Here is a 72,089-nt window from a genome sequence, read left to right as displayed (position 1 = left end):
CCTTGGACTGGTTTTACAGGCAGGGGAAGAGAGCTTTTCCCCCCTCCTTTGCAGTGTACTTCAACTCCCTCCCTCTCTCCTCCGCATCCCCACACCATGACATAACTCACGTCCCTCTCATGGCTTGCCATTGTGCCCAAAATAAGCAAAGAAAACAGGTCTTTGGGCGGCTACAAAGTGGCCGCCTAGCCACCTTACCTTTCAGTATGCTTTGGACAACAATAAGATGGTCCAAACTCCTTTTTGTCCCTATAAATACCCCTTTTACCAGGAAGATAGGGGGGAGGAAGAAACAAAAAAGAAAAGAATGAAGAGAGCAGAGCAAAAAAAAAAAAAAAGAGAGAGAGCAAAAAGAAAAGAAAAGGGCGAAGAGAACCCTTTGGTTCTGCCAAGACAAAAAGAGAAACTTCCCGGCAGCTCGACAATCTTTCTCTCTCCCTCAGCCAATTAATATTGGGACTGGACCTTTAGCTTAGGCCCCTACGAAAAAAGGTTTTGTTAGGCCTTTGGTAGGTCAAACCAGTTGGGCCAGGTTTGGGCCTCAAGTCCAACCAAGGATGTGTTTGGCAGACACACCCTCATGTCTTTCATTTAGTTTTAAACTTGCTTTATCTTAGGATCCGAACAAACAGACCTTTAAAAAATCTCAAAAATTTTCAAAAAAATTCATGGATCATTTCTAATTTGTTTGTGGGCCCTTTGCATGTTTTCCTTAATTTTATATTTTATATCAAGGTCATGAACTTATATTGTAAGATACTGACCCGATATCAAAGTACCTACTTTTCACTGAAATTTCAAGAAATTCCAAAAAATTATCTAGAAATTTTCTCACTTAAAAAAAAATACAAAAATATGTTTTATGGGTGTGCATGCAGCCAAATCTCTCAAAAGTATAAAAAGTCATATCATATTTCCATACGAAAAAAAAAGAAGGTATTTCCATGCCCTTTTGAATTTAATAACCAATTTATAAAAGCCATGAGAACTAAGCTTATATTTAAAAAAAAAATACTAAAAAAAAATTATTTTGTTTTCGGTTAGTATCCGAGATTATGAACTTATACGTAAGATATATTTTTGAAATTATATAAAAAGTTATTTTTTTTAATATTGGCATTAGAACGGTTAGGTTTTTAACATGATAAAATAAAAATCTCCTTACTGAGGAGAACTTTTCTTAAATACTAGAATGACCAACGATTAGAAAAAAACAACAATATCTTATTTTATATTAGATAAATAAACAATGCATCTTACCTCAAGTAAGGCGTATTAGGAGTACAAATACTTTTTCTTTACGCAATCAGTCCCTTTACTCAAATTTTGAGACCAGTTAAGGTTTCTAATGATTAAAATACTAGGCGACAACTTTCATTTTCTTCTTTTTTACTGATAAAGAACAAGAATTCATTGTTTTTCCTCCCACATCATTTTCCCATTTCGTTTTACCCTTACTAGAAATCTGAAACTAGTTAGGATTTCTAATTATCAAAATATTAGGTGACATCTTTTATTTTATTTTATTTTTTTTACCGATAAAAAGTAAAGAATAAGAATTTCTTGTTTTTTTTTAAGAATAAGAATTTCTTGTTTTTTTCCCATATTATTTTCCCATTTCATTCTCGATTTAAGAGGATGATTGTTGTAATTTTTATTGATGTCGACCATAATTTTGGTTGATACGAGATGGTAATTCAATAGTACCAACAAATTACTAAATGGCAACAGAAGATTTATAATCCGCGTGCTCCGTACTATCTTTTCACTTTATCTTCTCCACTAGCAAATCGAACACCCATTACACCGCGAGCAGCTCCCTCCTGCCACTATGCCCTGCCAATTCTTGCCCACCAACCACCCCAAATCGGTGGCAAGTGAGCTTGAAAAACTTCCCTAAGTTCGGAACGCTCCTGTGTTTTTTTTTTTTTTTTATCTTTTCAAAATCAAGGTTTATTTGGTGTATTTCATGTGTTTTTTCATTGTTGTTGTTATGGATTTTAATATTTGTTTGGCCGATTTAAGGTACTTTTCGGCAACGAAATTCGGTTGAGACCAAGAGGGACTAAGAATTGAAATTACTGTATTATTTACTCTTCGTATGGATACAATTGATTAATTGACTTGGACATGCCAAAGTAAAAGAAAGATTTAATATAAAAAATTTGGAACCACCTAAAATTGAACTAAAAACTTGGCAACAAAATAAAAAATAAAAGAGAAAAGATTGCGATTGATCTGCTACCGAAATATCGCTTGGTAGTGCACCTGCATGTGCGCATGCGGCTGGAATTATTACTAATTGTGCGTGGTGCGATTGGTAATATTATCAACCGTTGGTAACTCAGGAAGTTTTCTAAACCCACTTGCCGCCAATCTGGGTGGCCGGTAGGCAAGAAATGGCAGGCGCGACGTCGGTAAGAGGGAGCTGCTCTTGGTGTAGTGCGTGTTAATTTGATTTGTTAGTGGAAAGATGGAAAGAGAGGGGAGAGCACGCGGGTCATTAATTTTTGTTATCAACCGCCTTCATCTCCTTAGTAATTTGTTTTGATAAAAATTTGCAAGGATCAAATTCCAACTAGTTTATTTTGTTTGGGATTTGTTGAATTTTCTCTTCACCAATTGTTTATTCTTGTGTTACGAACCGACCCTACTGATGTTTACTGAGAGATTTTTTTTATAATGAGAGAAGAAAAATAGTGTGTTGTCACCGAATCCTTCCAAAATTTTGAAATAAAGGAGGGGGGGGGGGTAATTAGCAGATGGTGTGTTGAACATGCATGAAGGCATTTTGTTCTCTCTTCACCTGCCAGGCGCTGCAATGGTGGGAGTGGAATTGTTCTTAGAGAAAAGAAAAAGGAAGATGTTACATGTTGACAAGATAGTATCAGCACTAGCAAAGTGAATTTTCAAGAATTTGGGACGAAAATAGTATATTTAAAATAATTACATCTAGAATGAATTTAGTCTCAATATTTGAGAATTCCTATGGGGCATCGACAGCAAAAGAGAGAGAGAGTTGATTTATGTGATTTACTTGCTAAATTGCAGTGCCTATATTTATTTATTTATTGATTTATTGTGAACTTGACCTGCAGAAGATTATATAACACTGGGAGCATGGGAATTCATGAACAGCATATCTATTCTTAGGCCAGAGTATGGGGATTTGTAATAACATGAAGAGATAATGTTTGGAAATTTGAATACAAGACATGGACATGAACATGGAAACTCGAAGTCATGTTTGTTACATTTTACAATGCAAACACACTCGTGTTACCTTGGAATTATAGCCAAATAAAAGAGCATGGGATCTCTAGTCAAGACAAAGTCTTTTTTTTCTAAATGTATTATTTAATCCTTTTTCTAGTTTTTCTACATCATTCATTATTCTAGCTAGTAGTGTGTGTGTGTGTGTGTGTGTGTATATATTCCCTCCACATTGTTGTGGGATGCAAAATCTCCTGGAATATATAACAAAATGTTTGAAATGTTGCATGCCCAGATGCTTGTTGTGCTTGCCCCACTTTAACTTCCCTTTGTACTGAATTTGTGCTCCCGTGTTGGATTTCCTTAGAGATTTGTGACTCTTTTCTTATCCCCATATAATTTTTTATGCTAGAAAACTTAAGAACTAAGACCTAAGACCTAAGACCTAAGACCCAAGAGGCTTTGAGCCTGGCGAATCCTCTTCTAGTTAATTAATTTAAGTTGGTAGTAAATCGAAGACAAATTTTATTAATTGATACATCTGCTGGTTATCATATGGAGCCATAACTTCGAGGATCGAAGACTGTGAGCAAGAAAATTTTAGCCAATGTGCTCCCTAAGTAAGATAGGAGAGTTCAGTATTTGAAACTTGACGATTTAAACCTAGCTATCTACACAGCTAATATAAACAACACCACGTTTTGAGGAGAAATGTCTGCCAGTTTCACACAGCTACTCATAAGTAATTTCACCAAGCAATTAATACCTGGATGATTAACACAAAATCACCATCAAAGTATACTGCTTGTTATCAAATTAGATTAGACCGATGATCTAATCTGTCAATCCCCTTTCAATTTACAAAGTCAACGGATTTTCAAATTATAACCCAGAAGGGTTGAATCTGAAGTCAGATATCGAATCAATGGATTCTTCATAGGCCATTAACTACCGGCCGAACTTGGAGTTGCTAGGGCGAATGATGTGTGGGGACATATTTTGGGGTTTGCTCCTATTAAATTCTTCGTTAGCTAGACAATGCACATGCACACATTACATAGGGCCATTGCCACCCTTTCCTTGGCTTAAAGGAAAAGGAGAAAGTGGAGATTGTTTTCTTAGCTTTAAATGTCAACATCTATGGCAACAAGTGAAGGAGATGCATAGGTAAAGCCTAAATTTAAGGTGCAACCATTTCTTTCTTATGGCCACAAATTGCAGAGAGAACACCAGATCTGCATCGTAACCTACGTCCCCTTCATGTACATGCCCTTTCCCCACACCATCTCATACACCAAAAATCAGGTGACAAAAAACCAAGAATGGATAAAATAAGGAAATTGTGAAGGGATTTCGTCTCACATGGAATTATAAAATTATACGTTGTTTGAGATTTCCCACAAACAAGCGTGTGTGTGTTTATACATATATATAGACACACAAACACACACACCTCGTATAATTTTATAATTTCATGGCCATATATACACGTCCATGTAAAAAACAACAAGAAATCTGTAGCTAGGTATGTTCATCTTAGTGTTGTGATTTGGAGTGTCTACTTAACTATTTCAAAATGTGTTCTATACGCGGGGGTGGGGCTACTAGGTACTATTTAAAAGAACTTTTATGAGTCTTAGTGCTAGAGTTAAAAGGGCTTAGGATAAAAACACATAATTCTTTTTACATGGTCTCCAATAATAATATATAAACTAGTCTTAATTTGTTTGCATTGCAATTGATCATTGCGCAGCTACTGCCAAACCATTTCTTTTTATAATATGCAATACAATATATTTTGTTTTATCACAAGCATTTTGTTAAGGCTAAAAATAATGCCATGTCCCTCTACTTTTGTGAATTCTGTCAAATCAAACTCTCCGCTTGAAATTAATTACTTCCAATCAAATTAAATCCCTGTTTATCTTTGAGTTTTAAAAATAATTTTTTAAAAAATTAAAATTTTTATTTATTTTTTTAGTATTTTAGATTATTTTCATGCGTTGATTTCAAATTAAAAATAATTTTTAAAAAATAAAAAAAATATATATTATTTTAATATATTTTTAAGTGAAAATCACTTTAAAAAGCAACCGTAACCGGAACCATGCTTCCAAATAGTCAAGTCACTCAAGATATTAATACAATTTTTTTTTTTATATATATACATACCTAAGAAATAGGTCCATTATTATATATTATTTATTATAAATTTATTTAAAAACTATTGATGAGTCCTATCATTATAAATAATTTTTAAACACCTACCAAACACCCTTAACCCTTCATGCATCCTTTAATCATTTTCTTACACTCTCAATACTTTATCCCTTGACACGTTATTATCTTTTAACATTTATTTTTCAATTTTAACTCCAAAATGAAACCATATAGTTAAGAGTAGAGGGGTTTGATTTGACTAATGGTGCTAAGTAGAGGAACCATACTGTATATTTAGCTAGAATGGACGAGACTTTAAGAGATAAATTTAGGAGGAGCTTAATCGAAAATCTAAAATATCCATTTCATAATTAACCTTTTTTGTTATGCTTGGAGGCACCACTAGCAAGAGAATTCATTTATAAGATTTAAATTGTTGGGAAATCAATCATATCAACTTTTATGCATTAATTAGAATATTCCATCAAAACTTTCTAGTAAACCTGTGTTTGGATAAGTGTACCATTAGGATTAGAACTTCCTGGTTAGTCTTTTTTATTTTTTTTTCTTTTTGAAAAAAATAAATCATATATTCAACATTGAGAGAGAGAGAGAGAGAGAGAGAGTGGGGGGGGGGGACCCTTCTATTTCACAATGCTTAAGAGTACATATTAGCACGTCTGTATCTAAGTGTCTCATCAAGACTTCCAAATGTCGATATATATATATATATATATATATAGGCTACCCTATCTGCTAGACAGTCTAGACCTATGAAAAGCTTATTACACCTGGGTTATAGTCATAAAATACATGTACGAGTACTGGAAGTAATTGTATATAAATATGTTATTTTGTAAAAAAGAAAAATCAATAACAAGACTGAAATTAGGATTTCAGGATACACGGTTGTTACTTCTATTAATTAGTCAACTTAACCAGTTCGTAACAGACGCGCATATTAAATTTTAGACTTTATTTTTTAAAATAGTTAAATTTTATTGTGGATTAACTCTATTAAATATACGAAGTTCTAAATGAAAATGATAAAAAGAGACATGCAAAAAAGTAATATATATATATATATAACACTATTTTTAACGGTTTATAGTTTATTAAAGAGTAATATAAATCACATATTTAAACATTACATAACAGCTTAAATTATTGAGTTGAGATAATTTTTTGACATGGTATCATGAATTTGATGACCAAACAATTACAAGATTTAATCTCAGTATCCTTATTTATCTTATAAAAATTAAGTATAAAGTAGTTTGAGTATATGCAAATTTCAAGTCTAAAGAGATTTCATTTGAGAAAGTGTAATATAAAATAATACAAATTATATTTTAAAATTTTATTTAATAGTTTAAGTTATTAAATTGAAATGATTTTTTTAACACGATGAAGCCCACAAGATACCATATGCTAGCAAAGTTAGTGTTTTACTGAAATTTACCTGTAGTTATTGCAAGCAACTATTTTAGCTTTTTTTTTTTCATCAAATGAGGTATGCACCAAGCGAATCTAAGCCAGGCGAGGAAACGATTCCAAAACTTAGATGAAACATGTCAATGTAGGAATAAATGATGCACTTGATGTATCATATATATATATTGATTGGGATAATTGCCTGGAAGGGCGGGGTTCCATAGATGATGTTATCTTACAAGTAAAAGTTCTACAGCAAAGGCCACGTCGATGAGGTCAGAAAATGCCAAGGATCCTTGCCGAGACATCTTTCATGATCATAAAATTTGGTTCTTGAGATCCATCTTCGTTTTTATTACAAGCACATTAATTCACACGCATTGATCCATGTATTAAAGCTGTCAATTAAGACGACAAAAAAGCATTCTGACATGGACTTGGGTTTGCATGCCACTAACTTCACCTTAACCTTCACACCTAAAATTCTGAGGTTGATAGCTGGACTGCATTCGTCTGCGTTCTCTCTTTTTGTTAAAGCCTTAAAGGCGTGTATAATCTTTACGAGACGAGAAACAAAAACAAAACAACACCCTTTTTCTTTAAACCACAAAACAAAATAATACAAGCTAGCTAGCTGCTGGCTGGTGGTCATTACAAATCAAATGCATCCCATCAATCATCATAGCGCTAGCTAGCTAGGACACACACAGCCATATTGTGCACAATCAAATTTTTAATCTCATGATACCCCCACCCCCACACACAAACACACACAAAAAAAAAAAACTATGCTACCACTACGAATTACTAGAAATAAGTAAGTGGTTTTTCTTTCTATAAAGAGAATGGAGAGACCTGGATAAGGAAAGTTACAAGGGGATTGGAGAAGTGACAAAGAACAGTGGTGGGGATTGAGACAATCTCTTGGGCTCTCGCACTAGGGCTAAACCGACCAGTGTACGCACACCAATGGAAATGTTGGGCTACATTGAAACTACTTGCTTCTTGCTTCTTGCCTCTTGTCCCTGAGCAGATATGTTTCCATTGATAGGCTTTGAATGTTATAATAAAACACATTATTATTTGTCAGGTACCCTTGGTTGGGACTTGGGATGGGAGCCAATCTCCAATCGAACGATCTCACCTTATATTAAACTATTTTTCTTGAATTCTTCTATGGTTTTTTTTTTTTTTTTTTGTCAAATAATACATGGAGCTTGTGGTTGGATGTTATTGACAAATTTATTGTTTTTTTCCCCTTGCGCAAACATTTATATTTGGCATCTTATTTAGTTCCCCCAATGCTTCAAATACATACATACAAACAAACATATAGTGTTTACATATTATCAAAAAAATATAGTGTTTACAGTTTTAACTCCTCTGATCGAATTAATGTAGGTAGGAAAGAGCACCATTAAATTAAGTAATATTTACAAACATATTTTGTCAGGAAATTACCAGGTGCATGGGATGTGATAAAGATCGATCGTGTGTTTTTTGTTTTTCTCAAGATGGAGTTGACCATTACCAACAAATCCCCTTTTGGATTATTTACGCCATTACTTACCGACACACTTAATAATATCGAGAGAAAAAAACTTAAGAACCTCCTGTCTTTTAGTTGATTTTTTTCAATTTCTCTATGCATAAGACTATTCCATAGTAGTAAAAAGAATTTTCTTATCAACAACATTAAATATTTTTTTCTTTCTTGAGAGAAGTTATAGATGCATATTTTGTTAATTAGAAGTATTATATTCTCATATGATCATAGACATGCATATATACACGAGGTGAATTTTATTTCCATTTAATTCCTTAATTTCTGTCGATCATGGAGCTGAGGCCGATGGAAATGGTATATGCAATGCACATGTCGAATACAGTGGTAATGGTAATGTTTTTGCCAATTTGAGCTTTGATTCAATGGCAGCAGTCATTGTAGGTTGGTAGTTGCCCAAGAGATGCAGTGTAGATTAATCAACCTTCTTTTGCTTTGCTTAAATTAGCTATAGAGTGTGAAAGTATTTAATTATTGGTAAAACAAATTGGAGTTTTTTATTATTATTATAGTTTAATTAATTTGCTTGTGAACAAATCAACAAAGAAATTATCATATTTTCGTTTACATTAACTATCATAAATTGTTTTCAGTAAAGCAGGTCCAAGGTCTAACTGTGTTATAAATTCTATCATCTGATTTTGATTCGAGAAGATACTCCTTTTCCACTGTTTAAACTTCTTTACTGATCTCAAGAAAGAAAGGGTGAGAAAGATCATCATTTATTAGACTAAATCAAATACTGTAAAAATTGATTAAAGATGGAAGACGTACACCTCCATATAATATACCATTTTATATTATTTTTTAATATATTATTTAAACTTTAAATTTACACAAGTTAATATTACATTATATATAATTTATATCAAATAAATAGAAAATGATAAAATTCAAATTCGTGACTGCTTAATTATTAAGACTTTTATATTATATTAAAAAATCAATTCAATAAAAAAAATTAAAATTTTAGATTAGATGCTAGATAAATTTACAAGTTACCAATATTAATGGTTAATAAAATTAATGGTTAATAAAATTAATGGTTAATAAAATTTATTTAAAGTAATATTAGTTATTTATAGTCTTAAAGGTATGAGAAGATTGGTTGATCCAATTACAAAGGCCATGAATGGTTAACGTCATTATCTTACTTTTTTTTTAATCATATGGTAAAACATGATAAAAACAAAATTACACCTAACTTTTTAAGAATAAAAACTCCACCAAATTAGTTGTTCAATTGGCAGGGCAAATTAGTAACAGTAAACTATGGGCAAAGTCAACGAGACTGTCCTTATTAATAGCAAAAATAGATTAATATACAGGTCTAAATATGTTTGATATTGATATGGGAGTAGAAAAAATTATTTCGTACATTGGAAATTGCTCTTCTCTCTTTCGTATAAATACAAGGCGTATCATAAAAGTTGTTTATACGTCTCAATTTTATACAAAATAAGACATTAGAGCTTTAAATACACTGAATAATTTATTTAAAAACAAAAAACTAAATAATGGTGTAAAAATTTGTTCACTGCAGCTGCTGTAGCTGTGACGGCTAAAGTACCTCCACAGTAATTAACGGCTTTAAGTGTAGATTAACTAGGGACCTAAAATAAACTGATCCATAAAACGGCTAATAACGGTATATCTTCTAGATTCTATTCATATTTTGCTCATGGTTTTTTTTTTTTTTTTTTTTAAAAAAAGAAATGGATTCTTCCCTCGAATTAATAATAAAAAGAAGCAACTATACACTATTCTTTTATACCATCCCCTAAAGTGATACTATTATTGCCTTTATTCAATACATATAATCTCTCGCCACTCTCCACCATATAGTCTCTCTTCAGTCATCTTGTACTCTCTCTCCCTCTCTCTCCCTCTCTCGTCTATATATAAAAGCAAACCCACCAAGCTAAACTATTCTCCTCACCATTTTCCACCCATGGCCGACCCTTACTCAAATTTCTTCGCAGGTTGGGTCAAGTTCAACAACAACCCTCTCCAACATTACCCATCTCCTCCACAGCAACTCCCTTATACTCACAACTTTTACACAAGTACTGCCTCGCCTGCCAACCATAACCAACCTTACTTTCACTATTATCACAACCCACCTCGCTCTCCTCCTCTTAAAGAAGCCCTACCCCTTTTAAGGCTAAGTCCAACGAGGCAGGGAAAAGAGCAGGACCAACAACGACAGGATGATGAAGAAGAAGAAGAAGAAGAAGAAATTCAAGAACTAAGTTGCAGAGCTATGGATGTGGACAAGATCAAGTACAGAGCCAAAGATCAAGAAAGCTTCTTTTCTAGTTGTAGTGCTAATAATAAAGAAGATGAGGAGTCTGTTTCTGTTGCACTACATATAGGGCTGCCAAGCCCTAGTGCTGCAGAGATGGCAACTGTGCTATCTTCTTCTTCGGAGATCACTGACAAAGATGGAGATGGTGATGATTCTGTGTACCCCATTAGCAGGCTTAATAAGGGTCAGTATTGGATCCCTACTCCTTCCCAGATTTTGATTGGCCCAACTCAGTTCTCATGTCCTGTTTGCTGCAAAACCTTCAACAGATATAACAACATGCAGGTAATTTCATGGAACCTATATACTGTGGCCCTCCCAAAAGATTCCTCTCCTAATTCATCTCTCCTTCTTGGCTTTTTTATTTTTTTAACTTAAAAGGAAAAACTAGAAAAATTATTTATTTTCTTTGCTCATGAATTTGTTCCAAGATTTGGATTTCTCACTAGGTTTTTTTTTTACTTGGATTTTAACAGGAGAAATGAACTCTAATTTTTGTTTTTCTTTGCATGGTCTATGGGTTTTGGATTCCCAAAAAAATCTTTCTGATTAGTGAGACTGAGATCAGTACTTTCCTTTATGTGATTGAACAACTTAGGCAATGTTCCTTATGCCCTTCAGGCTTTGAAGTTTGTGCTCTCAACATTGGCTGATGTGCAGAACTGAAAATCTTGCAGTTTTGTTCGACGATCTTAATCACACAACAAATTTCTATTTCCACACCTTCAATTCGACACAAACAGTTTTTTTCATGACCTAGCTACCAAAAGTTTCACAGGCACTCATAAAGACCATCTATGTCCTAATCTAAGAAATGTAGAAGACCCCCCCCCCTTTTTTTAAATAAAAGAAATAAAAGAAGACAAAGAAAAGAAAAGAAAAGAAAAGAACTATAGTAGCCAGTAATACCCTTCAATATTCTGAGTGAGAACAAAGAGATCGAAACCCTTCTGCCTCTTTAATGAACAATCACAATCATTAGAACTGTTGTTTAGTAAAGAAAGTAATGCTATATATTTATATGCTTTGCAAATACCTATTTCATCAAGAATTTGAATCCGGCGATAAACAGAAATTCTTCAGACTCCAGTATATATCTCACCTTTAATTCTTAACTTTATCAATAGAACACGCAATGCTTTCTTTAGACGCGGTTTTGCAGATGATTAAGATTTTGTGCTGGTACTAAATCCTGCTTTTTATGTATGAGGTTCAAGTGGTTCCAAATTTTCTTTGGTTCTAGTGTGATTAGATGGCACTTTTAGCTGTTTTTGTTTTTGTAGTGTTTCCTTTTCACTGATATTATTTGGTGCGACTGAAATTCTTTAGATGCATATGTGGGGGCATGGATCTCAGTACAGAAAAGGGCCTGAATCTCTAAGAGGAACTCAGCCAACAGGAATGCTAAGGCTTCCTTGCTATTGTTGTGCTCCAGGGTGCAAAAACAACATTGATCATCCAAGAGCGAAGCCTCTAAAAGATTTTAGAACCCTTCAAACGCATTACAAGAGGAAGCATGGAATTAAGCCTTTTATGTGTAGGAAATGTGGGAAGGCTTTTGCTGTGAGGGGAGATTGGAGAACTCATGAGAAGAACTGTGGTAAGCTTTGGTACTGCGTTTGTGGGTCTGATTTTAAGCACAAGAGATCACTTAAGGATCACATCAAGGCTTTTGGGAGTGGCCATGCAGCCTATGGCAATGATGGATTCGAGGAAGAAGATGAACCTTCATCTGAGGTAGAGCAAGATAACGAGTCCATGCAATGAAATAAAACATGTGGTTGCTAATTAATAAGATTAGTGAATTAATTATCTTAATTTATGAACTTAATTATATATAGCTAGAGGCTTTTGAAGTGAGAACAAGTAGGCATCATCAATATTTACTTGGAAAGCCACCTTTGTTTCCTAATGTGTTACCCATGTATGCCCCCATATTTAGGATCCTTAAAACACATCATGTTAGGAAGTTAGGGTAAGTTCCTGTAAATCCATTTCTTTTCAACTCATGTTGATGCCTCTTTTTTTTATTATTTAATAATGTCCTCTTATTGGCGAGCTTCTCATGAATAGAAGTTGATCAAACATATATTGGCCAAGAAGCTCATGCATCATGAGAAGCTTTCATTATTATTCTGCAAGTATATATAAACCTAGCTAGCTACTGTATGTTCTGAGGATGAGGAGTCTCCGAAAAATCAATCGCCTCAGTCTTTCTTGAGGATTCGCATTTAAGTTTTCAGAGAAACCTATCCAGGACAATTAGTTTATGGTCTTCTGGGAATTAGCACAGGTAATCTAGAATAATATTTGTCAATGCAATCATCCTGGGCTGGTGTTGAATGCATGCAAGGCCCGATACAAACGATGGATAATATATTTATGTAATGAATTTGGAATATATATGATATCCATTTTCAATACATGGGGATTCATTTTGTATGGATAAATGAGGAATTCGGCTAAGATATATCTTGGGATTGAATTTTGATTTTTTTTTTTTTTAGAAAATAGATCAAGAATATAAATTTTAATGTTATGAGTTAATTAAAGTTCAGAAATCTAGTTACAAATAATTTGCTTCATAAATTTTATATTCATTATTTATGATATTCTTTTTATTTAAATGATATATTTGGTAAGCAATGGTTATAATATGACCACGTTATTTTTAAAAAAATATTATCAATGATTATTTAAAAGCTACCTATTTTTATTATAAATTGTGAAGTTAAAACGGATATGAGTGCTATTTTAACTTGAAAGAGAAATTAAAATCATCCTCCACATACCGTTTAATTAATAACTATCTTCATAAATCTATCTCAAAGTTAAATTAATCTATCTCAAAATTAATTTAAATTTGAAATAGATATATAAAATTATTATTATTATTATTATTACATAATTTAATGATCTTATAGCTATTACTTTGCATGACATAGTATTCCTTTTTATTACGGATATATGGTTCCTCTTATTCTAGTTATCTTTGGACTCTATTTTTTCCTGCTACATCAAAAGTAATATAATAAAAAAGTTTTGGGCGTTGCCCTTACGGTTTGAACCGGAAAGTTAAAAGAAAGAAAACATATCACTTTAACTACCAGACTAGCCCCTTATTTTTTTAAAAAAAATACCAATATAAAATATATTTTAGTGATTTCTTATTTAATGTTACATTACATTAAAATTTAACCAAAAAAATTATTAGAATATTACATAAAACATTAAAAAAAAACTAATTCTTTCTCAACAAATACTATTATAAATTTTCTTAGAAACTTCTATATTTCAATTTGTGTTATATATATATGATAAGGAATTATTGAACACATCCAAATTCAGTATTGTACCCGGTTATCTCACACAAATATGAGACTTATCATAAGAATAATATTATCCATGAAATAATCCTAAGGTTATGTGAGAGAGAAATGTACAACTCCTAATTGTACTTAATAATTGTCATCAATGTATCGGTGTCTTTGCTTGATAGATTCTCTCTAATTTCCTTGTGAATTATTAAAATAATTAACTACTAAGATTGAAGAATTGCTTTTGAACATCACCCCTAGCTAGATTCTTGAATGATGCCTAGTGGATGCACGAGATCAAGTGATCATGGATGCCTTCATCCTGTCTCTTGCCCCATGACGGAACCTTCCCAATCCCATGGATATAGCTATGTACTTAGTTGACACGGAGACAGAAGCTTCCATGGACCATGAAGTAATTGATAACAAATCACCTCTTCTTCTTCCCTGAACTGACAATATCAATTGATGACCAGCTCTTCATACTTTTAGCCATGATGATGCATGGATCATGATATCTTTGTGGTTTTTGGGTATTTATTATCTTTAATAATTCATTCTGTAAAGATACTCGTGGCCTATACACATACCTCATAAAGGGTAGCAGAGAATGTGGATATATAGATAATAAAGCAAAGCTAAATGGATAAGAAGAAAGGTTGAGTGTATATATAATTTGATACATATATATATATATATATATATATGTTTAAAAAAACGCAGCTGAGATATGCTTTTTTGTTCATACTGCAAAAATAAACATCAGCTTTTTTTTATTGGAGTGCATATGATGCCCTTTTTCGTGGTTAGTGGATGGATGTGTGCTTATTGATGGATGGAGCATATACCATTTGAGGTGTTACTATTGCTGAAAAATTCAAAGCAAATGATTAGCTTTTTGAGGGATTGAAGAGTGAATGTTGTAAATATAGGGAGATTGAAAGATGGTGAAATTATCCGAGCATGATATATGTTGCTAAACATTTTCTTTTCTCATTTTGATAAGCAAGTGAATTTTCCAAAAAAAATAAAATAATCTTTTTTTTCGTGGCTAGGATTTAATTTGCACGACAATCTTTCTTTTTTTTTTCTTCAAATAAGGTAGAAAGTAATTAAATTTTCATTGTTTGACCATATGGATGGGAAAAAAAGAAAAGAAAATAAATAATATGAAATCTTTTTACTATATCATACTTACACAAGAAGAATATTTGAAGATATTTTAATATTCGTGAAAATGTTTTACGAATCAAAAAAGATATTTTAATATTTAATTTTCCCTTTTCCTTTTTTTTTTCTATTTCTATTTTAAGAATCAAAATTAAACAAACAAAATTGACTGAATTTCATTTTCATTTCCTTACCTTAAAACATATACACTACAGAAGTAAAAATATTTCATTGAATGGATTAGAAAGATTTACTTTCAAAATATATAAATTGATCTAAAAATACTAAATTATAGAAGAAATTCATATTTCTTCGTTATAAAAGAACAAATTTCTTTTCGCTTCTAAAGAAAACATTATATCATGGAAGAGGGTATCATAGTACGAGTTTTGATTTGCTTACAAGATCATGATCCATCATATTTTTGTCCTCTTGTATGGAGAAAAAAAAGACGGATTGGCTGATCTTGTTGGCAGCTTTTATCTCTTGTGGATGCGTGTGTATTTGTGTGTGTGTGTGAGAGAGAGAGGGCGGGAGGGAGGGAGGGAGGGAGAGGGAGGGAGAGCATGGGCAAAGGTAAGGCTAAAAAACGCAACAAGGAGGAGCCAGAGATCTGCTGGTTGGGCAAATTGGCAACATCTACTGGTGCCCTACAGTGCATATGCACCTCTTCTGATGGATAAACTGTAGACTGAAACGACTTATCAATGACTCTTTGACCACCTCTCTTTTCTCTCTCTGCAATAGCTTTGAAATTGCGAAATTCACCCTGCAATTCCCTGTTTAATGAATACTTGTACACCGCGGTACAGTATTAGAGTTGATGAAGAACACGCAATAATAATTGTAATCGAGAAAACTATCAGGAAAAAAAAAAAAAAAAAACGTCAATTCTTTTTTTTTTTTCCTTTCCCTTTCGTTCAAGATATCAATATGTGTTGAAAACTATGATCTTTGATTGTACATGCATAATGCTAACTCCCTGAAACAATGACAAAGTTAAAACTGAGCTGTGAGTATTCAGTTGATGGCCATGTGGGGTTTGCGAATTTTCATTTCTACACTGTTGTGGGGGTACTATCCATGGATCTACAGCTAATTAAGTGTGTGTGTCTTAGATGGTTCGCGGTTACAGTTAAAAATAAATATACTAAAAAAAACTATAAATCATAACTTTTATTATAATTTAAGAATAAAAACAGGTTTAACCGATAAAAATATTTTTTTCGAAAGACAATATCAGAAATAATCTAAGAAACAAGAGCTGCAACATTTATTTACAATTAATATAAAACTATAAACTAGATTTTCGAATTATTTAAAGTTTTGGTTTAAGTATGATATAATATCTGATTGCCTTTGGTTTGAGTGGTTATTTATAACGTAGTATTATAGTTTTCTTTTTTATTAAGAACTTAATTATGAGTTAGAATTCTATGATCAGTTCTATTCTTTATAATTAAAATAAGTGTCAACATATAAGTTAATCTTTACATATGTATTAAAAAAATATGATGCAAATTATTCATAATTAAGATCTCATCTAATATTTGGAAATTTTGAATTAGTTAATTTTCAATTCAAATAATTTATTTTGTCTAATTTTAAATTTGATGCTTGACTCGTTATAAATTTTAAGTCTAAATATTCTTTTTTACAATAGAAGTTCTAATTAATGGGATCTGAACTTTACGGTTAGGGTATCTTATTCGATCGAGTAGAATTATTTAATAGCATGAAACGTTCAAGTGTGTTTAATACATCTTCCTTAAAATGAGACTACATGTTACATGGGTCCAAAGGATCATTCTACAAAATGTTTGGCATCATTTTTTTAAAAAAAGAAAACGGCAAAGTTTTGGCATGGTATATATTAATATTAGCATAACTCAATTGTTTTCTTTTTACCTGCCCAAAGCAGTCAGTCGATCGAACACGGCCTTTCTTTGCTTAAAATCCCAAGGCCCCTTTCTTTCTTTTTAATTTCTTATCCAATTTTATACTGCATTGATTCTAGATTAGTGCCCATAATTCCATTACATTGTTGCCTTGACCTTGTCAAGGAGACCAAGCATCCTACGTATGAGAGAATATGTAAATGTTTTTTTATTCTGTCTTTTGTATTCATATTCCTGTACAAAGGGGACAGCTATGTCTCCCTTGGCTCGAATCACTAGCTCTTTTATATGTTTGTTTTTTAAATCAGCGATCGCCCTCTGTGTTTCTCTTTGTTTTTTGAAGTATACTGTCTTTACGTTAGAAGAATTTTGAGTTCTCAAAGTATGAGGTAGAGATAGTTGTTTAGTTATTAGCAATTTCCTCATCGTTTATATTTACTTTTCAGATTATTTTTAATATTAAATAATAAAACTTAAAAAAAATATTTGAATCAATCTGCCTAACTAGCGACCTGAATTATAAAATTATGATAGCCACATAGAAAGCAAATAAAAAAATATATAAAATTTAATTTTTAATCAATTCAATATTGAAGGATTAAATTGAAAAAAATAAAAATAAAAAATAACAAAAAATAACTTGAGTTAACATGTGTTAACATGTCAAACCCAGGCTGAAAGACTGAAATAACTTCATAAAAAACGATTAAAAAACAATTATAGATCATGATTCCTAATCAACTCAATGTTGAAGGATGAAATTATAAATAATTAATGAAAAATAAACAAAAAATAACTCGAGTCAACATAGCTAACCTGCAAAACTCGCAACTCGAGTTATGAAATCAGGATAACTCCATAGAAAGCAAATAAAATAAAAAAACCATAAATCTTTATACTTAGTAAACTCAAAATTGAAGGATGGAGTTGTAAAGAAAATAAGTTTTTTAAAAAAAGACCTACAAAATTTAAGGATCAAAGTGAGAGAAAGCTTGGTTTTCACAGTTTATTGCTTCAATAGTCCCTTTAAAAATGAAATTATATTCCTTTAATTGTTAGTATTTTAAAAAGAATTATAGCAAATGTCATTGCTATTGTTAATATACCAACAAAATAAGTTTGTTAATATATTCCAAAGGGATGAAAAAAAATTATTTCAAATTTCACTGCTATTGTTAACTCACCGACCGAATTATCGATGATATTCTGTCGATGATATGTAATTTTACTGTGAAAATTATTGATGGAATAAAGTAGGTAATTTTTTTGTGAGCATTTTCAATCTGTAAAGCCATCGGTAAATTTATTAACAACGGATTCACAGACAAACCAAAAATTACTAATGAGTATTTTTCCGACAAACAATTCCGTTCGTAATTCTATCAGTAAAATAATCACAGACAGACTGTTAGTGTAAATACTAATAGAAATTTTTGTCAATAAAATTGTTAAATCTGGTAGTGGGTGAAGAAAAAAAATTACTTGGAAATATAAAATATAACGTTAATTACTTTATATTTTTTTTTTATAAAAACAGTGGAGGAAATAATTTATACAAATTAGTGTATATGCCATGCATCTTTAATTATTATTTTTAAATTTATTCAAATAAATAATAAAAAATCTGAGATGCTTAACTGATCTTAATTATAAGAAGGAAAAATATTTATTAGATTCATTGATTAATGAAGAAATTAGTTACCGAAAATAAAACCTTAAAAAATAATTTTAATAGTAATTTGTATGGTTGATAGTGTGCATGTGTATGTGATAAAAGAGTTGTGTGATGTTTAATTTAATTTCAAAGTGCTTATTTTATATATGACAAACAATGAAGCAATTACAAAAACAAAAATCTGAAGAATATCTGAAATTTATTATTTTTCACATTCAGTTTACATTTAAATAGTAGATATATTAAATCGATTTAATTAAGTAGGTAATTTTTTTTGGATATCTTGAAGACATATTTTTCAGGAAAAAATCCATTAATTTAAATATTCCTCAATGAAAAAAAGGATTAAAAACAAAGTGAGTGTTAGCTATGTACTTCTAGTTTTATTCCTTGGCTTTTCAATAATTTAGTAGGAATTTCTCCCCCTTCCACTATCTGTTTGAGCTATCAAAAAGAAAAAGAAAAGTGAAAAGGTTATGAAGCATGGACGAGGACACGAGACACCGATACTACGCCATATCAACATTACGATGCATCAATTCCAAAAAAGATTAGGCTACAATTTGTGAGGGATACATTATTTATATATATATTATAAGAAAGTATATTGAAAGTAAATAAAAATTATGAAAGTATAAAATAAAAAATAGAGATCTTGCTCTTAATATTTTTTTTTATACTTATAATAAACTTGGATGTCTTTTAGTTAAATTATCTTGAAAATGATTATAATGGTTTTGAAAAGATAAATCACAATTTCGTATTTTTAAATTTTTTTGGTGCAGTCATCTTTGTTTTATTTGTTATTTATAAAAAAATATTTCTTAATCTATAAATAATCAAATCATTTCTTGTTATAAAACTTACATTGAAAAAATTGAATATTAACAACAAAAAAAATAATAAGAGAAATCCATTGTTACCCTCTTTACAAAGTGTTTTTCATGAGAACACAAAAAAACTCAAACCCAAAACGGTGTCGTAATGTATTTGGGGCTGATGGGCATTAATTTTTTGCCCAAATTAAATTTGTTTAACACGCACGGAAAAACTCTTTTTTACCGTGTTGTCAAGCGTTTTCACCCAATCTTAATAGAGAATGATTTTATTAGTGTGCCGAAAGGTTTGGACTAATAATTCCAAATTGTGATTTTTATAACATTGCATAAAGCTTATATTTGAGTCGATTTCTTTCCAAAAAAAATATTACAAAACTAACTCTAAATCGTACTCTAACCATATTATTTATATATATCCCCACCTATTCTTGCCGTATCTGAAATTAAGTTTAATATTTTCTATTATATATATATATATATATATATATATATATATATATATATATATATTTGCTTGAGATGAGTACAAAGGTATTGATGAAGTATCCGTGTTTTCTGGTTAAAGAAGTGGGACGCATTAATATTCCATATTAGTTTTGCCATAATTGCCTTAGCATACTCTAGTGAATAATTAATGTTCTTAATTTGGCTTGCGAGGGAAACTTTCATTGGGAATGATGGAGGGGTTCAGTTTTTATCAAGGGTATAGCGTATTCAGCACAAGTTAACTCTTGTTTGCACATTTTTTTTTTAAGCAATAATAGTTTTTAATTTCTTTTTATTTGATAAGGAGATATTTTTACTTTTTGATAAACCTCAAATAAAAATGTGAAAACAAAGTGCATTCTCAGCAATATAATTCATCGTACAACCACATTGGATACCAGTAAAGCTTCGGACGCCCAAATTTAATAAAAAAATCACTTTAATTTCACTGAAATTAAGGCATAGTTTACCATGTCCAATGAGAAGGAAAAGAAAAGAAAAGAAAAGAAAAGTGGGCATTAGCATGTCGTAATTAAAGCACAAAAACACACTCGGAGTTGTGTTTTTCTTACTTAAGAATAATATTTTTGCAGTGGATTAATTCCCTTTTTACTGCGGGAGAGAGAACAAACACAATTCGGAGTTTGGCTTACAATTTCTACCTTACAAAGTCTACCATCTTCAAAATCATACGTACCAAAGTGAAAGAAGGAACATATGAGGGTGGCCTGATCCTCAAAGTAGACGAGACAACTTTGTTTGAGAGGCCCCAAGGAACAAAAGAAAAAGGAAAAAAAGGCAATAATAATCTTGATCCATGATCACGTACCTTTGAAAGGGAATTAAAATAATATGTATATATATATATATATAGGAATTAAATAAGAGCACAAAAATCCTTCTTTTGGACTATACCTAGAGATCTCTTTTCCCATGATCATTATCCATGACATATGCCCGCTTTGATATCCATTTTCTTCTGCTAAAGCTACCCTGCTTTGGTGCATGGAGATTCTCCAAGTTGTAGTATTGGGGTATCATTATTTGGGGAATATATAGAGAAAAAACTTCATAGAGAAGAAAGAGAGAGCACTCTCACAGACAATTCAGAAAGAGAGGGCATATCTAGGCTTTTTCCTCTGCTCAAGGTCAGTAAAAAGTCGTGTTTGACGTTCATGGCTATCAAATCAAATAGGAATAAAAACCACTTATTTTCTTTTAAAAAAGCACTCCTAATATTTGAGACATGTAATCAATCAAAGGTCTCCTTGCAGGAGATCTTAGCAAAGATAAAATAAATATAAAGCTAAAGAAGCCCACGTTAAAGTGCACTCGTTACCCACACGGACACAATTATAAAAGTACATTCATGGAAGCAAGGAGATTCCATGCTCTTTCAACTTGGCAGCAGAACATATCAATAATTCCCTCCCCACCCACACTTCTCCCTCACTGCTTCTTGCCCTGAGAATTTGCTGTTGATTCTGCGTCGACGGTGCTAAAGACGAAATCTTTTCTCAACAACAAATTATGATTCATATATCTTCCAGGCCAAAGAGAGACGATTTTGATACTAAAATCACAAAAAAAACAGCAAAAATAAATATTAAAATTAAAAATTCAAGTCATTAGACCCTAAAATATATGAAATAATAATCTTAACTTTAGAGCACTGTAATGATATAATTGTGTTAGTTCTTCCCCTTTTTTTGTTTGATTGACAGCGCCTTGTCTCGGTGCTGCTGCCAGTTAATTCTCAACGTTGATGCAACATTTTGTCTGATCACGATCACATGGTTTGGATCGATTCTGAATTTGACGGACCATGTCTAAAATGGGTTGTTGTAGGACCCATTGATAGATCATGATAATTTTTACTTTTTAAGATCATTATATAGCTTTCTCAAAAACAAACCACAAAAAATTACAAGGCCAGCTTTATCTTTCGAAAAAGAGAACTTTCACCAGCTTCCTAGAAGGATCATATCCCTTGGAAAAATAAATACGTATAATAAAAGTTGAAAAGAAAAAGTTAGAGAAAAATAAGAATTATTTTTATTTCCTGTTGTATTTTGAAAACGCGTTGAGATATTAAATAAGAAAATAACAAAATTAATAAGGACGTACGTAGAATCTAAATGCCGAGAAGACATCATTGAAATACATAGTGAGCCTTTTCTTCTTACCGAGAAAATCATATCATGGACCATGCATGCTAGTTTTAGCCAAGTTGCACAAAGGTAAAGATGACTGCTGTGTTTGTTTACATGATTTAACTGTGTTTTTCTTATTTTAAATTATTTTTTAAATATTTTAATATATTGATATAAAAAATAAATTTAAATACACTATAAAACCATACCTATAAGAAAATAGGGGGGGGGGGTATTTCTCTGCGATGGCAGCTCGATCACTTGAAATTTAATTTCTAGTTATTCAAGTTTTACAATTTAAAATGATTTGCAACTTTTGTGTTAAATTAATAGTTAAAAAAATTCTTTACATTCCAACAAAGCAATTTTTACAAAATACAAAAGAAAATTAAGAAAAAGGAAAGTTTGTAGGTTAAAATCACAAGAGGATAAAGTTCAAGTGAAGTAGAAAGTACCCTCGTCAATTTCGTTCATTGTATTTTTCATAATTGTTTTTTTTTTTAAAAAAAAAAAAAACAAGCAATATCCTTCTCCAAAAGAAAAAAGAAAATATCATCAAACCTCTCGATCTTTTCTCTTGAACTCAATAAGTAGTCAATGTTTCTCATTATTGAGATGGAGAGGGAGAGGGAAAGCCCTTTCTTCATCCCTTGAATTAGGGGATAAGGGCACTAATAAGGTTATTCGACAGACAGATAGAATAAAGGCCATAGGCCCTAATTGTCACAGAGAGACCCTACAGCTGCTTATGTTGTCTGTATGAACATATTCAGAAAGGGCATATACACATGCCTATAGACTCTAAGCCCTATAATATCCATAGGATCATGGATTACTCCAGGCAAAGATCCAACATGTAAGGGCATTGATCAAATACTTAAAACTACTTTATTAAGTCAATGATATTCAACCTTTTTTTTTTAGTTTTTTATACATAACCATCAGAACTCCTTACATTTTCCCTAGTGAACACTGCTGAAGTGCAGCTACGTTGAAGAAGAAGATAAAAAAAACCAGCCCCGTCAGTGATCTCAGCCATGAACTGGTATTGATGATCTCCATTATTTGGTTTCTTTTCTTTTTAATTCAATAATTTGGACGACTCAAAAGCTATGAGACCTCACAGTACAAGTGATAATGGCCTAATGGTACAAAATTCTCCCATCCAATTAGTATCGATCATTATCATAGTTACCCACTTCCCCTGCTGGAAACTATATCTGCACAGAAAAATGGCATGTTCACGAGACTTTTTTCTTCTTGATTTCAAGTTTCAACTGCTGCTTCACACGCACTTGAACAGGGAGACGGAGAAAGACTTTCCATGGGCTCCCACAAACACCAATCCAGGCCCAAACTTAGTCCTTGTTTAACGAAATTAATTAATTGTTTAATTAGTTACTTGTTCTTTCAAGACGTTGTTTTTAATTTATTTTTTTATCTTTTTATTCTTTTAGAATAGAGAGAGAATGAAATGGTAGGTGTTATGAGAAAATGTAATTTGAAAAGAAGGTATTCTTGCTAAAAACAAATACTTAAATTAAGCATAATCAACATGGAATATCAAAGCATTATTTAATTATTTTTATATTATAGAAATTTAATTAATTTGGTATACTCTGGTTACTAAATTATAAGTAACTCATCTATACTGTATGTGACAATTAATTTATATCCGAAGGAAATGATTAGTACAGCCAAATGGTGGGACTGCAACTTAATTAGTACCTAGAAACATATATAAGGTATTAATTAGTACCTATATATATATATATATATATATATATATATTACTGTTTGCATGTCAATTGAAATTAATTTTGTATATATAAATTCAGAAAAATATAATAAATTCTCTTCAAAATCAAACTGAAGCCTTTGAGATTAAGGTTTCACGTGATTAAAATGATAAGAATGAAAAATCAATAAGCTTACTCAATACACACTTTTGCATGAGTGGATATTTTAATTTTAATTTTTTTGGAGAATAATGGGCTGAATTGGTAAAGGTAGTTTAGTAGCGTCATCACCAGGATTAGGCATATTGATTTTCTTTTCTGAAGGCACTAATTTTTGTCACCTTGCATTAAAAACATGTAATCAGCTGTCATTATTCCCATCAAGATTTATGAGCGCACAGCCCATGAACAATTTCGGAGATAAAGGAAAATAACAGGTCAATACAGTATACACACCATCGACATGCATCGCTATCTCATGAGCATTTGCCTTCTTTTCTCTTTCTTTTTACCTCTTTTAAAGTAAGTGAGAAGCCAGTCTCTCCATCATCTTTCTTAAAGTTACAAAAATCTTCACCACTTTTGCCCATGCTCCACCCATCAAAGGATCCTTCTCTATCAATCTATCGTTGCTATGCTGGAGTATATATATACGTACGTTCAGGAATGAATTTATTTATTTATTTATTTATTCCCCCCACCCCCACCCTCCCCTGAACTGTGAGCATTCAACTCATCTCCTCGTAAATAAATAAGAAAAAAACCTCGCATCGCATGTACATGGGATTTGGTTTCTTTGAGGTGGGTAAGTATTCATGGCGATTGATGTTTTATGAGCTTTGATCACTCTGCAACTAAATAATAAGAAGGTCGCCATGCGCTGTCTTTCACAGCCAGCTGCCAAAACCAAAGGGCATCCACTTGAACTCTCTTTTACTTTTAAGTAAATGTGTCCTTTTCTCTCTCTCTCTCTCATCTAACTTTGGCAAATCCAATCAAAATCCCAACTTTATGTGAGTGTAAGAAACATGCCCTGAAACAGACAGTTTTAGTCCCAACGTCTCATAAATGGATGCTCCGCTAGCTCCTTACATGCTGTGTATGGAGTTGTGTACAATAATGCAAGGCCATCAGAATGACATTCTCCATGGCAACCATGTGGTAGTAATGGCGTAGAAGGCGACCTCTCTCTCAATCGCAATCAAACATCACTGGACTCTTGAGTGTTGTCTTTAAAACTCATAAATGCCAGGTACTGGAATTTGAGTCTCTCTTGCCTTATTCCGGGAGTCAGCTCGACAAATGGGGGTGTACGTGTTTTACTTGCTCTCTGGGGATCAAAATCATTGATTCCTAGAGCAAGATCTTGACATCCAAGCATATGAAATGTGGGATGGTATAGCATTATTGGACATGTACACACATGCTTCCATGAGTGGAGAAAGGCAAGGACGGGCTTTGAATGAATTTAATTTATTTCGGATAACTAATTAAGGTGTAGTTTGATACCATTGCAGTTTTCTACTTTTTATTAAAAAAAAATACAAAAATACATTTGATTGAGCTATTGCATTTTTTTTTAAAAAAATATAATTAAACAGTTTAAAAAATAAAAATATTTTTAAAACAACATTAAAAAATTATTTTTTTATATTTTACACTCAAAATGTTATATTACCATTATCATCGTCACAATAATCACCACCTAATAATTAATATCATTCTAATATCATAATCATATCCACTATTATTATTATTATTATTATTATTATATTATCATCACTATATAATTATCACAAAAATTATTTTTATCATTATTTTTTAACCGGTATCTTTATTTTAATATCACCATAATTCTCGTTAACTCCTCTATCACCAACATTTTTTGTGGTTGCTTCTATTGTATTAACTTCACTTGCTATAATTTTAGCTAGTTACTAATAAAATAATAATCATTGTTAATTTTATATTAATATAACAATTATCATTATTATTATTATTATCATATCACCACAATTATCAATAATCCCACCATCTCACTAACTTAATTAAATATATAGTGTTTTAAGTTTTATATTTTAACTAATAAGTGTGTTTAAAATCTTAAATCAAATAAAATATGCATAAAATCTTTTCCTTCAAATATATTTATTAAAAAAACTATAAACAATAATTAATAACAAAAAACAGGAAATATATATATGGTGAGCACAAACGTTTCACTTACTTTTTTTTGTAGCAAAGAAAAGTAAAGCAAGCAATAACTTGAAGTTAACAGATATATTATGACTCAAAATTAAAACTTTAAATCATCCTCAATCCTCAATATATATATATATGGAGTGGAAACTGAGATGAATTTGGGAAGGAGTAAATGGTGAGAGGCTGCAACGACAAGTGAGAGGATATTTGGATTGATGCCCTGATTAAAATTATAGTACGAGGTTCGAAATTCCCACCCCCAAATAGTAAAAAAAAAAAAACCCATTTTCTCCATGGCATTGCTGGTTGCTGAACTACACCTGGGAAAGAAAACCTATGATCAGGAAATTGATTGAAGAAAGAAGCAAGCCCAAAGAAGCGGGCCTTAGGTTCGGGCCATGGACTTTGTATGGCCCCGTTTTTAATGCATTTGAACAGCCCATTTGTAGGCCTCGAAGCAATTCGAACCTTACTAACGTGGGCGCTTTACGCAGCATTCTGGTTTCTCAGTAGTCGCTGCCAAGGGCCAGGACCTTTTCTTGCATGATATTGGGCCTACATCAAGGCCTGGGCGAAAAGGATTAGGTACTTTCTGCAAGGATCCGACACATCCAAATGTTTCATATGATGAGTCAAGATTCACGAATTTGTGGCCCAAAACAAAACATCTTCCATGTGTGGAGAAAGGGAGGCCCATTGATTAAATTTATTTTTTATAATTAAGGTCTCATTTGATATCATTGCAGTATTCTGCTTTCCATTAAAACAAAAAAGGAAACATATTTGATTGAACTCCTGCACTTTTTTTAAAAAAAAATCTCAGTAGTTTATAAAATTATAGCATTTAAAATTTTATTTTCCTATTTTCTATTTTTTTATACACAAGATATTATATTATCAGAGTTCATAGTATTTTCATTCTTAATATTTTTTTAGTATATATATTTTCAAATTTTATATCTTTAAAATATTATTGTATTTTTTTTTATAAAAATATTTATTTAAGTCTAAAAAAAATAAAACTATTTTACATCATGATAAAATAGCCAACTAGATGTAGATGTATGGCGTCGAAGTATATTAAAACTGGTGAAGAGACTTGTTTTTAACGATACATAAACTCATTGAGATTTTTCAAGGAAAAAGAAAATATTATTTGATCAAAAGAAAACAAGGAATTTTATGAGAGATTTATTCATGCGAAGGAAAGGAACATGTCTTTCCATAGATTTGGGTCTCGCTGGATGGTGTAGACATTAACTAGCATCCTGGTATTAGCTTTTACATCAAAGCCATTGATCTCGCAATCTTCGATGCTTGCTCTAAGAACTACAGGTGATGGAGGGTGTAGTCTTAGAGTTTCTTCCACAGCTGTATGCAAGTATGGCAGATTAGGAATGTCTGATTCTCTGACTAGCCTGTTTGGCCCCACAACTGAATTAATTTCATCCCTCAGTTTTTTGAAAACTTTTGGATGGTTGATGAGCTCTGCAATGACCCATGCACAGGCCCTTGTGGTTCATGTTCACCGTCGACATCATCAAATCAATAGCTCATCGGTATAAACAAGATCACTTGTGGCTTTTGATGCCAAACTAACTAAAAGGAATGACAAATGTGATCTGGGATTTGGTTAGCAAGAACATTATTCTAGTTTTAGTTCTTTCTGAGAGATTTTGTTTGAGCAAAAAGAAGTAAGAACTTCACGAGTACGAAATCATAATAGAAGTTGAAAGTAACTTACTAGGAAGAAAGCCTTTATTTCCTTTTTAGTTAACTTCATTTCTGCATTTGGATCTCTAGAAATTTCTAACAGAATATCCATTCCTTCTGATCTTACAGTGCCTTTCATCTCCTTCTCTTCATGCTCCTTGATGATCCTTTCTACCAACCGATCAAACTTATCGAGTGCAATTCGTAGCTTCCTTCCATGTCCAAATAAGTCAAGTTTTGCCAACGGACCCAAGACATTACCTGCACTTAACTTGCCTCCGAGCAATGAAACTTGAAGAACCAAATCCTTAATCTCCCTGGCTTCATTATTAGCACCGTCACCCAAGCGTCTTGTGCTCATAGACATTCTGCAAATCACATTATTTGTCATGGTCATTATTGCTTGCCTTAAATCACAAGACTCTCCTTGTTTCGAAATACTAATCATAGACTCGACAAGTTTCTTCATCTCATCCTCCCTGAGATGCACAAGCTGATTAATCTGAGAAGTCTGGTCATGCACAACTTCTTCATGAGCCGCCAATATGCGTTGTAGGGTGCAGTGATAAAACCAGATCCCTCATATATGTTGCAATCTGTGGTGTCGAATTGCAGGCGGGAAACAAAATTCATCTCATTAGTTTTCAAGACCTCTCTGGCAATTTCAGCATCAGAAACAACATAGCATGTTGATACACCCATACGAAGCTGAACAAATGGACCATAGCGTTGAGCTAGACTATGCAAGGAAGTCCCCAAAACTGAGCCTAGTAAATGGAGGTGGCCGATGATAGGTAAAGCTGGAGGACTTGGTGGGTGTCGAATTTTGGTTCCAGAACTCGTGTGATTCTTCAGGGATTTGAGAATGAAAGTGCAAAAGAACCAAATGGAAACCATGAAGGAACAAGACAGAAAACCATCAATAATGGCCACGTTTTGGCTTTCTTTCGCAAGCAGAATGGTAGATAAGTTGCTAGGTAGACAAGTTCTAGTTCTGTTTGCTCTTGTTCTGTTCAAGGCTTTGGTGATGAGATCTGGCAGGAACTTCTGAGTATTTAAATTTGTAGCTTATGCAAATGGTGCCATCCATAGGTATATAATCGATCCTTAGTTTGACGCAACTGACATGTGGACAAGAAATGGAAGTTTGAAGCAATAGAAAGTCATTGCCTCGTTTGGACAGGATCATTTACCAGTTTTTTGGCAGCTGGGAAAATGCCGTATTATTTTTCTCATCATGATCAAACAAAAGCTCAAATCCATCCATATTCAAACTTCTGACCCAAATGACCCCTTAAGCACCATTTTTAGACAGGATCATTTGCTCAGCTTTCGGCTGGTAGCATAATATCTGTGCTGTTGGAAGGTTAATCTGCTGCAATATGTTTAACAGTTATTGTTCATGTATTTATTTCCTTTTATGATTCATTAAATGTAAATCAAATCTCTTAGAATTCTGCATTATTGTAGCATTGAATAGCTTTATTATTTTTAACAGTTACTCATGTAATCATCTGTATATATTTCTCTCCAAAGGTTCAATAAAATATAACTTTGCAGATTCAATCTCTTCTTATTCGATTTACATGGTATCAGAGCCCACGTAAATTGAAATTCTAAAATCAAAATTCTGCATTCAAAATCCTTCATAAACATTCTCACGAAATTTTGCCTTCACTGTCATGGCCAATCAAGAAATCAATCTATCAAGTCCCAGCACCATCGCTGCTCCATCTGATTCGTCCAAATCAGACCTTGCATCAAACTTCTGCAAATCTGACATCTCAAACCCATATTTCACCCATCACTCGGATCATCCAGGCCTCATCCTTGTCTCCAAATCACTGAATGGAGATAATTATTCTGGGTGGAAAAGGGCTATGACTCTCGCCCTAAACTCCAAGAACAAACTCGGTTTTATCAATCGCTCAATTGAAATTCCTTCAGAACAGACTGATCCTGAAGGCTATGCTACCTGGTCACGATGTAATGATATGGTCCATTCCTGGATCATCAATACATTGAACCCGGAAATTGCAGATAGTGTAATCTATTATCCCACCGCACATGAAGTCTGGGAAGATTTACAGGAACGTTTTTCACAGAGCAATGCGCCTCGCATATTTGAAATTCAGAGGGACATTGCATATCTTCGACAGGAGCAGCTCTCCATCTCCTCATATTACACGAAATTAAAAGGTTTGTGGGATGAATTGGCTTCATACACAGACACAACACATGGAACGCAGGCAGACCAACAAAGATTAATGCAGTTCTTAATGGGTTTAAATGACACTTACTCTGCAATTCGAGGCCAAATCTTGCTGATGAATCCTCTGCCATCCATTCGCCAAGCTTATTCTTCGGTATGTCAAGAAGAAAAGCAACGATTTCTCAGCGTTGCACAAACGGAGATGGGTGGGAGTACTGCCATGGCAGTACGTTATAATAATCAAGGAAAAAGAAATTTTATCTCAGAAACAGATCGCCCACAACACTCCGTGAATCGCCTCTCTCAGCCTCGTGATACTCGACCACAAGGAGAACGCCGTTTTGACCAGGATCGGCGCCGTTTTGGGTCAGGAAGGGGACGACCCCAGTGCACCCATTGTGGAGAAATGGGGCATTGGGTGCAAAAGTGTTTCCAGTTAAATGGGTATCCACCGAGACACCCTAAAGCGAGGATGAATGGGTACCCGATTGGAAATCAAAGCACGATTGGAAATCAGCACTCAATTGGAAATCAACACAATGGTTTTCCCTTAGCTAACCAGGTATCTGAAATGTCCCACAAAGATGAGGTAAGGCCCACGGTTTCGTTGTCAGAAACTCAACTCAAGCAACTTTTGTCACTCCTAAATAATCATGAGGACAGTTCTAGCTCAAAAGCCAATGCAGTAACAAAGCCAGGTTTGTCTGAACTTGATAACCATAACTGGATTATTGATAGTGGGGCTACCGACCATATCACATCTTCATCTGAATTATTGAATGAAAATAAGGACTGCTCACTACCACCTGTACTGTTACCTAGTGGAGACAAAGCAGATATTATTGCAAAAGGGTCTTTACCCTTAAATTCAGTCTATTATCTGCATGATGTTTTATCTGTGCCTACATTCAAAGTCGACTTGATGTCAGTAAGTCGTTTGACAAGGAGTTTGAACTGTTCAGTGACTTTTCTCCCTTATTGGTGTATTTTGCAGGATCTGGCTACGAGGAGGACGATTGGTTTGGGTAAACAGCGAAACGGCCTATACTATTTGGTGGCACTAGCGACAAAAAAGAACCTTACCAAACCTTCCTCAACCACAAATCATCCTGCATGCTACCTTACCCTCTCCTCTACCGACCTGTGGCATAATCGTCTAGGACATGTCTCACCTTCCCGTTTAAGTTTTCTCGCTAAATTTTTTTTTGAATTTTTCCGTTGAGTCAAAAAATGCTTGCCACATATGTCCTTTGGCTAAGCAAAGTCGTCTATCTTTTGGTACTAGTACTATTTCATCTACCAAGCCTTTTGATATTATACATTGTGACATTTGGGGTCGTTATCGACATTCATCTATTTCTGGCGCTAATTATTTTCTCACCATTGTTGATGATTATACACGTTTTACGTGGATATTTTTAATGCGTCACAAAACTGAAGCACAATCAATTTTACAACATTTCTTCAGTTATATTTTCACTCAATTTGAATCTCGCATTAAAATTTTTCGAAGTGACAATGGTGGAGAATTTATCTCACTTCGATCTTTTTTTCAAGATAAAGGTGTCATTTTTTCAAACTTCTTGTGTTTACACTCCTCAACAAAATGGGGTAGTGGAACGCAAACACCGACACATCTTACAAGTTGCCCGTGCTTTAAAATTCCATGCTCAACTCCCTTCACAATTTTGGGGAGAATGTGCCCTCACGGCTGTCCATATAATTAATCGGCTACCTTCACCGGTTATCTCTTTCAAAACACCTTTTGAACTTCTCTATTCCAAACCACCCTCATACTCTCATCTTCGCGTTTTTGGTTGTCTCACTTATGCCACTAATGTTCACACTTCTCATAAATTTGACCAACGCGCCATTCCTTCTATTTTCATTGGATATCCAATCGGTCAAAAGGCATACAAGTTATTTGATTTATCAACAAAAAAGGTCTTTACTAGCCGGGATGTAAAATTTCATGAAAATATTTTTCCATATGCCACGGTCAACCCTTCCCATGTGCCCCATTATTCTGCCCAAAACTCATCAACCCACAAATCTGGACCCCTCCCGCTTCCAGCCCCGCCCCATGATCCCTTTGAGCCTCAATTTCGGCCCAGCCCAGAAACCCTCACCTCAGCTCAAACTCCCGATCCATTACATCATCACCTTCAGCCCAGCCCCTCTCCACTTATCCAAACCGAGTCCACGCCCTCTCCAGCCAACGACCTGTCATCCACACAAACTTCCCCAAATCCAATTCCACAATCTTCGTCTCCACCGCTTGAACCAATACCCCTCCGATCCCTCATCTCGCCTGAACCTGACCCAACCCACACCTCTCCAGTACCTACAACTTCACCTCCAGCAGCCCCACGTCGCTCCAGCCGCCAAATTGTTCCTCCAATTAAACTCGCCGATTACTTCTGCTCCGCTGCTTACTCCGATCAATCGACCTCCCACGTTCCAGCTCCGATCAAAGGTACACGATACCCACTGTCCAATTTCGTTTCATACCACAGATATAATCCTGCTTATCACTCTTTTGTGGCTAAAATTGAAACTGTCACGGAACCAAAATCATACTCTGAGGCCGCTGTTCATCCCGAATGGCAACAAGCCATGCAAACCGAACTACAAGCCCTCCAAGCCAATGGCACTTGGTCACTCACCCCTCTCCCAGTTGGTAAGACCCCGATTGGTTGTCGTTGGGTTTTCAAGGTCAAGCATAACTCAGACGGGTCAATTGAACGGTTCAAGGCACGGCTTGTGGCGAAGGGTTTCACACAATTAGCTGGCATTGATTATCAGGATACTTTCTCCCCAACGGCCAAGATCATCTCAGTTCGGTGTCTATTAGCTCTGGCTGCTGCCCGTGGATGGAATCTTCATCAACTTGACGTCAATAATGCATTTCTCCACGGTGATCTTCACGAAGAAATTTACATGTCTCCACCGCCTGGGCTTCGAAGACAGGGGGAGGAACACTTATTCTGCCGTCTACACAAATCATTGTATGGGTTGAAGCAGGCATCACGGCAATGGTTTGCCAAATTCTCCGAGGCCATACAATCAGCTGGTTATGAACAGTCAAAAGCCGATTATTCTCTCTTCATCAGAAAGCAAGGCAAGTCATTTACTGTTCTTTTGATATATGTAGACGATATCTTAATTACTGGTAATGATCCCGTGAGCATAGCTGATATCAAGAAATTCCTGCATAGAAAATTTCATCTTAAAGATCTTGGTAAACTGAGATATTTCCTTGGTATTGAGATTTCCACATCCAAAGCTGGTACTTTTATCTCTCAACGAAAATACGCATTGGAAATTATTAAGGATGCAGGTTTGCTGGGAGCAGCTCCCATCAATACTCCTATGGAACGCAACCTAAAATTGTCTGATAAAAGTGAGTTACTCAAAAATCCAGAGCGATATAGGCGATTGGTTGGGAGGTTGATATACCTCACGGTTTCAAGGCCAGATATTACATATTCTGTTCACATATTAAGCAGGTTCATGCACCAACCCCGAAAGGATCATTGGGAATCAGCTTTACGGGTGGTGAGATATCTGAAATCTGCTCCTGGTCAAGGCCTCTTCTTCTCCGCAACCAGTGATCTCAGACTGCGAGCTTACTCTGATTCTGATTGGGCAGGATGCCCACTTACGAGAAGATCGACCACAGGATACTGCGTATTCCTAGGTCCCTCACTGATTTCATGGCGATCAAAACGACAAAAGACAGTGTCTCTATCTTCGGCTGAAGCAGAATATCGTGCTATGACAGGAGCTTGTTGCGAATTAACGTGGCTTCGTTGCTTACTTAAAGATTTGGGTGTGTTGCATCAACAATCAGCATTATTGTATTGTGATAATAAGGCCGCGATACACATTGCAGCGAATCCTATTTTTCATGAACGGACGAGACATATAGAAATGGACTGTCATTTTATAAGGGATAAGATTCAAGATGGTTCTGTAGAAACAAGATTTGTGAGTTCTGAAAATCAGCTAGCCGACATTTTGACTAAGCCATTGGGAAAGGAATTCTTCATTCCTATGGTCCGCAAGTTGGGATTGCAAGACATCCACTCTCCAACTTGAGGGGGAGTGTTGGAAGGTTAATCTGCTGCAATATGTTTAACAGTTATTGTTCATGTATTTATTTCCTTTTATGATTCATTAAATGTAAATCAAATCTCTTAGAATTCTGCATTATTGTAGCATTGAATAGCTTTATTATTTTTAACAGTTACTCATGTAATCATCTGTATATATTTCTCTCCAAAGGTTCAATAAAATATAACTTTGCAGATTCAATCTCTTCTTATTCGATTTACACTGTGCTGTTTTCAGAATTCGGTCACTTCGCTTATAAGCAATGATTGATCCATATTCAATCCTTAGGTGCATCTGAAACTTAGGGATTTATATATGATATCAAGTTGGATATACATGGTGATTCAAACATATCGAGCCCCTTTTTGGTGTTAAATTTGAACATGAGAGTGACCAAGCCGGCTTAATCCTTGTTCTTGTCAACCAAACCGGTTGACAAACAAAAGCATCAACAGATAAAACCTGATTAGTCAGTTATTTACTCCTTTTTTGGCTGGTTGTTCAACTTTTTATTGTTTTATGTGTGAATTCGTCGATGTTTATTACGCTGGATCATCCTAAGTTCATGTAATTAAGGATTACATAATAAAACAAACTATTGTACAGAGCCTTAACAAGGCAAATTTCCCTTCAAAATGGGGATGCTGAGGCTCAGCAGAATTTTAAGGAGCCTATCCAATAAAACTACAGAAATGAGGACCAGAGCCCTAGAGAGACTCAGCAAAAATGCATTTGTAGAGATGACTGGATGCCATAACCAAAGATGTAGAGATGACTGGATGCCATAACCAAAGATCGAGGAACATCAATGATCATGGTTTGGTCTGACAGAGATGACCATGATGTTGCAGAAAAAAAACCAGGATCGCAAGACAGAATAGCAGAGGAGAACAACAGACATGTATACAGCAGATGGGAAAAAATTAGTCAAGAAGAGTGACGCAGCCTTAACTATGCAAGTCTGAGAGAACCTTAAACACTGATGTAAGTCTCACAAAAGGATATAAAATTCTGATAGTCCACAAACCGGGCTTAAATAGCTAGGATTGATGGTTTTATAAAAAAAAAGTATATTATGATTATTCAGTAAATTAAAATATTGTCTAAAACAAGTAAAAACTCGTTGGCACCGAAACGAGCTTTTCAAATTGAGGTGATTTGCATCGTGTTGACACTCGGATCAAAAGTTACGGCCAAAATACTGGAGGGTGCACAAAAACATCGCCAAACCAAACCCGGACAAGTGTTTTCTGCCATCCTTGCTCTGGTCTGCCCTATCAAGGGACTTATTGAGAGCCATCAACTATATATGTGACAGCTCATCTCCTCCAAAATCTCCTTCATCAAAGACACCGGTAGCAAGGATCTCAAGTTCAGACATCATCTTATGGCATATCTTCACTGGAGATCCAGAGCGAATAGATTTAAGCTAGTGATGGGATAGCAGACAAATGAGTATGCCATCACCGGAAAGAATCCTGCACTTCAACCTTCTCTTCACCATTCACTTTCAATCAAGACGTTGGACCAAAGCTCCAACGGTGTCTTGGTTAACCAGAAAGCAAGTGTCGAACCAGGAAATCCTTGAGGTCCACTCCGATATGGGAGATAAACAAAATCCTGTCCCTTGCAATCAGAAAAGTTCATGATTCCACTAGTTTCATCACCTCTTGCTCTCTAACATGGATCACTTGATTAAGCTGTGAAGTAGAGCGAGGGCTAGTCATGCATAATTTCCTCATGAACCACCAATAATTATCGTACATCGCAGTTATAAAACTAGACCCCTTCTAAATGTAATCCGCAGCAGCAAGTTCCGGGCGTGAAGATTTCTTTGGCAAATGCGGCATCAGAAGCAATATAGCATTTTGATGCACCAAAATGGAGCTGCAGCAGTGTACCGTGTAAAGTACTAAGCATTTAAATTCAATAACTTAAATTATTAATTGGAATTTTAAAATATAATTTATATTATTTTTTAATATTTATTAGCAAGTACATTGAAAAACTTGGTTAAATTTTAACCGGCCGATGATAGGAAGAGAAGGTGGGCATAGTTGGTGTCGAACTTTGTAATTTCCAGAGTTCGTATACCGCTTTAGGAGATTGATCATCAGTTAAGTGTAGAAGTACCAAAACGAGAAAAAGAAGCAGAATAGCAGCAGGCCATCAACTGTGGTCATGATTTGGCCCTTTTTGCTTATGTTAAATATTGCTTCAGGACTGCTATAAGTACACGTGAACATACACACACACACACACATATACACACACACTGTGCTGTTAAGTGTGAACTATAATTAACAGGTAACCGCACGCATCAGGCGTGCTGCCTTGCCCAGCCGGGTCATTGGATTGGACCAATAACTGAGCTGGGTTGGTAGGTCTAGCTTAGATCATATAGCTGGGCTAGATCCAGTTCAGTGCTTTTTTTAAAAAAAAAAGGGAAGAGTGGGCTAAGTCTAGTCCTCTGACAGTCGACCCTAATCGTGTTAATTAAGGATGTGTTTCTCAAAGCATACTCTTATGATCCATGTGTTTTATCCTCATTTTATTTTGATATTTGGTCAATTAAATCTTTTTTTGATATCAAAAAAATCTCTAAATATTTAAGAATCTTCACGGATTTATTTGTGGGCTCTTTATGTTTTTTTTTTTTTCTGCTTTATGCTCAATCCATGGACCATTAGTATTAAATACAAATTAGTTGTGTAATATTTTTTTTATTCTTTTCTAAAAAGATTAAAATATAAATAGGGTAAAAAAAAATGCATAGAAAATTTATTTCTTCTTCATTAAAAATTCAAAATTTTACAAACTTATTTACTAGCGTCAGAATCAAGAATATCTTATTTATTTAGGTTTGTATAATATTTATCAATGCCAAAGCTGAAAATATTCATTGTATTTTTTACTAATGCTAGAGTCAGGAATATGATAAAAAAAATAAAAAAACGCTTAATAATTTTAGACAAAACTAGCAATATAATATATTTCAGATAGAATATTTAAAAGATGATAGTATTTTTTTATATATATAATCAGTAGTGTTTTATTATGATGTGGCTCCACCCTGCCCCTGTTTCCGATATTAGTTTATTTCCAGTCGGAATAAGAGTTGGAGGTTGTTTCCGTACATATTAGATGAACCTTTGGTTGTGAGTGCTGGGAAATCACATCACCAACCCACCAAGCCAGGAGGATTGATGGTGTCAGATACTCAGTTATGCTACGCTGCTGTTGTTTCTTTTTCGTCGTTCAAACCTTCTGTTTTGGCGCCATGTGGAATGCGTGTTTTATAAAAGTTTTAATTGAAAAAATATATTATTTTTAATAATTTCATATCATTTTAATTATTTTAATATAATAATATAAAAAATAATTTTTAAAAAATAAAAAATATTATTTTAATATATTTATAAATAAAAAATATTTTAAAAAATAATCGCATTCTACTCTATATCCCTTATCAATTTAAAATTTATTTGGAAATACGATTGTAATTGTTTTTTAAATTATTTTTCGTGCTGAAATATATTAAAATATATTTTTTAATTTTTAAAAATAGCTTATCAAAACAATTTAAAATATATAAAAAAAAATTTAATAAAATAAAATAAATAAAATTTTTAAAAAATAATTTCAACAACCGCGTTTTTAAACGTTAGTTATAATAGAACAAGTTTTGCTGGCAGAGTACCGCGTGTTCTCTTTTTTTATTATGCAATTATTAGTCTACATCGTCCCTCCTCCTATCATGCAGCTCTTGACAAATCGTAGGGTTACAGCAAGTTACGGTGGTCGAACAAGTTCATTTATATATATATATAGTGTAATTTTATTTTTGAATATAATGCATATATTTTCATCTAATGATTTATTAATGATTTTTATGGTTTTATGAATTGATTTGAAGTTTAAACTCCATTTATGATTTTATAATGTATGAATGAAAATGCAATTTGTTTTTTAAACTTCAAAAACTAAAATTATTTAATTTTAAAAATGAGAAATTTGAGGTGGGGGAAGAAAATCCTCCACTCAATCCAAATTAAATGCATGTTCACGGTAAAATAATTTTAAAAATAATTTTTTTATTTTTTTATTTGAAAAAAACTAATTAAACTGAGAAAATCAAAAAATAAATAATCAAAAAAATCAAACCATGAAAAAAAAACTAATTAAAATTTTAAAAAAATCAACCAGTTTAGTTTTAGTTTTATAAACCTGAAACTAAAAAAACATTCCCACATTATAAAATTGTAAATGGAATTTAAACTTCAAATCAATACATAAAACCATAAAAATCATTAATAAATCATAAGATGAAAATGAAAATTTGAGGTGGATTACAGGGGAGAAAATCCTCCACTCAATCCAATCAGATTAAATGCATGTTTATGATAATTTTTATTTTTTAAAATATTTTTTAAATTTTTTTATTTGAAAAAAAAATAAAAAAACTAATTAAACTGAGAAAATAAAAAAAATAACCAAAAAAATCAAACTGTGAAAAAAAACTAATTAAAATTTTGAAAAAATCGACCGGTTTAGTTTCGGTTTTATAAGTCTGAACCTGAAAAAAACCGAGTCAAACCAGAAAAACCAAGCCAAACTGATTTGAACCGATTTTATCCTAAAAAACCAAACCGAACTGGTCAGTTTGAACCTGTTTTTGGTTGGGTTTTAATTTTTTAAAAATAAAAATTGGTTTGATTATTTTTTTTTAATAAAAACCGAACTGAATTGAAAATGATCCATTCTAAATTAATGTACATGCACATTTTTTTTATATAATTCCGTAAATCATAACCATCATCTAAAACATAAAGTTAAAATTAAGGGGGTAATATGAATCATCTGTTAAATTCTAACCATTTATTTAAATATGGAAACTATTTTCAAGATTTATGGAAACAGTTATAGCCGAATGATATATTTGGGAATTCTAATTTTATCATTTGGATAGAGAAAGAAAGATTAAATTAATTAAACACTAACAAAATTATTTCAGATGAAGAAAAAATCTCAACCATCCATTCAAGAATTTCAAGGTTAAGATTTTGCTGACATGATTTGTGAAAGAAATTGAAAGGGTTCTGATTGATACAATTCTAAAAACTGAATTTTTTATATGTCTAACGACATGGCCCCTCCTCCTATCTCATTAGAAAAATCCTGCAGATTCCGGTAAGAAGAGCCACCTTCTCTGGAACTTTCTCTTGCCAATTCCTTCCATTTCTTAGCGTTCTTTCTCATCTCTTTTCCTCTCTCTCCACCTCCCATGACCAACTCCAAGCATTTCTCTATCTCCTCGCCTTCAACTATCCCGTCTTTATTAGCACCGACTCTCACCCCTGTCTCCCATACAGCTTCAACCATCTTAGCATTCGTCAGCTGATCAGTCCATTGTGGAAAAGCCACCACCGGCACCCCGGAAGCCAAGCTCTCAAAAGTTGAGTTCCAGCCACAATGTGTCACGAAACAACCTATTGATGGATGTGACAAAACCACCACTTGAGAGCACCATGGCACTATCTTCCCTTGCTTTTCAAGCTCTTCTGTGCAACTCAGCTTATCTTCTTCTTTCTCTTCTCCTCCATCTGTTCTTATGACCCACAAAAATGGACGGCCAGTATCTAGCAAAGCACGAGCCATTTCCTCTTTCTGTGGCTTTGAAACAATAGATATGCTTCCAAATGATATATAAATCACAGAGGATTCTGGCTTTGAATCAAGCCATTCTATGTAGTCCTTTGAGTCTTGAAAAAGATCACCACCAAAGGAAGTATCGGTTGGATCTTTTCCATCTAAATAGGCTGATGGAATCAGAGGCCCAACCCCAACCAACTTAAACTTACCTATTGAATTCAGAGCCTCGCACTCTAATGCATCGAAGGTGTTGACAAGAACTTTTGGGTTGGTTTCTTCATCAAGAACCTCAATATGCTCTTTATTCACTGAAAGTGCAAAAGAGTGTGTGTTTCTAGGATCGAGAAATGAGGGTAAGTCACGTCTTCCAAGAGGAGGCAATCCTGGTAACTTCAGCGAAAAGCTTGGATCACTGATATTCTTCTTAATAGTGTCACCATAGCCATTGAAGTAGTGGTAAAAGATGTCTAGAAGGGCAGGAGATTGGTTCCAAAGGAGTGTTGAAGGGAGGTTATGTTGTCGGGCCACCTTTGCCACCCAAGGTATGAGATTGGAGTATACCACACAAGTAAATGGTCCGCCATTCTTCGGAACTTGACATATAAGGTCAGCAATAGATTTCGAGCCAACAAGCCTGAGCTCGGAGAAGTAGTGTTCGATATCATCACCGGGTCTAAACCCATGTTCGGAACCATCATCAAAGGCAGCAAAATACAAGCCCTTAGGATAAGTTCCGGATTTAGACATCCGGCGTTTGGCGCCCATGCTTGTAGCAAAGGTGACATGCGCACCCATGGCTACTAGGCGTTTGGCGAATTGAAGGGCTGGATTTATGTGACCTTGAGCAGGGAATGTTACAAGAAGGATGTGAGGCTGCACTCCCATGACTCTCATGGTCTTAGCTGGAATTGTATGGAAAGAGAAGTGTTTTTTTTGTTCAAGGAAAAGAGAAGTGTGTCAGTCAGATTGATTTTTGTTGTTGCAGTTGAGCAGATGGGTAGCTTTATACACCACAGCCAGATGAATGGCCTCCTGACGACGTGGGTCAGGATATTTTCTTGAACGTTAAAAAAAAAAAAAAAAATGTGACCGGAAACTTGAAGCACCATAAAAACCGTGTTCTTCTAGTGGCATTTATATAATTGGTGCAGAAATCTTGACGTATGGGGTCACGAGTTTCCTACTCCGGTTCTGTGATGATTTATGCTCCGTTTGTTTATAGGAAAGTGATTTTTTTTTGAAAAATAAATTTTGGGGAAAGTGAATTCCTGAAAAGTGAATTCCGGGAAAGTATTTTTCTATATTTGGCAGTGTTATGGAAAATGAACTGAAAAACACTTTCCAGTGTTTGGTTGTGTTATGAAAAAATGAACTGGAAAATAATTTATTAATAAATTACTTTTTTTTTCAAGTTTATCTAATATATATAAAATATTTAATCACTTACAATAAAAAAAAATAAAATCTAAAAAATATTTATAATGATGAATTTTTTTTATTATATCCTATATTCATACATAGCTTATTAAAATAATGAGAAACAAATCTTACAAATTAAAAAGTTGAATGAGAATGAAATTGAAAAAAAAAAATATAATTTCATAAATTATCTCAAATAAAATATATAATAATCAAAATAATAGAGATCAAATCTAAAATTTGTTTTAAAAAATGAAAGATGAAGAAATTAAAATAATAATAATCAATATTTCATAAATTATTTCAAATAAAATAAGTAACAATCAAAAGAATAAGGATCAAATTTGATAGATAAATTTTTTAATAAAAATATAATAAGGAAAAAACAAATAGCAATTATAAAAATAAGGACCAAAGTTAATATAAAAATAAAATTTTAAGAGATGAAATTGAAAAATAAATATTCAAAACAAAATATATATACCAATCAAAAGTTTGAGGATTAAATTTAATATAATCAGCAAATAATGACATTTCTAATTTTTTCACAACTTCCGGAAAGTGTTTTCCCCCCAAATTTTTCAGGAAAACACTTTCCTGAAAACCAAGCCAAATTTTTCTTTTACTGGAAAGTGTTTTCCATTGACCAACTTTCCTACTGGCAAACAAACACAAGAAAGTTTGGAAAGTGATTTCCTGGAAACCACTTTCTTGAAAACCAAGTCAAATTTTTTTTTGACTGAAATTGACCGCAAAGTGTTTTCCGTTGACCAACTTTTCTAATAACAAACAAACACAGGAAAGTTTGGAAAATGATTTCCCGAAAAGTAATTTCTAGAAAACAAACATGGCCTTAAATGGAAAGATTAGCTGACGATTGCTGCCGACGTTATAATTGATACGTCAGCGAGACGTTCCTTGTAAAAGTCCAAAATCGACAACTCAATCTTCGTGCCCGTTAAATCGTTTACTTGCATAAATTACAAATTTAAAAATGAGAGCCCAGCTTAGCATATATAATTTATAATTAATTATCTACACATTTTTTTGCAAGATTGGCTGCTTACAGAAAATAACTTACCATTTATAATTCATGTAATTTATTAGTTGTTTTTTTGGAAGTAAGTGTGTATCTATATTCAACCCGAATAAAACTTGTAAAACAGAACTTACATATGTCTCTGATTATTAATATCAACAAGTAAAGGGAATCTAACTAGATACCATATAGAAAACATTTATTTTAGTGCTACCTAACTTATATTTTTATTATTATTAATTTTTTATATATAATGTTCTTCATAATTAACTTATTGGAAAAACTCCTGTAATTTATAAGTATTGATCACCACCTCATGCAATGTCCATTTAAAATTAGTTGTATGGACATTAAAAACATCCATATAAAAAACAGATATGATCGAGGGGTTAAGAATTTTTTTATTTTTTTTTACTTGTACATTTGTGATATCCATAATAGGTTATGAGAGCATTTTAATTGGAAAGGCAAATGAATAGTCAAATTTAAAAACATGTCCTTTTAACCTTTGTTTTTTTTATTTTACAACTCCAACGCAACAAGAAAAAAAGAAAAATAAAATGGCTATTTAATTTGTGAGAGCATCTCCAACCAGAGAGGCAAATAAAGAGTCAAATTTAAAAATGTATCTTTTTAACTTTTGTTTTTTTATTTTACAACTCCAACGCAACAGGAAAAAGAAGAGCCAAAATGGCTATTCAATTTATGAAAAGTTATTTCTACATGTTTCTATAGAAATAGCTAAAATTAAGTTAATGTTACCAACGGCTATAAAAATAGCCGTTGGTCAACAATTTTTTTTTCTTTAAAAGTAAGGAAAGAAACTTGTTTTTTTAAAAAAAAAATCTTGTATTGTGCCTCACTCTTTTTTTAAATTTAAAAAAACAAGAATCAATTATTTTTTAGTTAATTAATAACATCAGTTGTATTAATTAGCTAAAATTAAAAGATATATTTGTTTAAAAGCTTTTTATATTTTCTCTTTAATATCAAAAGTTACATATTATAGTCTTTTATTATCAATATCAACAAGTAAAGGGTATCAAACTAGATACCATATAGAAAACATTTATTTTAGTGCTACCTAACTTATATTTTATTATTAATATTTTTTTATAAATAATGTTGGTCATAATTAACTTATGGGAAAAACTCCTGTAATTTATAAGTATTCACCACCTCATGCAACGTCCATTTAAAATTAGTTGTATGGACATTAAAAACATCCATATGAAAACAGATATGACGAGGGATTAAGATTTTTTTTTTTTTAATTACTTGTACATTTGTGATACCCATAACAGGTTATGATAAATTTGAATAAAATATAAAACGTAATTTATGAACTTGTGTGCAATAAGGAATTTCCTTGGAGTACAGAGGATAAAATGGTCCAACTAAATACAACTAATGTACAAGCGTGGAGTGTGACATCATGTTATCAGATCTATTTTAAAGTGAGAACTGAGAACCCACGCTACTAGGGGTTCTATTCTAAAGTAACGGAGGCGTCAAGCATTCATATTCGGATAGCGTTTGGGAACGCTGTCCGGTATAAAGTTATAAAAAAATATATTTTAAAAATATTTTAATAAATTATTATTAAAATTAATTTTTAAAAAAATATTAGTTTAATATATTTTTAAATAAAAAATATTTAAAAAGTAACTGATGATATAAGGATAAACACTACTTGCATAACATGCTTGGTATTATGGCCATCTGTTTTTTATCTAATTATAGAGAAGAAATTGTTTAGTTAGTTAGATAATTCTTTTTTTTTGTTTAAGATCCCATATATAATTGTGTTCTAAATTTTAATTTTGTAAAAGTTAAAATAATATGTTTTCCATTCATAAATACGGGCTTTTCATTTATTTTATATGTAAGAATTCACCTCACAATAGTTTAAATCAATCATGGTTTTTTTGTAAACCTTTTATTTAATCTTAATTAAAAATAATTTTCTAAAATGTATTTTTTTATAGTAATTGTAATTATAAAAAATACAACAATGTTAAACATACACTTAATGAGAAAGATTGTGATGTTACATATTCTATGTTTGTGATGTTACATATTCTATGTTCTATGTTAATGGTCTCAGAGTAATTTGAATAAAATATGAAGAATATTTTATAAATTGATGTATAAAAGGGGATGTTGATCTAACATGAGTGAGGAATCCACTTTGTAAAATGTACTGTGAATCCCGTCACAAGGCACCATGGATATTCACAATGTTTTTTTCCCTCTTTTTTCATTTATCATTTATTGGACTATATTATAGGCCAATTTCTTGAGAGATGATGAGATTGAAAGATAGAAACAATTTGTAATTCTCATATTTTTCAAATTATAATTATTAAGTCCCTTCAATTTTTAAAATTTAAAGGCAAAATTAATTTTGATCTCAAATTTCATTTCTCTAATTTTTTGGGTCCTGGTTTGAGAAAGGTGAAAAAAAGTTATTGAAATCCAAAGTTAGAGAGAGAAATTTCTTATTGGCATCTTGTTGGTATCAAATTGTTCCACTTGATGAGAAGAGTTCACATTATGGGTATTCTATATTCTATGTTAGTGAACCAAGAGTAATTTGAATAAAATATAAGGAGTATTTTATGAATTGATGTATAATAAGTGATATTATTCCACTTGTAAGCTTAGAGTCTGTTTAGTCATGCATCAAGTCCCTTCTCAAACTCAAGGTGTGACAACAGTGCATTTCTTTCTTTTTTTTTCTTTTTTTGTTTTTGCACTTTTCTGTCTTTTTTTACAACTTTCTCTTCTTCTTTTTTTCCAAAATTACTTTCTTTTTTTTTAGCCAACTTTCCTCTTTTTCTTTTTCTTTTTCTTTTTGTTCCAAAACTATCTTTGTTAATTTTACTTTTTAAATATTGAGCTGATTAAAATTTTTTATTTATATTTTTTTAAAAAAAAAATATTATGGATTGCTACAATGTTTTTCCATATAGTTTTTCTATTTTATTTTTTTATGTTTTAAAATTATACTTGTCGATTTTATTTTTTAAAATCACTGTTTTCCCACACCCAAATGCTTATAACAATATCTAAATGATGTGGGGAATCATTGTTCCCCCAAACCTAAATCAATCCACAGTGTATTTCTTTTTTTGTTTTGCACTTTTCTATTTTTTTCCCAACTTTCTCTTCTTTTTTTTCCAAAATTACTTTCTTTTTTTTTCAACTTTCCTCTTTTTCTTTTTCTTTTTCTTTTATTTTTTTTCCAAAACTATCTTTGTTAATTTTACTTTTTAAATATTGAGCTGATTAAAAATTTTGATTTATAATTTTTTTTCCTTTAAAATATTATGAATTGCTATGGTGTTTTTCCATATACTTTTTCTATTTTATTTTTTTTATGTTTTAAAATTATACTTGTTGATTTTATTTTTTAAAATCATTGTTTCCCAAATGCATTGTGGATTACAACAATAATCCACAATGCATTCCTCTCTCTTTTTTTTTTTGTACTTTTTAATTTTTTTTCCAACTTTTCCTTTTTTTTCCTCTTTTTTTTCAAAATTACTTTCCTTTGTTTTTTTTTTTTTCCAACTTTCCTCTTTTTTTATTTTTTTTATTTTATTTTTTCAAAAATTATCTTTGTTGATTTTACTTTTTAAATATTGAGCTAGTTAAAAAATTTTCTTTATAATTTTTTCCATTTAAAATATTGTGGATTGCTATGATGTTTTTCTATTTTATTTATTTTTATTTTTTAAAATTATATTTGTCGATTTTATTTATTTTTTATATTGAGTTGATTGAGAATTTAGTTTTGTATTTTTTTTTTAAAAAAAAAAACATTGTTGATCACAACAGTGTTTCTCCATATGGTTTTTTTTTTTTTTTTTTATGATTTTCTTTGAAATTATATTTTTTGATTATATTTTTTAATATTAAACTAGTTAAAAATTACAGTTACAATATGTGATCAAAGCATTATAACTTTCGTTGCAAATTATTGTGGCTTGCTATAGTATTTTTTCCTACATGGTTTTTTTTTTCCTGTTTTGTTATGTTTTTCTATAAAATTATCTTTGTCAATTTTATTTTTTAAATATTAAGTTGGTTAAGAATTGCAATTACAAGTGAATACAAGTTTTTCCTCACATGGTTTTTTTCCAGTTTGTTTTATGTTTTTTTTATAATATTTTTTTCTAAAATTATCTTCGTCGATTGTTTTTTTAATAAAGTTGTTTAGAATTTAAATTTGTAATAAAGCTTAATCATGTGGAAAAATCACTGTAGTTTTCCTCACAAAATATTATTGAGAATTACAATTACAAGTCATTACAAATAAAGCTAAATTATGTGGGGAAGCACTGTAGCTTTCATCATAAAACACCATGAATTGCTACAGTGTTTCTAACATGATTTTTTTTTCCTTTTTTGTGTTATTTTTTTTAAATTGTCTTTGTCAATTTGATTTTTTTTTTTTTAATATTGAGTTGATTAAGAATTTAGTTTTGTATTTTTTTTCTTTAAAACACTATGAATTGTTGCAGTGTTTTCCCATATGATTTTTTTAAAATTATCTTTGTTGATTTTTTTTTATATTAAGTTGGTTGAAAATTATAATTACAATAAACTTAAATCATATGGGAAAAGCGTTGTAGTTTTTCTCACACAACACTGTAGTTTTTCTCACAAAACATTGTCAATTGCTGCAATATTTTTTCTCATGGGTTTTTTTCCTTCCAAGATTATCTTTGTTAGTTTTTTTTTAATATTAAGTTGGTAGAGAATTTAGCTTTGTAATTTTTTTTTATTAACAGAAAAGCTAAATCATGTGATGAAAACATTATATCTTTCCTCCCAAAACATTGTGGATTACTACAAATCATTTTGTTTAGTCTCTAAGTTTTTTATCAACAACACAAATTTTTTTTTCCGTCATGAAATATTGGCTCCATAATACCTTTTAGTTTATATTACTTATCTAGCACTAATTAATAATTATAATACTATCAAATATATTTGTTTTATAAGTCTACGACAGCGCGTGGACATGCATCTCATCAAAATGTATAAGAACTCAAAAAAAAAAAAAACATTCAGTTATAATAAACGTTATAATATCAGGCATTATTTCTGAAATTCTTTGAAATAATAATGTAAAACTAATTCTCAAAAAAAAAAAAAAAAATTGGAAAGGTAAACTAATATGATAACTGAAATTTTCAGTTTTGAGTAAAACATGGGGCTTCAATTTGGGCTTGGTTAATGGATTTGACGGGTGTTGTTATGCGAAGAAATAGATTGCATCTATGAGCCCAATTTTGAATGGGTTTATCTCTGCGTATATTTCATGATGACTTGTCTAGTTGTCTTTTTAATTTAAGTTGTTTTATTTTATTTTTTATTATAAAAACATTTCAAGGGGATATTTTTTTTGTAAAAAATTATTTTATAAAATTATTTTCCATTCAATTTAAAAAAATTATTATAAAAAGTCAATCAATGATAAAAATATTTTCTAGTCAACTTTTTAATATTGCTAAAAGAAGGAAAATATTTTTCTTTGTGCTATTAATTACTATTCCAACTATTATTTTTAGCGCCAGTGCAACCATAATAACAAAAAATCAAATTGAAAGTCTTTAAAATTAATGTTAGGCTGAGTTTAATAATATTACTAAACTTCTACCAAATTAATTGATTGATAAATCATAATCAACTATATCACTATAATCATGATCTTCTTATCAATATAGTCATTGCCATAATAATCATAACCAATATTACCACTATTATAATACTAACTACTGCACAACCATAATTATTATGAATATTATTATTATTATACTAATATTATAACTAGCACTATAATTATTAACATTTCTATCGTAAATATTATAATTTTTTATTTTACAACCATTAATGAAAAAAACATTTATTTTATAGAAAAAAAATATTTTCCCTAATATGTTCAAGTAATAAAAAAATAACTTATTTATTAGAAAAATATTTTTCTCTTCAAAATATTATTGGTTGTTAAGGTTATTTCTACCTATCAAAAAATCATTAAGCTATGTGTTAGAAATTTTTATATGATTTAATTTAAAATTTAAATTAGATAAAAAATTAGATTTAAAACTTTTAAAATTGACCTTGTTAGGTTGGGTTTAATAACACTATTAACAACGCCAAGGAAGTTTAGACTTCATCATTTTATAATATATTTTTTAATCAGATCTAGATTAAGAAATGAAATGGTATGATATGAGTTTATGTTTATTATTATAGAAGAAAAAATTCTACAGGCACGTTATTAAACATCTCGAAACCGTGCCTGAAGCAAAGAGTGGTGAACAGAAAAGGTCCTTGCTAATTATTAAAGAAAAGCTTAGGTAAGATTTTTTAAATTATTTTCTTTGGATATTTTATTTTATTTTATTAATTTTAATAAAATTTATTGTGTTAACATGATGAAACTGGATTGATCAAGTGACTCTGACCATTGAGTTAACCTTGTGATTTTTCTAAGCTAGTCTTCAAATCAGATATGGTAGTTATAATAAAATCATCCAAGTTTTCAAATTTATTTTAGTCGCTCTCTAGAAATAAAGAATAAAAATCTTTTTAGTTTTAAATGTATTAAAATAATATTTTTTATTTTTTAAAAAATAATTTTTAAAATTAAAACATTAAAACTATCCAAACATATAAAAAATAAATAAATTTTAAGAATGTAGTAATTTACACCGCGTTCCCAAACATTTCATAAATTCATTGAACTCTAATTAAAAAAAAAAAAAACTCACGTCAAATATTTTAAAAGTTAACGTTGAGAGTTTATTTTTAATTTTTAATATTAATAATTCTTTTAGAAAAAAAGGGTTGTAACAACAATAACAAAGGATTCCTAAAACATATTTCAAAATCAAGTATAGCACAGTATTACAAGAGTAGAAATTGGATAAATAAACCAAAACAATCATTTCATTACTGTACGTATTAAATTAAATAACAAAGAATTAACCAGATGATACAAAGTATCATTCACCATCTCATCACTCTCTCACAGCAAATTAATACGCCAACCGAATCCCCTCATCACCAGGAAAAGAAACAGCAAAATAATTATCGTTTCAAGAAACCAAGAAGAGAGAGAGCAAGTGAGAATCCAAGAACAGCACCAGAAACCGGCAAAGAAAACCCAGCTCCAGCGTCCATTCCAGGTGCTGGTGCAGGAGCCATCTCACTTTCTTGAGCAGAAACAACTGCAAACGCAGCAATCGCTAGAAGGAGAAAGAATGCCTTGGAGATAGTAACCTGAGCAGCCATTCCTAATTATAAAAGAGGTTATAGATGAAAAGAAATGGACGGATAGATTGATACGGTTCTTAGTAACTTTGGTTTGGTTTTAGACAGCAGTTTTTTTCTTTTTTTGGTGTTTTGAGCCTTCGTTAATTTCAGAATTTATAGGGCGTTTGCAAGGCTGGTGTTTTGGGTCCTTCAACAACGACTAGAAACTCTAATTTCTAGAATAATAATTGGCTGGCAACGTTCACCCACAGCACTAAGAACAGCTATGCCTTTTGTGTGCGAAAGCTACACAGGCTGTGCCTAAAAAGTTATACAGACTGTGGAGTACTGGCATGGGGGTTTGATAAGTGGTCTATAAGCTTTTGGGGGAGATGGGGACACGGTACTGTTGCCCAGCACGTTGCCGCAGATGGGCGGTCTGTGAGAAAATGTGTGTCGGTAAGTTCGCGGGTGACTTCGAGCCCGTGGTTCAAGGTCAGGTAAGATGCAATGAACAGATAATTGTGATCTAGAGTCTTTTTATTTTTGTATTTTAAAAATATTTTAATTTTTTTATTAATTTTAAATTAATATATTTTTAATGTTTTTAAATCATTTTGATTTGTTAATATTAAAAATAATTTTTCAGATAATTGTGGTTCGATTTTTATGTTGGTGGGTTTAATTTTTTTTAAATCCCTTAATGTTTTTTTAAGCTTATTCTGAAAAAAAATTTAGAGCGTTTCAATAATTATCAGTATTTTGCTAAAGCGATGAATTTTTTGTCTTCGTGAGCAAACGCCCTTTATGTTGATTTCGATGTTATGTGAGTCGTCTTATGTTACTATTTTAGATATACAAACGTGAAAATTGTCGTCAACATTCTAGAGAAATAAAATAAATAAATAAATAAATAATTTTTTACCAGTATTTTGTAGAATTAAAACAAAATTATCTCGTATGCAAGAAGTAATGATCATGTTTCTAGCAGTAACTACGGCAGTTTCTAGAGTGTTACAATGAAGAACTCCCCGACAATGTTATTAAAGTTTAATAAGTTATATGGTGATCTCTGAATCAGGTGGGATTTCAAAATTAATAAATTTGTTGGTTGGAAGATGATCTAGTATGATCCAGTCAATTTAATAAATACACTTGACTTGATAGATTTATTTAAAAGTTGATTTGAATTAAAAAAATAAAACTAATATCGATTTAATTTTTTTTTATTAAAATAATAATAATAATATTTTAGATAAAACTATGTCAAATTAAACTACCCTACCCAACTTCTGATTTAGTTCGTTAGAGAATAATCTTGATTTTTAGAATTCACTTTTTATTTAATTAAATATTTATAAAATAGAATGCATAAAATTATTGAGTTGCATTCTCTTTAATCTAAAATCCATTTTTTTATTAATGAATTTCTTTTATTTTTTTAACATAAATATTTTTTTTTATTATAAGGATTGTTTTTTAAATAAAAACTTGTCCTGATCTTAAAGCAAGTTTTTTTCAAAATATTAAAATGATATATTAATATTTTGTATGTAATTGAAGGGAAGAAAATAATAAATATGATAAAATCATGTTAAAAATCCATTAAAATTAAAATAAAAGGTATATTTTCATTGAATTTTTTATTTCTTAATCTTTATAATGGGTACATAATAATTAAAAAATCACATTCCTGTAAAAATATATATTATAATCTAAAAAGCATAATAAAATTAAATAATAATTTAAATGTCTTACAAATCATTTTTTTATAATGCATTTCAATAAAAAAAAAAATCAAAAGAAACACCATAGAAAGGGGTAAATGCCTAAAAGCAAAGAGACAAGTCTCGCGTGCTTGTCCAAAAAAAAAAAGAAGGCTAGTACACTTAGGTCTTTTAGGGATTTTAAAACTCAGAACACATCAACCAGCACTTTTTATGTTTGGTGACTAGAATTTTTATTCAGACCTATGGAGGATTTACAATTTTTTTCAATGATACTGAAATAATAAATATGAGACAAATATTTAATTAATATACAACGTTTTATGAGTCAAATTAATTTATTACAACTATTAACATTAGTTTAAATCATGATAAAAAACAATTGCAAATTTTAGATGCTTGATTCAGCAAATTATCTGTAGCCAAGTAAAAATTTTAATTTAAAGGTGGATAATTTATTTATTTCATTAATTTTGGATGTAGTAAATAAAGTTATTATAAAAAAAAGGATAAAAAATCAGAGTAATTAGTTCATTAATTTTGTATGTAGTAAACAAATAATAGCAAAGAATGAATCCAATATACAACAATTTTCCATCACCTCTCTCTCTCTCCCTCTCTCTCTCTCACGACAAATATTAATTTAATCAACCAAAACTCCTCCCAGCTAGAAAAATCAAGTGAAACAACAGATTAATCAATGTTTCAAGAAACCAAAAAGAGAAACAACAAGAGAGAACCCAACAATGGCTCCAGAAACTGGTGAAGAGAACCCAGCTCCAGCATCCATTCCTGGTGCAGGTGCAGGAGCCATTGATTCACTATCTTGGGCAGAAGCAACAGCGAAGGCAGCAATCACAAGGACAAGCAAGAATGTCTTGGAGACAATAACCTGAGCAGCCATTGATAATAAAAGTAATAAATAAATCAGAGAAACAAGAGAGATTAGTTGCCTTCCTATTTTTCTGTGCAACCTTGGTTCTGGTTTTAGACAAAAGCTGTGTCTGAGGGTTGTAAGAAGAGGGTGATCTTATAGAGGGGTGTCTTCTTCTATTTGTGATTTTACAACGGCTATAAAATTTTAGAACATGGGCTGGCAACGTTCGCCTAATTAAATTTATGATTAAATTATTATTCAGTCCCTAGTTTTGAAACTAATTATAATTTAGGTATTTTTGTTTGCAAGTCCATACTCTGTCTTTTGACATTTCTCGACTATTTTATTTAAAATCCTTGGTATATTTTTCAGGAATAATTGAACCACCTATCCTTATATATTATATATTCGGTATATTCTTTCACATGCTCTTTTAAGAACCGTTCACTCGTATAAATAAATATTTTCTCTCATATGCTCTTTCGTCACTTTTTAGACTCAAATAACCTACAGCTATATATTGTGAGGGAAATTAATTTTGAAATTTCTAAAAAAATAAAAAATATATATATAACTTCAAAAATAAAAATAAATTGAGAAATTGAAAACCTAAAAAACAATAATAATAACTTGTAAAATCTAGAAATGAAAAAACCATGTTAATAAAAGCTCATAACTAAAATATGTCTATGCAAACGAGATAGGTTTGAAAGACATGATTTTTCAAGAAATTTAATATGTCACATTTCAAGAAGATTGAAAAGACTAAGTTATTGGGTTTGAAATATACGAAGGACTAAGTTATAATCAGGCTCAAAATCTCAGGATTAAAGAATAATTCAACCCATCCAAACTGTTCTAAAATATCTGCCTTTACGTGTGTGATTTGATAAGTGGTCTGACAAGTTCCGGGCGGTGGGGGCGCCGCCTTGTTGTCTTACACGTTGTCGCAGATGGAACGTCTTTCTTTGCTAGAACCACGTCGGTAGCCTCAGCATCGATGGCATGGGTGCCTTCAAAGTTCAAAGTTCCGACCCATGTCTTGAGGTCTTTCTATATTTTGTGGGGGTTGTCGTAGATGGAACGTCTTCTTTTTTGTTAAGGATCCAAAAGCACAGTGCACTTTTCAGGTCATGTGGGGGTTGTCTTTCTATATTTTGTGTTGGTCCAGAAATTTTATAGGAAAATATATTTTAACAATCTCTAAGGAATTTGCGTTTTCTTGTAAAATTTGTTAAAATATGATTAACGAGTGTGTTTAAAATCAAATTAAAAAAGAAGTTTATTTATTTTTTGAGTTAAAAGTTTGTTAAAATTTAATATTCAATATAAAACTTTTAATATAAAAAATTGATTAATCTTCGACAAACTTGTTTAGATGAAAATTTAAACACTTAAAATTTTTTTTATCACATATAAAAAGAAAAACTTTCTTTTTGTTTATAAATATAAAGTTGAAAAGCTAAAATTAGACTTAAACAACATCCAAATTTTTAAAGGAAGAGATCATAAGCAAAATATATTTTGGATTTAAATCTACATTCACAGCTTGGTTTTGGGTTTAAATAATGTTTTGTACCATAAAATATTATTTTTTTCCAATCAAATTTTGAACTTAGGTATGGTTCATGAAAAATTATTTATTCCAGCCGATTATTCTTTCTTGTTCATGCCATAAATAATAATAATCTATTTCAAAAGCATTTTCTATAAATATGAATAGTTAGCTCAGAAAAGTCAGATTTATGATTATTATGTTCATATTTAATTTTTGATTTATGATGGCTGATTAAATCTTGAAAATAGTAATAATTAATTATGATTATTACTAGAATTATTTTTTTAACATTTTAGCTTTTAAAATTCATTATAAAAAAAGGGAAAATGTTATTTAAAAATTTTAAACGCCGTTCATCACCTTGATTTTAGTGTTTTCCTTTATTTTTTATGCTGTGTGTTCTCCAAAATCGAATGCTTAATTGACTTTGTTAAAGATATAATTGAGTTTTTTTTTATTTTTGCAAGAAAATATTGTTTAAAAGTACATCTAAACTAAAATGAAGGTGTTGTTTGAATCTTGAAAAACATATAGGAAATTATAATTGTTTAAGTGAGTAAATCCTTGATGACAAATGACTCATCATTAATAACTATAAAGATTTCATTATTTTAAAATTCTTTAACAAATAAATATATTTTTTTATTTTAGTTTTAATATGGATATTTTTATTATTAGTATCAACCCACAACCCTATTAAAAGTCAATAAAAAAAAAATTAAAATCAGTATAGGAGTCATTTTGGTTCAACTTGAGTTATATCCAGATCTTAAATCTGTGAGGGATCAAGGGGAGGTTTATGGTATTTAAAATTGCTGTACTGATGGGACTCTGTATGTCGATATATATATATTTACGGTGATAAATCGACGAACCATGGCAAACATAGCATGTCGATGTTTCTATGGACATGGCAAATAATATGTTAATGTGCTATTTGTAATATTAATAAAACTTTTGTCAGGTCTCTCATTGTGGATCTGAGTGTTAGAAACATGTTTTATTAGAAAGATAAAAGAGAAAGATATAAAATAAATAAGTTTTTATTTTCCTTGCTTCGTCATGAGCTTAAAACCAATCCCATAAGTTTGATTTAGTACCATTCAAGCCTAAATTGGCCATATCAGTCACCATACATATCCCTCAACTCATATGAAACAGAGTATGCATTAATGTTAATTATGTTGATATATATATATATATATATATATATATATAAATAAGAGGAAAAGGAAAAAAAAAGGTGTGCATTTAAATATTTTCGTTAGGACTAGAAAAAAATTTGTAACAGCTCAAGAAATAGAGTAGGAAAAGAATTACAAGAAATCAAAGTAATAATTCATTCATTAATCTAATAAACAAACGTAAACAAAGAATGAATCGAAAATAAAAATGATCCATCACCCATCATTCTCGAAACACACACATATATAATTAAATAACCCTCAACACTCGAAGAAACAACTAAATTCATCAATGTTTCAAGAAGCCAAGAAGAGAAACAACAAGGGAGAACCCAACAATGGCACCAGAAACAGGCAAAGAGAACCCAGTTCCAGCATCCATTCCCGGTGCTGGTGCAGGTGCCGTTTCGCTATCCTGGCCAGAAACGGCGGCGGCAAATGTAGCGATCACGAGCATGAGCACCAATGCCTTGGGGATGCTAAACTGGGCCATAATTTTATATGCGTCTTAGCAACTTTGGCTTGGTTTTAGACAAAAGAGCAAGCAAGAGTGTGTTGATTGTGTCTTTGGGGTTGTTGATGCTCAATTTATAGCAAGTGTTGTGCGGCGCGTGGGGTCTAAAAGAGGTGTCTTCTACTCTCAATTTATAGAATCTTGGTTGGCAACGTTCACCTGATAAGTAATCACAGCTGTTGTTTGTGGTCTAAAGTTGCGGCCGGTGGGGTGGGCCGGATTGTTGTTTCACACGTTGCAGCTTTATGGGTGGTCTGAGAGAACATGCATGTCGGCACATCCATTAATCGGGGGCTGGCTGCGAGGCAAATTATTATGGTCGAAAATCGAGTGGCGTTTATAATATATTGGATAGTTGTTTTAAAACAAAATCCCTAATTTCTTTTGATTTTTATTGTGATTATTTTTATTGACGTGGTTTGAAAAAATAGATTTTAAAAAAATTATAAATTTTATTTTTTTAACTAAAATTTTTAAAAATAATTTTCAGTATGATCTATATATGGAAAATTATAATATATCTTAAATAACCAAAAACTTTTAAATTTATGATTAGAATAGCATGTAGATCACACCGCATTGTACGGTATTAATTAGTTGGATATTTGATTGTGTGATAATTCATAATTCTTAGCATTTTACGTTGAAAGTGATTTTTTTTTTTTTTTAAAAAAAGGAAAGATGGGTTTTAATTCTATTTTCTCAAGTAAGACGCGCGGGCTTAGCTTTTGTGTGCTTTTTATCACTGGTGAATTTGATTAGATTATTTTTATTGATTTCACAATCAAAAACATTCTCCAAGGATTATATTAATAATAATAAAAAAAAGTTATCCCAGCTTATTCAATATCATTGTTCTTCATAATTGGCCATACATCTTATCATAAAATATTCAAGAAAATACTTGTTCAAAATCATAAACGTTCCATTCAAAACAATCCATCGTCTTCCCACTATTTCACAGAGAAAAGAAAACTCGTGCATGGAGATTTGAAGATTCTCGATCATTGAGAGGTGGCCCAGTGGAGAGATTTGAGATCTTCCAACTCACGAGGTCTGAAATTTGACATTTCTCAGCTTGTTTTTTTCTTAAGGCTTCTCGAATGTGTAAAGTACGGTACCACACACCATGAAATTCAGCGATGAAGACATACCTACCAAAAATATCAAATTAATATAGTTGAGGTCTGAATTGATTCTTTGGTTATCAATGGAATTGTATGCTTGACTTATGTACGAAACTTGCCTTTCAAAATGGATTTCACCTCCAATCTTTTAAATTATTATTGTATAATTATCAAATACAACTTCTGTTTCTATTTTTAAATTCTTTTTAAGAGTGATTTTGATTTGAAAAAGTATTAAAATAACATTGTTTTAATATTTTCTGATGGTTTTAATATACTAATATAAAAAATAAAATAAACAATCTGAAAAAATATATTTTTAATGTATTTTTAAGTGAGAAGGACATCATACACCTCAATTCTAAATACCCCTTAAGAATTATAAATTTGATTTGTTTTTATGAAATAGAGTTGTGTAATACAATAAAACTGAAAGAGAGTGATGAAAATTTATTTCTCATTGATTTATTTGTACAACTATTAATTAAAAGAAATGTGCTGTGAATTTTTATTTCAAAGCCATCTTCCATTTGAAGGATCATATCAATCCGGTTACATGTGAGCACAGATTTTCCATCTCCAAATTAATCTTAACAACAAATAGTGCATCTAGTTTCTAAAAATAGCAGATAGCGTATTGCTTTATTTATGATGTTCAACCACAACAATCACATTGCTACAATCACATTTCGAAAATAAACAAGAACCATGTCAGATGAATGCAAAAATAAAATCAAACCCAACAACCACAAATATCACTCCAAGCATCTCCTCTCTGAATCCCCAAGAGTCCAAGACTGGCAAAACTAATGCAACATAAGAGCAAGAAGAGAGAATATCATAGAAGAAGAGATCACAGCCATCGAAAGCGGTAACTCAAGCCCAGCTCCGGTGTCCATTGCTGGTGTTGGAGCAATGTCCTGTGCCATCACTCCACAAACACGTAACAATGCCACGACCACCATGGCCATCACAACGTGAGTAAATGAACCACCAAACCGTGCCATTATCTTTGATCACAAGAATTTAGAGACAAGAGAACTAAGAAGGGGGTTAATGGATTAAGTAATTGTTGGGGTTAATGTGTGTGATGAGGCAAAGGACAAGAATGATGAAACTATGGAGTTTACGAGGGTCCTTATATAGTTCATGTCACATGTTCTTACAATTTTTATGCATATATTATGTGAAATGTTGTGATCCAATTAATTATCCCTTTTTAGTTACGGCTTGTGGGAACCATTAAGGTGCAGGGTAGTCATTTGGGCCCTGCAAAATATATATTTTTTTCTCTTGACTCTATCCCTTTTCACTTCTTTCTTTTCTTGCTTCTCTTGAGTCTGGACAGGGTGGGAACTCCCTATCGCCAGCTAAATAGCCGTGGCGTGGGCGTTGCATTTGGAGAGCGGGTCAATCAACAAGCATCTCTCAGGCAAGTTTCATATGGAGACATAGACAGACGGGAAATAATTCTGTCTTCTAATCGAGTTTTACAAGAAATTCATGTGTTGGCATAGCCAGTAATTAAGCCGTAGTTATCTCGTGTCTGAATTTATCAGAGGCAAATGTAAATAAATTCCTTTGATGGAATTTGAGGTTGTGTGATTGAGTTTAATGGACCCCTTTCGACTCCTAAAGAAAATCACTCGAATAAAGATCAATATTTCTCCATTTTCTTTTAAGGCTTTTTTTTGGGGGAATTTATGGTGTCTATGTTACCAGTGATTGAGTTGGGTTTATAAAATCTAGGTGAGTGAGTTGATATGTCAAGAAAAGGAAGGTGGCATGTCGGCTTTGATAGCGTTAATCATGGAAAAGAAACAGGTAAACTATCATTGTAGAAGAGCAAAGATATATATAAAAAAATGGTGCAAGTTGAAATCGCCTCAAATGGTACAAACTAAGCCTAACTAAAATAGCGGCTTCCCCTTGACATTCTAGCTCAGATCCCTCGTTATCAAATCTAATCCGAAACCTGGATTAATAGATTGCCTTGTGGGTCACTTGGTGGACGCGCAGATTAAGATTTTTTTCCCTTTTTAATTAGTTAAAAAGTAAAAAAATATATATGTTATTTTTTTTTACATTTTATACAAATTATGATTCGAGTTCATCCATTACAAAAGACCTTAATCAACTTCAATTTTTATTATGTTTGACTAAATAAATGACTTGAGTGGTCTAATTAAAAACCTTAGCCAACCAAGTCTCAATTCACTGGATTTTCATGCTAACGCATTATTTAGGGGACATATAGTATGAAGAATTTTAGATATAACTAGATTGGTGGTCAAGCTACATTCCGAGCTAGGTTGAAATGGCAAAATAGATCTTAGATATAGATTATTCATTTGATTGGGTTCAATACGCTTAGTTGATTTAATAATATATTTTAAAAAAATCAATAGGAAATATAGGGAGAATTATCAATAATTAACTATAAAAAATAAGTTGATAATATATCATACTTTGAAGAAAAAAAAAAGAAAAATCAATTGGAGACTCATCATTGCTATGCTATAAACATCACTCCACAACTAGAAAAAACTCACCGAGACAGTTCTAGCGCCACTATAAAAGGTTACACAACGACATTGAAAGAGATTGTACATGCCATTAGAGCAACAACCTGGAAAGCAAACTAAGCAAAATATTATGAAGTTAGCATCTCTTGCTTATATTTAATTAATTAATTTAATTCAAAAACAAAAATTCCTTAAACAAAGTTAAACTTAACAAAGAACAATAATTAAAAAGATATGAGATAACAACAATTATTTTCAAAATTAATGAAAAATCTTGTAGGAAGCAAATAAAAAAATATCAGGGCCCAATCTCTAATTAAAAAAATATTGAATGATAAAACTGAAAAAGCATGAGTTTAAAAAGAGGAGAAACAACCAAGTAAACTTGGGCAAATTTTCAAAACCAAGGTTAATCTCCTAAACTCGCAATTCATGAAATTATAGACTCAAACTCAATTAATAAGCTCAATTCTCAATCAATTTAATGTTGAAAGATGAAATTAGAATTTTTTTTTTTTATCAATTTCTAATGTTTGCAAGCAAAAAAATAACAATCAAAAGAATTAGGATCAAATCTGACAGATAAAAAATTAAAAGGGAATAAATTGAAGAAAAATTCAAATTTTATAAATATCTTTAAATAAAGCAAATAGTAATCAAAAGAGAAATGACCAAATCTACAGAAAAAATAAATTGAAAGGCTTTTATGAAATATTAGAAGGTCAAACATGAAAACCGAGATGAATAAAAAAAATAAGGAAAGAAAATAAAAGGTTGACGATATCATACCAGATGTTGTTACTTATTTTTAGAACCTCGCATAAACCAAAAAAAAAGAAAGAAAAGAGAAAATACAAAAAATTAAAAAATATATTGAAAGAAAATCAAAGAAATCATATCAGTAAGAAGAATATCTTAGAACGCCAAAGACATTATTAAAATATGGTTGAGGAAGATCAAAACATTCTAAATTGGGAAATTTGATAGTATATTTTCAATTGATGAAGACTTTATTGGGAAAGAAAATTCAATTTGAGGAGGGAAATTCAAAACTAGATGTTTAAGGATTTAATTAGAATTGCTTAAGGTTTTATTGAATTTACTGAGGATTTAATTGCAAAAAAAAATAATTTTTAAATTCAATTTAAATTTTAATTGGAAAAAAATAAATTTTGGAGTCGAATTGTAATTTTTAAGAGTTAATTTGGTTAAATCAGGAGTTTAATTACATAAATATTAAAATTTGATGAATAATTAAGGATTTGATTCAAGAAATCCAAAACCAAATACCAATTCTAAATTAAGTTTAAAAAATCAATTTTTTACATGAATATATAGTCTGTTTAAAGCTGGTAGTTTTTTTTTATTTTGGATCTCATACTTGACTTTAATGTGTTAATGTTATTTGTTAGTATTTTATTTATTTAAGGATATTTGTAAATGGTGGTGTTACTTGTTAGAGTGAATAAATAATGTTTTATTGAGTAATGAACAAACGAATATGCTTATGAGCCTAACAAAGTTGTCTTAGCAGATTTAACGAGCCAAGCTTAATTGTACTCAAACTCGATTCTTTATAGAGTAAGCTTTGAAAATGTATTCAAATTCATTTATTAATCTCAACCAACGAATTTAAACCAAGCCCTTAGTAAGCAGAGCTCCAATCTAATGATAGTATAATTTAAAATTATCGTATTATTTATTTTTTAGAAGAACGACTACGCTCATTTGCGTTCCTAATTAAAATCTCTAATAAAAAAATAGTTAAGGCGTCTTGGTTTTCTGCGAACGACTCATGGCATGTTTCCCAGGAAAAACAAGTCTATGAATTCTCGATAATTTGTGCTTAAAGACCGGCCAATTTATAGCCAAAATTTTCTTTGCCGCAAATGTATTACAAGGAGACATCACACTGAGCCTGCCAGCTACCTTGTCAATCCTTACAACATGCGAAACCAGTCCTTGCAAAACTAACATTAACCGATTTCTTCCTTAAAATAACCTCAATGCTCCTTATAAATACTCATTCGCCACCATTTGATACCATTCAGTGGTGCATAAAGCTTTTTAAGAAAAAACATCAAGCAATAAAGAATCAGAACCCTTTCTTCATCACCAAGGCAGGTCGAGGCAGCTAATATCACTCTTTTGCGTCATGGGATTGAAGAAGATCTCCTGTGCTGTCCTCGTCGTTGCTGCCTCCATGAGTGCAGCCTTGGCAGCTGATGAAGTCTCAGCACCGGCTCCCTCCCCTACCAGCGGGGCATCCGCAACCTTGCCTGTTGTTGGATCCTTGATTGGGGCTTCCCTTGTGTCATTCTTTGCCTATTATTTCCAGTGAGCTCATTCAAGCTGGAGAAAAATGGATATACATCAAGGAAAGAATGTGAACAAACAAGGGTGTCTTTAAAGGAGAGGATGGGAAAAATGATTGATTTATGTAACAAGGGTGGTTAAAGATTATTCTGTTTGTTTGTATAATTTGATCGATTCTTTACAGATCTTTTCTTTATTTTCTTTTTTTGGTTCCATTTCTGTATGCTAGTTGTGATTGATGCGTTGCAATAAAGGATTTTCTTTCAATTTGCAGAAAGAATAATCCATTCATTTATTGGCAAAAGGAACAAAACAACAGCCCTGCTCCATTTGGGTGGCAATAAAGTATTCATTTTAGAGGAAAACGTTTTGTTCAAAGGCTCGTTGAATTATCTTTCATATCAAAATTCAAAGGTCCGTCAACATACATGGGCGTGCAGATCACTCATCCATTTGACTGCTTAAAAGACGATGTGTTCTTCAGCAAATACTAGACACAAAGGCAACTTGCGTTTGAGCATCTGCATAAATTTAGGATTAGCCTTTTGATGCCTTCCGACCCACTTCACAACATGGTTCTACAAAATTGTAAAATATGTTTTTTTCCCCTCGTAAGAGGAGTTTATTTCCATTAAAGCCAGCAATTATGAACAATCAGCAATTATGCTCTTCAATACCACTCTGGAAAAACACATTATACGTCAAGCACAATTAAGTCGATACCTTTTCTCCCAGCAATGAATAAATTAGTTGGAATCACCTCATGTATCAGGTCCCTCCATTAATTTTTTTTTTAGACATTAGGCTTTTTGTCAACCAGATTGCTGTTTCTCTGGATGAGACCATTTCTTCTCCGAATGGCTTTAGCACACCAGCAAGCTCGTCAATTTTTTCTTGTTTAAGTAGCCGTGCACATAGCTCTAGCAAAGACTCTAAAGCATCAGCTCTTTGTTGACTTGGATTCTCCCACTCTCTCTTGGTTTCCTCTCCAGTTAGTGCAGCAAGTGTCCTCAGCAATTGTGCATTACTCATCGCATGAATATCATCTTTCTCCGTCTCCGTGGAGCAATTGTCGTTTTCTGGTTTTGCTCGTATTTTATTTTTACATGGAAGCACATCATTACTTTCAGATGACAAGTAGTCTGTATGAGCACTTTCTGTGTATACATCGGGTCTTTCTGGTTTCTGTGAACAACATTGTGCCTCTGCAGAAGGTTCGTTTACAGCTGATGGGAGGCTTTTATCATCAGAGGAAGCATCATGATTAGCACAACTTAGGCTAGGAATTTCCGGTTTCCCAGTTTCATCTATTGTATCACCCTGCCCCTCTGTTTGAACTTCTTCAGGAATTTGTCCACCGCAAAATGCTGCTTGATCCTTTGTGGCCACTATTTTGGCATCAACCTCTTGCAAATTTTGAAAATGCACAGCACTGGGTTCTTCTTTATGCTGAGAATTTGGAATGCTCTCAGAGGTAGACTCGATTTCAGTGCCATCCTTTTGGGGTGGACTGCTACAATCTGCTTGCTTCTCTCCATTGCAAACACTTGTTTCAGAATCAGTGGAGCTGTCTTTTGGACCATCAGATACTTCCACTGAACAGCTAGTAGGATCAACTGTCTTATTTCCAAGGCTATCGTCTGTGCTAGACATTGATCTTGGCTTGTCAATCTGATGTGAATTGCTTCGATGTGCTTCCATGTTTATCTCAAATGGATGTTCATTTTCTTTCCTCTTTGACGCACCAACTTCCTTGTCACTGCTGTCTTTTCCAGCACTAAGTTTAGCAGGCAATGATTTTCTTCTTGTTTTCTCCTTTGAGTTGTTTATGGAATGTAATGGAAGGAAAACTGACGATGCATTGCGACACCGAAGGAGTTGTGGTTGCAAATGTGGATGCCTCAATAATTCTGCTGCCTGTTATGTTAAAGGTACAGGGATAAGAATGGATGGTGGTGGTAAAAATAATAGAATACAAACTTAGATCAAACTCACTGTTGGTCTGTGTTCTGGGTTCTTCCTCAGCATGCTCTTAATAATTTGTTTCCTGCAGCATGGAACTCATATCATATATTTGGACCAAGGGAACTCATCTCATACATTCAGACCACTAAACTCATGGATTTACACGAGGAAAAAAAAATATTGCATGCCTATTGTTATCAGTGTTAATAGTAGATAAATGGAATCGTGATAAATTTGGGAACGGCCCTTACAGAGAGGACGAATACACAATTGGAAGAGGAGAGATGGTGGATCTGTTTATTTTGTTGATGAGTCCAGCCATATCCTGTTCAAGTAAATATTGATTTATCTTACTTTGAAGTTCATAAGAAATAAACTGTAGGAGCTTTACTGGTAACCAAATTATAGTGATACTGCATTCTCACACATATGCACATACATACATTAGCTCAGGCTTGTACTTACAGAAGCTCTAAATGCTGGTTGATGTGCTGCAATTTCAAACATACAGCATCCTGGAACAGCAGAAAGATGTTATTGCCAGTGAAGCAGTAAATTTGATGAATTCAAAACCATGCTGTCAGATTTCTTACCAAGGGACCATATGTCAGATTTGTAGCCATAAGGTATATCTGCTAGGAGCTCAGGACACATGTAATTAGGAGTGCCAACTACCTATGCGACATGTGAAGGCATAGAAACAGAAAGATTAAAAGAACCTTTTAAGATAAGCAGTTCAAACATCAGCTCTTAGGATTTTGAATCTGAACATACTGAGACACTAAATGGTACCACAAACTTCTGAACTGCCGGCGTTAAATACATTAAGATTTTGAGAGGAAAAGTTGTAACAGTTCAAAATCAGGGGCATAATTTCAATTGACACGTTAAAAAAAGTAAACCAGTAATATACTGGAATGCATTCAAGTCCATACCGAAGAAGCAAGGTCCTCTGTGTTGAGCAGCTTTGCAAGTCCAAAGTCACCTGTTCAGGCCACACAAAATACACTAAGAAACCAAGATATAAAATCCAAACCCAATGAAAAAGAAAATCCTTCAGGCTAGTATTTCTTTTGGCTCACATACCTAGGCGAATATCATTATCCTTTGTAAGGAAAACATTGGAACACTGGAATGAAGTCATCAGTGAGTTTATGTCAGCAACAGAACTATTTGTAAGCTTTCCTTCATCTCTTGAGTGAGGTTAAGCATACCTTTAGATCTCTGTGAAGGACACGGTTAGAATGCAAGTAGTCCACAGCTAGCAACAACTGAGCCAGCCATTTGCAAAGTTTCTGGGAAACAAAACAGGAGAATGATGTTCATAAGGTGTAGGTGATAATTGATAAACTTGAAGCATATGAAAACCTAAATGATTACCTCCTCTGGAAAAAATATTCCTCTCGCTTTCTTTATAATCCCAGCCCTGGTTGGAGGAAAAGAAAAGGAAAGAGCTTTTCATTTAGCCACTCATGAAGTATTCTGACAACGTATTTAATTTTTAGCCTTACTCATATATTATCTTCTGATGTGAATGTTTAACTGATCAACTTTCTAGATCAAGATCTCATATCTTAGAAGTGTCTGGTCCGAAATATATTTACATTACACATCTCTTATCCTATCTACAATAGTGATACATGCTTTCACATAAACTTACATGTCTCCTCCTTCACAGTAGCCTGTTACTATGCATACACAGTTTCCCTGCATACCATAGAGAAACATAAACATTTTTATGTAGATGGAAAACCATTTCAGAGTTGATGTTAATCTCAAAGGTAATAATTTCCATTAAATTGTACAGAAGAACGTTAAGAAATGATGTGGTTACCTTGTCGACCCAAGAATCCTTGTACTCCACAATGTAAGGGTTGTTTAGTTTCGCAATCAAATTCATCTGCAGAACATATGAACCAAGATTTTGGTCTTTTATGCATTGATTAAAATATGAAGAGCTGTGATTATATAATAATCATCATCATCATTGAACTATTGAAAAATTCCTAGGTGAAAAAGTATTTTACAATTTGATTAGTATTTCCAAAACAGCAACTAGTGCAAAGGAAAGGGGGCAACATTAAAAAATTGTTCACAAGGTTATACAAAAAATACATGTACTTCTAACAACCTGTCATGATTAAGTTGATTAAAGTAGATATGATGACAAATGAGATCAGAACAATATAAATATCCTGGTTAGTTTTCTAGGCTCCTGATGAGTAAAATGAATCAAATGACTAATTGCAACAAATTTCTTAAGCAATAACATGAAAATATCTAAAAAGTCCATTCCTTATTAACATTTTTATAAAAAAAAGTTTCAATTTCCCATATGAAAAAAAAAAAAAAGATTATTATAAAAGAGTGAAGGTCACCTCCTGATGAGCTGTGCGCTTAAACTTCTCCGTCTGCTTGGCCAACCGAATCTTCTTCAACACATACCTACCAAAAAGCAAAAAAAGAACCTCAAAAATCAGCTATTTAGACCAAAGACAATGACTTTTTGAAGACAAAGGATCGTGCCGGCACAACCATTACCTACCCCTGTGAAGCCAAACTCACAATTTCGATCAAAAAATTTGTGTTTATAATTGAAATCAAATTAACATAATCAATAATAAAAAAATAAAAAAACAAAACAAAACAAAACAAAAACAGTTCATATCCTTCGATCATTCAATACCGGGAACCAATCTTTTGGATACTAGTACACCAGTGAAAATTCGATTGAATTAATCAAGTGGGTTGCCTAGTTATATGCAAAAGATCCATAGAAATAAAGAAAAGAAACAAAATTTACAAGCAAAATAAACTTCTAACTTTTTTTTCTCGGTTTTATGAAGAACAAGGAAAGCAGAACCAAAAGCTCCCCTTCCAATCTGCTCTATAACTTCATAATCTTCCATCTTTGACTTCACTTCACCGGTATCTGCCTCCATGAGAACCTGCAACAAAAAGCCACACAGCATAAATGAGTCGTGGCTGAATTGGAAGCAAATTTTACAAATTCTAACACAGAAAGAAATCTTGGGGTCTTCTGGCTAAGTTCTATGATAAGACTTTTACCTCGCAGGAGAAGAAAAACGATGCAAGCTTCGAAGAAAAAAAGGCCAATACTAGCAGCTAGTGGTAGTACAGACAGTATTAATTGGTCTCTAGATGAGTGAAATCGATGCTAAAAAGATGGGAATAGAGACACTATTGAAGCAACCATGGCCAGTGAGTTTCATGGGCCTTATAGGTAAAAGAGACAATAGAGTTGAGTAAAGCTACATTCCACAATTATGATTGAAATAAAGAGTGGAAAGAAAGAAGGACAAGTCAATTAAATTAAAGACTTGATGACTTACCAAAAGCAGAGGAAGAAGGGGTTGGAGAGGTGGGGGTGAAGGGACACAGAGTCACAGGCACACTCAAGTAATGTGGAGCACATTTATGTAATAGATATATATATATATATATATATATATATATATATAGTTGTACTTATATGGTAGTTGTTTATCTATCTACCAAATAGAAAAATGGAAGAGAGAAATAGAATAATAACAAGGGCATCATCAATGACAGGTATGGTAGATCAAAGAAAAAGGAAAGGGCTTTGCTTTCATTTACAGGTTCATGGAAGATCACTTATGCCGCAGCGGAATATTTCCTGGCATTCAGTTGTGAAGTCACCATCCTTACAGCTTGATTTTAGAACAAAAGATATCTTCTTTTTATTTTATAGTATGAAGCTGGTTTTGTTTTTGGAGATGAAGCTTGATAATATGGTTGGTTTTTCAATGTGTTTTTTATTTAAAAATATATTGAAATAATTTTTTTATTTTTTAAATTTATTTTTAACATCATATATCAAAATAATTTAAAAACACATAAAAAATAATTAAAAATTAAAAAATCAAATTCCTTCAAAAAAACCCTTTTAAAAAGAAAAAATGTCCAATCACCAACCAGAAAGTTACATGATATTTGCGCTGTTATTGATGTAGGTTTTTGTCTTTAAGGGTACATGATGAATGTCTTAAAATTTTGTTTTTTGAAACCAATAAAATAATCTATCATATGCACCTTCGGGTATAATCATGGGGTTTGGAAATGCTTTTGCTGGGCCCTAAGTGAGAACCAATAAGCGAGTAGGCTCAAATATATTTAATGGAGGCCAAGTTTGTGGCTTGGTCTTCCGTGATTGAGTGAGCGAGTAGCCGGGTCGGTGGACCAGAGGATGCAATGCGTGTGAAGTTGCTTTTAATTTAGGAAAATAATGGCCCCAAAACTTGATGTCCGATAGGAAAATGACATGAGCTTGTGTGTCGAACAATGAGGTTATGATGTCTATATAGCGTGAATGGTGATCTTCTTGCTAAATATGAAAAGGGAAGAGAAAAAACTTTCAATTTGTTCCTCGTGCGAAGAATCAGCTAAGATATGGCTTCCTTCTGCAACAAACGAGATCTAAATCAGCATATGGGCATGATTAAATTGGACCCTTCATCTTGAGCAGCGGCAAAGGGTACCAAATGTTTGCTTTGCTTGCTAGTTATCCCCCGAGCACATACCCACCTCACAATTCAAAGTTGTTAGACCGGGTCGGGATTGGGCTGGTTCAAGATTGATTTAGATAAAAAATTAAGTCAATAGGTCACGAGGTCAATTATTCTTATTAAAATAATAGTATTTTATTTTTTTTAAGAAATTATTAAAGTTAATCTGAGATTAACCAGATAAACTAAGTAATGAGTTAGTTTAGCTATGGATCAATGTCAACTAAATTGTATAGAATCAATGTTTTTTTTAATTTAACCTAAAACATTTTCAATTCAACCTAAAATTTGATGAGATAGGCTTTAAATCACCGATTTTCTCAAAGGTTTGCACAAATCAAGTCAAATTCTAGGAGAGGGCATAAAAGTCTAGTTAAATAAAGCCTTTCTTTTTCTTTTTCTTTTTCTTTTTCTTTTTCAAGCTTGACAATTTTCCTAGCAGAAGCCCCACGCAAGGTTCAAGTTTGTCTCATTATGCATCGACGGTTTACAATAACCTGACCGTAGCAGGAAAAGAAGCTATTGCCGAATACTCGTTGACTGTGTAGTATGAAATCCAGATCAATTGCTTCGCATACAATATTGCCTTGAAAGCTGCAACCACTATTCTTTTTAGGGCCATCTTCAGCGCCGTTCAAAAATCCCAAGGGGGCGGAAGCACATCTTAAGGGCTCTAAGAGCCATCGCTCAGGGACCGAGACCGGAGGTGACTTTGGATTTCTTCAAAAACACTGGAGACAGGGGCGAGGCCGAGGCCGAGGAACCTGAAGGGTTAAAAGGCATTGGACTGGATCTAGATTCTGCAGTTAAAACCTGAAGGAACAGTGCGTCCGGAATGGTTTAAGGAGGAGACCTCAGATGCACACGCCTAGCTATCCCTTTCAGTGAAATAACTAGAAACAAGACATTTGAACCTGGGGCTCACATTATGCAGAATTTGTACAAAAACAAGTTCTAGATTTGAACATTATTCCAATTAAGTTACTTTTGCTTCGACCTCTTGGAGCCCTTACGGCGGCTTTCTATTTTCTCCTGTATTGCTTCAAATTCTTCTTCAGTAGGTTCTGAAGTTGAATTGCTCCCACCATATTTGGACTCCAGAGACGAGAGAAAGGAATTCACCTGGTTCTTCCTCTTGCTTTGGCGCTCAGATATGATTGCAAATAGGTCTGCTTCTGGCTCCTTTTTGGACCTGCAAAAGATAAAAACATAATAGCGTCATAAATAAGAACTTGCTAAAATATGAAGAAAAAACCCTATCCTAGAATACTCACTTCACCCTCCTTTTTAAAGGGTTGGTAGGCGGTTTTGTTTCAGACACTCGTTTTGCCCATTTCTGGTAAGCTTTGGTTCTCTTCACTTCTCCTATAAAAGAAAGCAAATAAAAAGAAAACGGTGTCACAAAAGCTAACCAGCCATGTTGTCTCAGGCTCTCAGCTTCTCATATTTCATGAAAAGGTATGGTAAAGAGTTCAAAAAGTTTTAACCTGTTGAAATGTACAGATGGAACATTTGCTGACAACATATCTTAGAGAGTTTAGAGCCACTTTTACCTGCAGCTATTGCCTCATCCAGAATGTCCATGAATCGGTGTGAATCAAGCTTAGGATCAGAGCAAAGCATTGAACAGAAGAGCCTGAAAATGTTCCGTGTCAAACTATAAAGTCTGGAAAAAGGAAGTTCAATTCAAACTAGGAAACCTGGGAGAAAAGCCTGGAACTAATTACCTGCTCATGTTACCCTTGCACTCCTTGTAGAGTTCAATCAAATCCTTTTTCTCAGAATCAGAACCCCTGTAGTTTGCTTCAAACTCTTCAATATCAGCTTCAGTGACCTGACTTTGAAGTCCAGTGTCAACTCAAGCTAATGGAAAGCCAAAATAATAGTACATGAAAACAGGAAACATGCAGGACCAGATATTATGACCTTTTTGTAAAAAGTTCTGAAAAAATCCTTCAAATTCTGAACAACGTCCCCTGCAAGATCCTGACCAACAAGAAAAGCAGCAATGAGGTTCACAATGCCGGATGAAAAGAGAACATTTCAATTCCCCAAGAACCCAAATCATTCATTTTTCTTTTCATAGTAATGGAATGAATTAATTTTTGTTCCTTTTCACAATAATAAGAAGAAAATTAAAACCGGCACATCATTGCTCTCTGCGACTGCAAGTTTTTAGCAATGGATGGCAAACTGTCTTTGCCTTCCAAGTCAGATACTAGAAGGCATATACAGCAAATTTTAGTAGCCTGAGAACATCCAGTAATCCTGGACTCGTTAATCCAGATAAAAATAGCTAAAACAGAAGCACTTACTGTATCATCAACACAGCCAGTTTGATCATAGACCGCCTTTTTTTCCTCATCACCAAGAATCGATATCACCTTTTGCAATTGCTGAAATTTCTCCTTAGCTTCCTATTATAAGACAAAATCACACGTCATAAACAATTAGCACTAAAACAAAGACGCCAATAAGAAAAATAGGAATCCAAACAAATTACCTCATCACCCGGATTTTTATCAGGATGGAGTCGCAACGCCAACTTATAGTATGCTTTCTTTATTTCCTGTTGAGATGCTGTCTTCGCAACACCGAGAACCTACAGCAAGTGGGTTGCCATTTTGTTAGCTCACTTCATTACAAATTGCAAAGTAAATCGCATCACAAAGCAAAGCAAGACAAGAAGGGGTCAGAACTCGGACAAGATAAGAAACAGAAGTACAGAGAGCGCTTAACTCATGAACAATGCACCAAAGGCAGACATAGAGCCAAAAGGTGAAAGCAAACAGAAGTACCAAGAATGCATAATTTTTCCATGGAGTCACCTGCTTACCACATGCTAGAACTAGAGGGACAGGTTCAATCTACCATCTGCACCATGCCCGACAAAAAAATACTCACTGCAACCTACTTAAAGTACTCGAATATATTCTTAGCACAATCGATTATTCTACTCAAAACATATAAACTTCAAATAAATAAACAATATCTATACAAGTATACCAACATCGAAAGCGAAATCTCTTTCGCTATTTTGTATGCTGATTGCAAACCCTCACTTAATTTCCTAAAAGACCATAGAGAAATCATATTAATGGAACAATTCAGTAAGATTAACAATGCTTTCTCATGTTCTTGAACCTATTCCCCAATTAGATTTATATACCACAATTTCACAGATTCAGCATTTGTCATCATGCCCTTTGCAAGTTATTCAATGAACAAAGTTGCAGAAAAAACAAGAAACCCTAATTTCCCATTTACAGGTATAAAAACATTCAATAGAATCTGAGCTAAACTGCAATCAAAGCTCAAAAAGAAAACAATTTAAACAAATAACAAAAACCCATTAATCTCATTTCAAATTTAAGCCCGAAACATCATTAAAAGCATGTAAAACAAACAAACTAACTAAATAAGACAATGAAACAAAATATAAATGTTCAAATACCTCATAGAGACTCTTCTCATTTGCAGAGGATTGGTTCATATTCTCTTGATGTTCCCCTTCTACTTCGGATTCAATTTCTTCTTCTTCTTCACGAGAAACCCTAGGTTTCTTTCCCTTCCTTCCCATTTTTAGCTTTCAATTTCGTGTGCAGAGTGGGTTGAGAGAGAGTGAAAACGAGGGGAAGTGAGAGGTTTTGTTTCTTTTTATATTCCCGCTCGATTTCCCGCCGGAATGTTCTGATCTGTTGGCGACTTGGCTCCTCTCCTCTGTGATGGGTTCGAGTGTAATGTAAAGGTACATCTCAACCGCGAAATTTATGTGGGACCCATTATTTAAACGGTTTTGATGAGTTTCGCTTGAGTGGACCTTGCGTGTGCGATCATTTCAAGGCGAGGCTGTGTTTGGTTACTGTTTAAATGTTGGTAATGTCAGAAAATAGTTGGAATATAAAAGTTTTAAAAAAATATCTGATTGGTTCGCAGGAATTAAGTGTGATGAAAGAGTATATTAGAAGTCAAATTGAAAAATAATATATAACTATTTTCGTTGCCTGCGATCCACTGGGATATGAATTCGAAGCATTTTTTATAAACAAATAATATAAACCTGTAAAATCTAAAATTGACCCAATTAGAACACGGTATAATTTAAAAAACCATAAATCAGTGATGGTTTATTAATTTGTGAATAAGTGTTTGTGATTTACTTTTATTA

At 32.4% G+C, this 72,089-nt stretch overlaps 5 protein-coding genes across 6 annotated transcripts; 1 reads left to right on the top strand and 4 right to left on the bottom strand.

Moving 5' to 3' along the window:
• Positions 1–10,209: 10,209 nt before the first annotated feature.
• On the top strand, positions 10,210–12,730 carry LOC118051904 (zinc finger protein WIP2). Its single transcript, XM_035062682.2, has 2 exons — positions 10,210–10,964; positions 12,009–12,730. Exons 1-2 carry the CDS (start codon positions 10,323–10,325, stop codon positions 12,444–12,446), a joined length of 1,080 nt encoding a protein of 359 aa, XP_034918573.1. The 5' UTR covers positions 10,210–10,322; the 3' UTR covers positions 12,447–12,730.
• A 14,623-nt stretch (positions 12,731–27,353) lies between these two features.
• Positions 27,354–28,768, bottom strand: LOC118051231 (3,9-dihydroxypterocarpan 6A-monooxygenase). Its single transcript, XM_035061845.2, has 4 exons — positions 28,362–28,768; positions 27,903–28,239; positions 27,734–27,753; positions 27,354–27,669 (listed from the first exon to the last, which is right to left on the bottom strand). The coding sequence occupies exons 1-4, from the start codon at positions 28,766–28,768 to the stop codon at positions 27,354–27,356; spliced, it is 1,080 nt and encodes a 359-aa protein (XP_034917736.1).
• Positions 28,769–39,214: 10,446 nt separating this feature from the next.
• LOC118051920 (UDP-glycosyltransferase 75C1) lies at positions 39,215–40,941 on the bottom strand. Its single transcript, XM_035062703.2, has one exon. It carries the CDS (start codon positions 40,743–40,745, stop codon positions 39,330–39,332), a length of 1,416 nt encoding a protein of 471 aa, XP_034918594.1. The 5' UTR covers positions 40,746–40,941; the 3' UTR covers positions 39,215–39,329.
• A 21,044-nt stretch (positions 40,942–61,985) lies between these two features.
• LOC118051930 (serine/threonine-protein kinase Nek6) lies at positions 61,986–66,867 on the bottom strand. 2 transcript variants are annotated; one of them, XM_035062723.2, is made up of 14 exons: positions 66,728–66,867; positions 66,198–66,322; positions 65,753–65,819; positions 65,209–65,274; positions 65,035–65,081; positions 64,755–64,800; positions 64,589–64,669; positions 64,461–64,503; positions 64,310–64,359; positions 63,968–64,049; positions 63,840–63,889; positions 63,626–63,699; positions 63,405–63,456; positions 61,986–63,326 (listed from the first exon to the last, which is right to left on the bottom strand). In XM_035062723.2, the coding sequence occupies exons 2-14, from the start codon at positions 66,314–66,316 to the stop codon at positions 62,178–62,180; spliced, it is 1,926 nt and encodes a 641-aa protein (XP_034918614.1). In that variant the 5' UTR covers positions 66,317–66,322; positions 66,728–66,867; the 3' UTR covers positions 61,986–62,177. The 2 variants fall into 2 exon arrangements, with proteins under 2 accessions (XP_034918614.1, XP_034918604.1); XM_035062713.2 differs by lacking the exon at positions 66,728–66,867 and adding an exon at positions 66,444–66,672.
• A 1,439-nt stretch (positions 66,868–68,306) lies between these two features.
• Positions 68,307–71,671, bottom strand: LOC118051937 (chaperone protein dnaJ 6). The gene is made up of 8 exons (XM_035062735.2): positions 71,376–71,671; positions 70,425–70,523; positions 70,237–70,338; positions 69,848–69,907; positions 69,649–69,755; positions 69,475–69,557; positions 69,196–69,286; positions 68,307–69,113 (listed from the first exon to the last, which is right to left on the bottom strand). The coding sequence occupies exons 1-8, from the start codon at positions 71,499–71,501 to the stop codon at positions 68,903–68,905; spliced, it is 879 nt and encodes a 292-aa protein (XP_034918626.1). The 5' UTR covers positions 71,502–71,671; the 3' UTR covers positions 68,307–68,902.
• Positions 71,672–72,089: the final 418 nt, after the last annotated feature.

Source organism: Populus alba, chromosome 16, assembly GCF_005239225.2.
Source record: "Populus alba chromosome 16, ASM523922v2, whole genome shotgun sequence".
Classification (NCBI taxonomy): Eukaryota; Viridiplantae; Streptophyta; class Magnoliopsida; order Malpighiales; family Salicaceae; genus Populus; species Populus alba.
The sequence above is the reverse complement of the archived record's forward strand: the minus strand, read 5'-3'. Positions and strand labels throughout refer to the sequence as shown.

Coding starts and splice junctions, on each gene's coding strand:
- LOC118051920 (XM_035062703.2), bottom strand. CDS start 40,745: ATGAGAGTCATGGGAGTGCAGCCTCACATCCTTCTTGTAACATTCCCT.
- LOC118051937 (XM_035062735.2), bottom strand. CDS start 71,501: ATGGGAAGGAAGGGAAAGAAACCTAGGGTTTCTCGTGAAGAAGAAGAA. Junction 69,756..69,847: donor TCAGAACTTTTTACAAAAAG/GTCATAATATCT, acceptor CTTCAAAGTCAG/GTCACTGAAGCTGATATTGA. Junction 69,114..69,195: donor CCTTTAAAAAGGAGGGTGAA/GTGAGTATTCTA, acceptor TATCTTTTGCAG/GTCCAAAAAGGAGCCAGAAG.
- LOC118051904 (XM_035062682.2), top strand. CDS start 10,323: ATGGCCGACCCTTACTCAAATTTCTTCGCAGGTTGGGTCAAGTTCAAC. Junction 10,965..12,008: donor ACAGATATAACAACATGCAG/GTAATTTCATGG, acceptor GAAATTCTTTAG/ATGCATATGTGGGGGCATGG.
- LOC118051930 (XM_035062723.2), bottom strand. CDS start 66,316: ATGGAGGCAGATACCGGTGAAGTGAAGTCAAAGATGGAAGATTATGAA. Junction 64,050..64,309: donor CAGAGGACCTTGCTTCTTCG/GTATGGACTTGA, acceptor CATGTCGCATAG/GTAGTTGGCACTCCTAATTA. Junction 63,890..63,967: donor ATCTGACATATGGTCCCTTG/GTAAGAAATCTG, acceptor CTGCTGTTCCAG/GATGCTGTATGTTTGAAATT.
- LOC118051231 (XM_035061845.2), bottom strand. CDS start 28,768: ATGGTTTCCATTTGGTTCTTTTGCACTTTCATTCTCAAATCCCTGAAG. Junction 28,240..28,361: donor CTTCTCAGATTAATCAGCTT/GTGCATCTCAGG, acceptor TGTGATTTGCAG/AATGTCTATGAGCACAAGAC. Junction 27,754..27,902: donor AAATAAAGGCTTTCTTCCTA/GTAAGTTACTTT, acceptor CCTTTTAGTTAG/TTTGGCATCAAAAGCCACAA.